General features: G+C 44.9%; 1 protein-coding gene across 2 annotated transcripts; it reads right to left on the reverse strand.

The window, feature by feature from the left end:
• Window positions 1-13471: 13471 nt before the first annotated feature.
• Window positions 13472-44397, reverse strand: PTHLH (parathyroid hormone like hormone). Of its 2 annotated transcripts, none has more exons than XM_078673754.1 (4): window positions 44165-44397; window positions 36698-37032; window positions 21740-22168; window positions 13472-14182 (listed from the first exon to the last, which is right to left on the reverse strand). In XM_078673754.1, exons 2-4 carry the CDS (start codon window positions 36796-36798, stop codon window positions 14173-14175), a joined length of 540 nt encoding a protein of 179 aa, XP_078529880.1. In that variant the 5' UTR covers window positions 36799-37032; window positions 44165-44397; the 3' UTR covers window positions 13472-14172. The 2 variants fall into 2 exon arrangements, with proteins under 2 accessions (XP_078529880.1, XP_078529881.1); XM_078673755.1 differs by lacking the exon at window positions 44165-44397 and adding an exon at window positions 37433-37545.
• Window positions 44398-72089: the final 27692 nt, after the last annotated feature.

The following is a 72089-nucleotide window of genomic DNA, read 5'->3' on the forward strand; positions in this document are numbered from 1 at the left end:
CCGATGTGCCTCCCCCTGGACTAATCACATCATGTTCTGGGGGAGGTACATCGATGATGTGATATGTCTGTGGTCTGGGACTGATGAGGAACTTAACAACTATCTTGTGTACCTAAATGACAATCCCTATAATGTGAAGTTTACTATGTCACATAATAGGAGCAGTATCAACTTTTTGGACATCACCTTCTATGTACAGAATGGTCGGGTCCAAAGCAAACTATATCGGAAGGAAACTTCTTGTAATTCTGTACTACACGCCTCCAGTGCACATGCCAGTTCGGTAATTAGAAATATTCCGTTTGGCGAACTCGTTAGAGTTCGTAGAACGTGCAGTGAAGAAGACACATTTAAGGACAATGTCAATATGACCAAACAGAGATTCTTGAAACGAGGTTATGACCAACGAATTGTGGATAGAGCGGTATGTAGAATTGAGACTGTGGACAGAGAATCTACCCTGACCAGTAAGAATGAAAGAGCTAAATTGGACAAGGGAGCTAACATAGTGAGATTTGCCACTCAGTATACATCCCACAGTGATAAAATCTTCAACATTTTTAGGAGGAATTGGCACTTGCTTACTGAAATTGAGGGCTTGAAAAAACATGTAGGTGAAAAACCTCTGATCAGCTATAGGAGAGGTATTTCCCTATGCAAAGAACTATGCCCGAGTTATGTGACTACACCACTTAACACCAAAAATTGGCTAGCCCCTAAACCCTCAGGCTTCTTTATATGTGGAACCTGTAATGTCTGTGAGATGGGTAGAAACAAGACTTCCACTTTTTCATATAATAATGATCGTCAATTCAAAATCACCCACTTCTGTAATTGTAACACCCCCTACACAGTCTATGTCCTAGGATGTCCCTGCGGTCGCATATATGTAGGCAGCAGTATACGACCATTAAAACTAAGAATCCAAGAGCATCGCAGGGCAATCATCAATAGGGACACTAGGCATCCGATAATGGAACATTACAATTTGGAACATGCTCATGACAACACCTTTTGGTTCCATGCAATTCAACATATTCCGCCCAATAAAAGAGGTGGCAATAGGGAGCTTACCTTAAGGAGAGAGGAAGCTAAATGGATATGTCGCCTTCGAGCCATTAATCAGGGACATAATTCCGATAACGAAATGCATTATTTTTTATAATGCATGATTTGGCAAACTCTCTAGTGACACACCTCGGTTTCAATGCCCCTATGAGTGCTAATTCTTAAATTCTGTACTATTTATTTGGATATATATGTGATATCTGTACCCCAGCGTCTGTCCTTTAACTCATCTAGCACTGTGTTTGTTGTCAAACAACATTTACCTGTGGTTGCTGTTGATACGACTTTCATTATATTTTTTTTGTCAATAATTTATGAAGCATCTTTGATGATTTGCCAACTCCATTATGATACCTTTTCTTTTTTGACTATGTGTATTCACGTTTTTTTATTTTTCGATGTTTCACTTTTAAGTTTATGTTTTGGTGATTGAGCCTTCTCTTTGGGTGGTGGTTCTAGTCCGTATTAACTTCATTACTTGTTTGTGACAATTTGTTTGTTGGCTTTTGACTAGTCTAATATGGCCGCACTTTCGTCTGCAATTCCGTCTCCCTTTTGTTTATTATTTAGGGTTCTTTAGTTGTCTGCAACTTCGTTTCCTTCTTGCTCAAGATTTAAGGTCTTTTACTCGTATTTCCCTACTTGCAGTATATATCTTTTTATATTCGGCTAATATCGCCGCAATTCTAGTTCGTAATTTTTTCTCCTTACTTTCCATTTAGGGTGTATCATTTGCAATATTTTTGCAATTGGTGAATTTTTCTTTAGTTTGGGATATATTGTGAATGGCTCTAGAATCCAATCTTCTTTAACACTATGGTAGATTCAAACTGTCGACATTATACCATGGCCGCCCGAAAGGGATGTGCTATTTTAAGCTTTCTATCCAGGGCTTGGTCGCGTGAGTCTTCGCTTTCTTTTGCGAATACTCACGTGTTCACTATTATGCACCATGTGATTGGCGCGCGGGGTGTTTAAAAACACACCCGACTGGACTAAACCTGTTCTACCGAATCTGCCACGGGTTGCTGTTGCATTACGAAGTTTGGAGGTAAGCATATATCATTTTGATACAACGCCCTTTGACTACTCGGCTTCGCCGAGTTGTCTCTTATCTCTTACGTTGTGGTTGGCGGGTTCGATTCGTGCCCCGGTTTTCAACCCTTTTTAAGGTTTTGTTAAAGACGTAACGGTCTGTTCCGGTTGGAAATGTCAACTTGCTGAATATTTCCCCTTTATATTCTGTGTTTTCTTACAGTTGGCATTTTGTCAAGACGCTAGCACTATAATGAGAATGTTTCCGTCTTTTGTAAATGGAACCCTGTCTATTTTTTGCATGACAATGAGAATGTGTCCGTCTTTTGTAAATGGAACCTTGTTTATTTTATGCACGGTTCTGGGGGAATATGGAGATAACATGACACATATAGGCACGATATATTGGCCGACTTTCTTACCTGACAGATGCAATAGTCCTGGACGGTTGCTAATCATAAAATTTATTGTCAGATTGCTATGGACTAACATTGTTCAGTTTGCCCGAGCCTTAAAAGACAAGCATGAATTTCTTACAAATTCTTATTTAATTCATATGCCTGCAGTATTGGTGATAGCATCTTGTTAAAGGATTGGATACTTGCAATATTTATATGTCTGTTGATATTGTTTTTACTTTGTATTGCAGCATTTGTGTTAGCAGCTTATCAAGGTCCGCACACACGCTCTTCGACAATATTATCGTGAGTTATTTTGGACCGTTTTTTGTATTGGAGGTCTGTGACTAACCGGACCCCCCCCTCTTTTTACTATGTGTATGAAATAGGATTCCCCCTTTTTTTAGAGACTAATTGCTTTTTTGCGATTGTGTATACACTATGGGATGAGTACGCTTTTAAGTGCTGATGACTTGGATTGGAGTTATGAGTTAAGAGTTCTATAGGTTGTGACATATTTGACAACTTTCTAAATATTAATTCTTTCTTTAGATATAATTGAAATACTACCTTCTTGGCTACCAATGTGATTCACCTTAAAGCCCGTGATGTATGTCTTCATCTTTGTCCTGATACAGTAATTTGATACTGGGTAAGAGATCTGGACACTGTAGTATACTGACACTTTGGATTGGAGTCATATTTTCTATAAGTTGTGATTCCTTTGACAACTTTTTGAATCTCATTTCCTCTTCAGATATATTTGAAATATTACCTTCCTGACTATTGATGAGATTTACTTTAAAGCCCGTGACGCTGTCCTCATCTTTTGTCCTGATATAGGAATCTTGATATTGGGTAAGGAGTCTGGTTACTTCAGTATACTTGTTAGGCTTTGATCTCAACACAGTCATTTCATGCGATCTGTGTCCTCTCATTTTAGAATCTCTTGCTAGTGTATTGACCAGTCTCCGTGTCTACGTTATTGCGTCGCATCAGGATTTACCAACATCTTTGGTGAGAATGGCACTATGTATACTTTCAACCTTTGGGCAAATTCACCTGTGAGTGGGTGTATGTGTATATCTATCACATTGGGCACCTATTCTGTACAAGTCTACTCAAGTGCTATTATGACTCCCTTTCTTTTTAATCCTCTCTGTTTCCTCCACTTTTTACTTTTTTTTTATCCCTCGCATGGACTTCAATTCATATACCTCCCCGGTCTCCCCTTCCCAACTCTTATCGCAAACACTATATATTTGGTTGCATTCTGCAGCGTGTATTAATGTATTATTTTGAAGTTACCCTGCTTTCTTCATTTTTGTATATGCATCTTCAGATTTAACCCTTTAAGTGCTGCCGTCGGCCAACGGTCGTCACGGGCACTACCTCCCCAGTGCTGCGTGCGACCGCTGGACGTCCAGTTCAGCACTGGATAATGGACAGCGCAGCACTGGGGAGGTTTATTTACGAAGCTGCTAAGGTGTTAAGGAAATATGTCCCTTAAAATATAGGATTGATACTATGGCTCTTTCAGGTGTTGCCATCTCTTCTCTTAGAAGCCTGACTCAATGTGTTTTTAATATTGTTTGTCTCTCTGTTGTGAATTTTAAATGTTAGTATGTGTTATTAATATTGGTGTATCATTTTTATGTTGTTTTCAGCCCTGACGAAGCTCCCATGGTTGGGGAGCGAAACGCGTTGGCTGTCTTAAAAATGAAAAAATAAAGGAAAAATATAATTTTTGATACAACGTGGTCCTGTCTTACTTCATACCTGGTGCTGCCTCCACTCTTTTCCCAAAGATTTAGAGAAGCCTATTTGATTTAGGGGAATGATTGAGTTATCTTCCGCCCAGAGTTGCAGTTCATCCAGCAGTGTCCCGGCAAAGTATTTTGCATCGTTGTCCAAGAGGGTGACTAACCGATAACTTTTGGGCTGGGTCTTGTCACCTGATTTAAAAATTGGCGAAATTATCGAATTCCGCCAGGATGGAGGGAGTCGGCCTGTTGTTCTTATTTCCCTGAAAAAAGGACTAAGGGCCTTTGCCCAGTATTTTATATTTTTTTTGTAGAGCACGGGTGGAATTCCGTTAGGCTCTGGTGATGAACAATAGGAGCCTGTACCAGTGAGGCTCAGACTGACACTGGAAACACTTATCTTTATTATCATGTTCATTGCATTTCTTTCCTTGCCTAATCATGCATCCTTTTGGTCGGCCTGTGGCTGAGGAAGAACAACTATTTGCACCACCACGTTCAATCAAGGGTTGGTCGAAAAAAGAATAAAATAATTTGCATATTGTTCGTTATGATGGTACTAGGAACAATGCTTGGGGTATCTTTGTTCCTGAAGGAGAAATGTCCCGTACACTCCTTGGTAGGTACTACTACCACTCCCCCTGAGCAAATGTGTATTACTTTGGCTCCTCACAAAGAAGAGCATAGAAAGTTCTATACAGACAATGAATTTATACAAATATTGCATCAGGCCCATGATGTGTCCAATACAACAAAGTGTTGGGTTTGTGCATTGCTCCCCTCAGTTACTCACAGGAGTGATAATTTATTATCCAAGCCATTGTCATATATTGGAAGTTGTAAAGGGTGGTTTCAATTGTTTAGTATTGTACATTATCATTTCCAATTCTCTACTATGGGTATGACATCTGCTGATTCTTGCACTGTGGTAGAGTATATACGTTTCCATCAAAGGTTTACTCCTGTGGGATCGACAGGACAAGGGACTTCTGGCACATTATCCCCAAAATTCTGTATGAACATGTACGAAAAAGTGAAGAACGAAACATGGCTTCTAATAGAAATGTCTAGTTTTTATAGGTTTAACACTTCTGAGTAGTTTCAATCTTTCCAAACTCGCAGTCTTACCAAGGATAACCAGATACCTGTATCTGTGGTCAATATAACAGCTGCTTTCTGTGTCCAGGGAACCAGAGAGCTAAATGTGGGAGAGAGTAAGTGCAATTACACCTATAGTCTGAGAACGATTAATATTCTGCCTTTGACCCCACCTCATAATGTTTATTTTGTTTGTTGATCCCAAGCTAATGTCTGGCTTCGGAGAGGATGGTCTGGCACATGTTATCTATCTTATCCCCTTCCTCCCATATATGTTGCTCCATCCAGTTATCATAAAGCTCATCAGCTACAGCATAGGAGCACTTACTTGTCCCGAATGAGAAAGGCTGTTGACACTGAAGATATAGTTTAGACAGACACCACTGCACAGCAATTTGGGAATGCTATCTAAGGCCTCCTACTCTTTTGTGGCCCCATGGCCAATAGCCTTCAGCTTTGTCAGTTAACAAGAGTTGTTGAACGGGTTATGCTGGAATACTGACAAACATCACTGCTGAGCTTCAGGCTACAAGATTTGTAACTTTGCAGAACTGGACGGTGTTAGACGTTATACTTGCAGATAGGGGTGAGGCATGTCGCGTCATTGGTAGTGGCTGTTGCGTGTACATACCTGACCACGCTCCCAATGTATATGCAGCCATACAAAAATTGCACAGGCGTTCGTCTGACATACACCGAGCGACGGGTACTTGGACACTATCAGGGTGGTTTTGGGACATACTCACGTCTTGGGGCTAGAAGATCCTCATTATTCTAGCTGTTGTTGCTGGTATCTTCTTCACGTGTTGTCTTTGCATACAATATCTCCCAGCTTGCTGCTGCTATTGTGTCACTTTCCTTACACCGAAGCCGAAAATATCCATCCATGATATTAATGCAGCAATCTTGTTGCAGAAAAGCATTGATGAAATGATGCACATTGACAAAGGGATTTTTGGTTATACATTGTCCCTTGCAGCTTCTATCTCTGATACTGAGTATATGGTCTGTTCCGAATGCTAGCATCCCGTGGCTCTCAAGCCTGTTATGTTTTGTTTGCCCACCAAGTAAATATGTTAGTGAATGCTAAAAGTAGGGACTGGTGAAATGAAAATATTTTTGCTATTCTGTCCGTGCACTGTTTTATGTAAAGTTAGCATTTGCTGCCCTATTTTATTTTTAGCCGCCATTTTGAATCATGCCACTGTCTGCTTATTTTCTCCGGGTAAAACAGCTGGTGGAAAGTTTCATTTCTCCAAGGTTAGGCCTTACTCTGCTAATGAATGCACTGTCTCATTAGGGCATACATTTCCCAGTAGATCGAGGTTTTCTCCCACTAGTCTAGCAGCAGGCACAGCCAGGATGACCTTGGCTAAGAGATACTGTGTGCCTGGCCTTAGAATCGAAACTCATCCTACTGTACTTCTTTGTGTTAGCCGCACCTGCTCGGAAAGTTCCATTATGGGCGGGTCTTCCTTGGTTCTGATATGTACATAATGTATTGCTATGTTTACTGAGGTCAGTCCTCTCTGCAGGACCTCCTAAGCGACTTGGCAGATGGGGCTCCCCTAGTGTAACAGAATAAACATATACTTGGTTTGTATTCTCTACTGTCTGACTGACTCTTCATTTGTATGGAAGGCTGAGAGGTGGTCGTGAGTGACCCGGGTGGCCCTAATCGGGTCACTTCCTTCAATTCCCTTCTCAAAAGATTCATAAAATATTTGCAGCAAAGGTTGGATCAATTTAGCTGAGTAAGTCTGATAGTATCCAATCGGGAACCCATCACCACCGGGGCTTTAGCTTTAGGTATATCGGCTAGTGCCTCTAATATCTCCTCAGTTAATCGCGCGACAGGTGTCATCTGAGCCTCTTCAGAGAGTCTTGTCAATTGGAGGCTCTCCAGGAATGGAGTATAAGATTCCACCCTAACCACGGGATCAGATGTATATACCTGTTGCAGGTGCTGCCTAAATTGTTCCAGTATGCTTGATGGAGTACACCATTCCACCCATCAAGGGTGCGTATACATGTGACCGATGGTGGTGCCTGTTCTCTACGCAAGATCCATGCTAACAGACTTGTCTCCTTCCGCATGTAGCCTTTGTCGATATGGGTAAGTCTGTATTTATCCAATCTATCCCATGTATCCACAACCTCTTCCCCTAGTGTGCGTTCCTGCTCCTGTTCATGTTTGTTATCCTTCCCATGTATACCCAACAGCAATTCAGCCAAGCCGTCCTCTCTGTCTCGCATTTCGGAGTGCAACTGCCTCCACACTGCATAGGTCAGTCTGATTCCCACCCCACAAACTAACCTATATTTGATGATATTCTGGTCTTCAATTTTTTTTGTTGTTGTTTATATTTTGATTTTATATTCAAAGTATGTTAAGCTGATATTTTGGTCCTTCATATGTTTTTTGCAATAAAAGGTGTGCATGTTTGTGGAGACAACGGACAGTGTAGGAAGCAACGCCACCCGGATACTGCTGAACGACAGTGAGCGATATCTACAGCTAATCCATCGGATTGCTGTGAATTAATTTTTCAATGAGCTCGGAGTTTTTAATTACTCGTCCGTTGTTAGCTCTTTGGAATCATCAATCTAATTAGGATTCCGCTGGTCTAAAATTCACATTTCTTGACCAGATATAAGGGTCAATCCTTTAACTTTTAATTCATCGTTATAAAGATGGTCCAATGGACTTATCAGCCATAGAGACCGAAACGCCAACTAACACATCTATTTCCACAATTATTTGCTTTTCTCGAATTGTTTTCTGTTGCCTCAGATTAATTTTCCACTACACACAAACCATGAAATAGATGTTCACATAATGGACCCTGAGGTCATAATTTTTGTACAAAACTGATTTACCTCGGTCTCTGTATTTAGGTATATTATTTTTTACCCTGTTTATTTGTTTGTATTAAATATTTTGATTTGTTAAACTATACACACCCGTGTTTAAATTGAAAGATTTTTCAAATTATAAACAAGTTGATTCTAATCTTGATTGTTCATTAGTTAGCCACCATTGCTGGGCTTGACAACAGATTTATTCACGTGATTGGTATTTATTTGATTTCTTTATAGTAAATACCTTGTTGGAACCTTTACCTATTTATTATATTTACAGTATGACGCATCATCATCATAGCGCAAAGAGTTACAGATACGTCAGTATTTCTGACGTATGTGTAGGTGCAAAAATGATGCATTGCTGGAGTGTGTCACAAAAGTGACGCAACTCCAGCAAAAGGTCATTACACATGGGCAAGTCCCATGTTAAATGTGCCTGTGTCAGTCTTATACCTGCCATTAGGCAGGCATAAGATATTGATGCATTACGTCCTAGAAGTGGCGCATTGAAATCTCATATATTTCACTGCATTACTTCTACGACCCTTTACTTGCGTCGGAACACCCCCCGCATACATTATACCTGGCGCAGGTATAATGTGGCGCAGGATTTTACAAAGTGATGCATGTACCTAGATGCATCACTTTGTAAATATGACGCAACATGGTGCATTTTTTACACTGCTAGTGCGTCACAAAAAGTGACGCACCAGTGGCGTAAAAGTGACGCAAGGCCTCATAAATAAGGCCCTAACGCACAATTTATAATTTACAAGATCAGGCTTTCATTTTTCTCCAAATTTGGTCCCCTTTCCTGGAAACCACTGTGGACGATGACTCTGCTCCTACTCCTTCTTCTTCTACACACACTGTTTCTGCTTAACTCTATTCTCTCTATGATCCCCTCCCTGTTACTTTACTATTGATGCCTTTTCCCCTTCCTTTGTTCCACTTCTCTTCTTATCTATTCTTGTTACTCTGGTAATCTCTTCCTTTCTTTTCTTTTCCTTCTTTCTTTCTCTTTTCCTCTCTTTGCTTTTCTTTTTTCTTTCTTTTCTTTTCTTTATCTTTTCCTCTATAGTATAATTTACCTATTATTCTTCCTATTCTTACCACATATAGGATTATGGAATATATGTTAATTTTGTTTCCTCATATTTGTTAGGCCTTATGTGAGTTCTCTTCTCATTTGTATTTTCTTCCATTTATCACAATATTATTCTGATTTATTACTTCATTTGTATTCGTATTTTCATCTGCAAATTTTAATAAAAAATTTCAACACAAAAAGAAAAAAAAGAATTTGCAGGCCCTTATTATGAGTGTCAGTACTTTTTAGAATACCTGATAAATAACGATACCATGGGGTAATTTATTCATCAGGTGCGATAAATAGCACCTATTACTAGTTTATCTGGAATAACGTGCGGATTTAGATATTTAATGCTCCAAATTCTGCGGGATACTGTAAATTCCGTATGGTTTTCCAATTATATTTTGGCAGGTTTGACCTGTCGAAATTTAATAAGATGAGGTATTTGCATCTGATAATTATTGGATATATTAAATACCTTTGAACTTGTAATTCCAAACTTTGCATAAACTTGGGATGCACTCATTACATCGTAATCAGTCCCTTATGATTATCGCCCATATTTTGCTTTGCCTGACTCCAGGATACAGCCTATGTTCAACCAACTCTTAGGTTATAGTGTGTGTCACGATAGTTTTCCACTCTTTTCTCCGGCCTCATATTGTATCCCAAAGTTCTTGTTCACAAACGATGTGAAAGGCAATCACTCATTCATTTGTAATTTTGCATCTGGATCTATGATCTAGCAGAAAAGGGTCCGAGTGTATGCATTTGTGACAGTGGTATGGCATTACTTCCGCCTTCTCCCTTTGCATTCTGTGAGAGTGAGAACACATTTCCAGACCTACACATTTCTTCCTTGATTCTATATGCATGTATTGCATAGTTCCTCCACAATTCAAAATATTATGGAAGGTTGGCCTACTCTCCCTAAGAATTCTTCAGACATTTTGACACTATTTACAGATAAGAATCTGCGAATATACAGACCCATTAGAGAATTACAACATTCATAGAAAGAATATTGTGGTTTAACGTGTGTTTCTCATTAGTAGCTCAGAATAAGCTGTACCAGTAACACATACCTTCATACTACACTGGACATATTTAACCTAAGGTATATACAAATATGCGTTTTCACGTAGGTGCAATTCATTTTACACAATTAGAAAAATATTAAATATAGCCTTATATATTTGATAAATGAGTGATTTCAGAGCTCTTTGTTTAACGTATAGAACTATTTGCCATTTGGGTCCAAGATCCACTCTAATGGCCCATGTAGAAATCTTCATTCCATCATGCAATCTTAGGGGTGAAGGATGAACACTGCACTGAGAAGACATCTTTGTTGGCATGGTCTCCCAAAGACTGTGAGTGAGCTGGTGTTGTTCAGTTGAATTACGATCTTTAATTATTTATGTTTTCACAGATTAAATGCTTCTATTGTGCAACTTTTTATTTTAATCTTTGATTGTATCCATTTTTATTAATGTATAGAACAATGGTTATTAAAAAACATTCAGTGGCGTCCTTTCACTACAATCATAGGATTAGCGGACATCATATGAAGTGACATCACACAATCTTTAACCATGAATGACAAAGTCGCAGCTGAAAAGGGATAGAAAATGTGAAATGTTAGACAGCTGCATCTGGGGTCCAAGTCCAGAAAACGCAGAGGAACCTCTTACTTTTAAAATATCAAGAGATTATATTATATAGTGCTTGGTTGATATTCATGCTCTAGTACTGTACAGGCACTGTTTAGGCGTAGACCGGTATATTGCTGACCTGCTTTTGGACAGAGTTTATGGAGAACAATGATGAGTCTCCTAGATTTGGATTTATCATTGGATTGCGTTGCCCTAGTGTCACACATACTGTTGCAGGGGCGACACAATCTTTGAGTCAGATTCATGCAACACAAGTCCACCCTGCATGGCCCTGCATAGCTTGGTAAATATGGAGTGACGCAAGGCAGCCCAAATCTCTCCCTTACTTTACTCTCAGGTGGTAAAGCATTCCATGGGTATAGCGTGGGTATTCCCATGCATCCATCCATGGATTTTAGTGCATTCCCAAATTTACCAAGACTGGTAAGACTGGGGAGAGGGGTTGGCCTAACGGCTAAGGCGCTCGACATCGGACCTGGGGATCTGGGTTCGAGTCTCGGTAACAACGCCAAAAACCCCCTGTGGTCTGGGCAAATCACTTAATCTACCCGTGCCTAAAAAAAATGAAAGTGTGTCTTCATGTAACGTAACTGGTGCTATGTAAAGCGCTCTGATAACTGATTCAGTTCGGTTCTAGTTCGCGCTATATAAAACTCCGGGGAAAAAGAAAAAAAAAACCTGGGAATATGTCAAAATTATATGCCTTTGCGGGAAAGGCAGGAGGAGAGATGTCTTTATTTCTCCTTGTTGGTCCCTCTTTCTAAGTGTGTTACCTCCAGCAGTACTCTTAGAAAGATGAAAAAGCCTCTAAGGATTGTTATTAAAGGTGTACCTTTCTGCACAAAAACAATACTGCCTGCAATGCAGGCACCGTTGCACCATGACGCAATCTTGCCTGTGTTGGTGCTAGGCTACACTGAGTGCGCCAGTGCAAGGAGAGAGCAGGAATGCTCCACACCTTGATAGATAAGATGCATTCCTGCACCCTGCATTTGATTCAGCACAGCAAGTTGTCTCGCTGCATTGCGCTGCATCAAGGTTTAATAAATCTGGCTCTTAGTGTCCTTCTCGTATCTCCGAAAGTCCTGGGCATGTCCCTCCCCAGGCTCATGGAGGGAGCCTGAGAGGTCCCTTCTTTGGAGGATTAAAAAGGTTCCACACAACCTTTATCCATCTAGTGAAGTAGTTTTCATTTTACTGGAGTCCAGGGTGCACATCACATGGTGAGTAGAAGAATTACCCACCTCACCTGCGCTCTCTGAAGAGGATATCGATTGGGTTCTTTAACTCCTGTCTGGGCTGTAGCCATTGTAAAGAGTATGCATGGACATACAATATATTATTAGGTAATTCCAGTCTAGTAGTCAGATCACACAAGTCGCAAAGAGACAATATTCCCCATGAGCAGCACCTTATTGCTGTCCACATGCATAGTTATTCCTCTTTTGAAGGGCATCCCAAGTCTGTACAGCTGCAGATGTGCAGAAGGGCACAATATGAACTTCAATTGACTAAATTAAACATGTACAAATCATCCTACAGAGAAAATATATTTATCTATGGGAAATAATGCTATTACATGTCTGCTTGTGTTATTTGTGTAGCACAAATCTAGCCAAACGCAGTGGAGCGCAGTGCAGTCTAAAGCAAGGATAACGTCAACGAGGGATTGGAGAGGGAGCTGGTTTCTGTGAGCAGAAGTGTATGTTACTTCATTACGAATGATATAGTGTTCTTTAAAAAGGCGAGTCTTCAAATCTTTCCTAAACTGACGCCAGGTAGCCGTGGTCCTGATGGATACATGGATGTTGCTCCAGATCGTGGGTGCTTAGGTAGAATAGGTCTGCTGCCCTTTTTTCTCTTATTTCACATTTTTGTCACATTGTACCTGATATTATTAACCAGAGTGGACATTTTCTTCCAGAGCACCATGCCCAGTCGCAGCTCATGCATGTAAGTGTGGTGCGGGGGGGGGGGGGTTGGTGTGGCAGCGACAAACAACAGAATAGAGGAAATAAAATAAATAAAACCACTTACCTTGCTCTCACCCTCGATGCAGCGAGAGCAAGGTAAGTGGTTTTATTATTTATTTATTTTATTTCCCCTATTCCGGAATTTGTCACTTACAACCCCACCCCGCCGCGACCCACCACCCCACTGCGCTTACCTGCACGAGCTGCGACTGACCATGCCGTAATTTCAATTTTGTTGAGAACTGAGATGCCTATTATTATTAATGTCACTGTATTTCTGCTCATAATTTCACCATGGTAGGCTCTGTAAACTTTCAGACATGTGGCTCGAACCCACACTTCCTCCTTCCCAGGCAATAATGCAACACGTAGCCTAATTTATAACATTACAAGTTGCCGCTGGCATTTCTTACAAAATGGCGCAGAACCACAAGGTGTTCCTGTTACATACTCAGCACTCTGAATGTGATAATAATGAAATAAGTACAACAGACAACGTATATATTCTAAAGGACTTTTAATATAAAGCTCAGTTGATCATGTTATAGTCCTGACCAATATTAACATTTTTTTCAATTTATAAACTTTTTTTTCCAAATGCAGTAACAAAAAATACATAGCGTTCCATCTCCATGAAATCCTGAAGACAAATTTCTCGTACGGGGAGATGTTATCTAACAAGATTATACTTATCTGAACAATTCTTTACAAAAATTAAAATACTGCCATTTTTACATGCACAGAGAGAAATTCAGTTGCACTGATGTATTAATTAAAAACCACAAAATAAGAACAAGGTATTCTGTCATCTGTCAAAAGGTACTTGATTGATATGTATATCTAAAGTGCATTATTTTACAACAAATTAACAAAAATAAAAATACAGACAAGTCAGCAGCACCAAGATACATTTACAAAATAAATACACCATCCAACAAAATAAATTATGGTAAAATGCAACAATAATAATTGGCTTAGCCTTTAGCAAAAAAATATTCACAATGACCAATGTGCAGTTTCATAGAGCAATTTACGGGTACCGGGGAAGGGGGCGATGGGGAATGAGAGCTGGGGCTGGGGAACAGGGTTCATTCTATTGCGTTTACAATATTTACAGACAATAAATATTTCTAATACTTTTCCATATGTTCACCATTCCAGAATATTGCAAGACGTTTTTTGCCAGGTCTTGGCTGAGAAGTATCAACGCCTTCTGGAACGAGAAAGGGAAAAAGGAGAAACACGTTAATACTCGTCTTCTTGGAGTTCGGGTGCATTTCAATACATTTCACTCACTTCACGCTCTTTCTTTTATGATGTTTCAACATTAACTTAAAGCGTTTTTAAAACAGTTGAGTACAACATGCAAGCCGGTGTAGTTGCAGAAGGCCTCTGTGAGACAGAGAATGCCATTGGTGCATATCTGTCAGTGTCTTCATGACGTCACACGAGGTCTGAAACCCAACTAAACCTCAACCAAGAAAGGAACATTCTGAAGTTCACTGCTGATTGTAATACAGAAATGGATAACAAGGACTGCTCACTAAATTACCCCTTTTCAAATGTATATTGATTCCTGTAAAAGAAAGGCAGTAGGACCAGATAGGGGGTGTAATCAGCATTATAATAACTTCTTCACAGGCTCCTAAAAGGTGTTTTGCTCTTAATAGTTGAGATCAAACATCGATGCATGGAGTATGTCTTGAAGAAATGTTTGTTTGTCTGTCTTCAGGTCACGCTCAGGCCAACGATTTGTTACACCCTATGCTACCGAAAGGCTGCCGGTTATGAGAAAAACGGGCAATGAAATACACCACATGAGGCACACATTTACATAAACTGGGCCAACAGGGGGGGTGCAGCACAGACCACAGACCAGCTTGTTAGTGTGAAAAAGGCTGCTTTATTGAAGACAGGTGCACCTAAGAAAACCAATTCCTTGGCCTGTGCCGTACAAAACTAAACCTCACTAAATATTTACCGCCTACCTTTCCCCCCACCCCCTCCCATAAAGTTTCCCCTTTGCAGCCATTTAACAACCCCCAAAACTTGCAACTTCTTAACCTTTCGTAACCTAGTTATCTATATAACCTTTCTATGCTACTTCCCCTTCCTGCATGCTCCCAGAGTGACCTTTCCCAACCCATAAACTGTAACTGTAAACAGACCTACCAACTATTACCAAGGGAAAAGCGCCCCCCAAACGTCTAACAATCCATATACAAACCCAGCACCTGCTGCAAGCGACAACCAAACGTACATGCTTCCCCACCCGGCGCACCTGTTCCCAAGAACCCGACCACTGGCATTGAAAATTACCTCCTATACCTTGTCCAGCTACCACCTGATAGTTACCCCCTGAAAAAAGAGGCGGGAGGGTGGCACAAAATTGCTCCCCTGCCCTACCCAGCCGGCTGGTGTGTCACTACCACCGAAATGGTGGCCAGTGACTCAAAATGGCCGGCTAAATAGCCCTCAGCCCAATCCTAGCCCAAGTGAAGCCCAACAAGCCCAATTGGGCTCTGGCTACACCCCCGGCCCAAAACCCCGGGGAGGGGCAGGCTCCCGATGGTCAGCCGCCCCGCCTCCCCAAAGCCCTATTGCACCAATTACTGCAGGTGGCAAAAAATACCAGCGGTCACAGCATACGGAAACCTAAGAAATAGTACTAAGGCCTTATAGAGCAAACCAAGGCTCCATTATTATGCCAGTGTTGTGTTTGAAGGCCACATATAACCCAAGATTCCCAGTGCAGCTGCTGCTTGAGTTGTTTTGAGGGAATAGAATAACTAACAAATGCTGCAAGCCATACTCTCGCTCACAGAAATAAAGCCACTTTGCCTTAAAATCAAGGATATTCTCTTCCGCACAGTGGTGACCAGCCTTGAAGCTGAGGGGAGGAAGCGAAGATGTCATGGGAACCCGAGGTGCAGTTGTAGCCCAACCATGAAATTGATTGATCTGCGGAACGGATGTGATGAACATATGTCTAGTCCGTCCTTGGTCTCTGGGGCTTATGTACATCTTTCTAAGTGGGAGAGCTTATACCTCACAAGGGTGAGGGATCACCCTCAACTTCATGTGAGTAACGAGTGATCACGTATCGGTAATCCCTAAGCTATCAGGATAGGTAAAAAGGACCCCTATCCAATTGTAAATACTACTTTACGTGAATCGACAGATAGACACAGGAGGAACAACCTGGATGGGATTTAAACCCTAACCCTGTTGAAAATATTCAGTGAATTAAACTAAAGACATTCATACATTTCTGGGCAATAAGTGCAACTTGCATGAATCAATGTTTTGGAAATAAGCATACATGAGTTCAATTTGCGCAAAAATGTGTGTATATTATATGTTACTTATAAGAAGCTTTAGTAATCGCATATAGTTTTTGTTTATAACCATTTTCCTAACTCTTTGATAATGTATGGTTGTGGAAATATGAGACATGTCCATGGCTAGAAAAACGCATCATTTAAAAAAATAATCTATAATTTATATCGCTGTCTCTTGATTAATTATTATTTTTCCCACAAATGTTTTCCTTCTCACACCAATCCTGTAAATACTGCTGGGACTCCTTCCATGTAGTCAGCTGTACCACCTTTTTACGGTCCCGTTAGGTGTGTTTTAGCTGCTTAGAAAAATTGAAATGCACGCATTGTCAAGCTTGTGTGGATATCCAAAAAGGGACTTCTCTGGGGAATAATGTAATTATGCATTTCTTGTTCTGACTCAGGCGCGCTCTTGGTCACACCAACTTTTGCATTTGGTGAATGTTGGCCTCATTGCCTACCACAGCCAAGCTTATGAGCCAAGTTATAGATGTTTCTGAATTATGTGCACTGTATGCACATGGCCTGCATGGTGTGCTTCCTTGGACACTACTTCCTATTCAAAAGCTGCAGAGCAGTGCCTCATTTGGATTAGTGGGAGCTCAAAACCTATTGACTAATCGTGTTATCTGGCACTTTGTCATCACCATTCCCAAATCTCCTTGCTTTGTAAACCTCCCACACATCGGGAAATTGAGGGATTTGTGTGTTGGGTTCAGGAAAGCAATACTCTTTTTGCATATATTTTGATTTTTAATTTCCTGGTGCAAAGTCTAGCCTCAGTTTCCCAAAGAGCCCTATCTCTTTGATTAATATATTTCAATTTTTGGTGGGGTGGGGGACGCAATGTTTGCAGTTTCCTGTACTGCACCATTGGTTCTGAAAACTGCCCAACTCTTAGGTTCAACAACTGCTGAAGGCCATTGTAAGGGGGATGGATGGGAAACTGCTGCCAGCGACACAGCGCAAAGTGTTTACTATCCAGCTCCGCGCAGGTTATCAGCACATCAAAGCGCTAGCATGAAGGAGATCCGGCACCAGAAGCAAGGAACCTCAGCTGCACTTGATTGGCACTGGAGCGCTCTCACTCAGGCTGCGAGACCGGAGGCGCATCCTCTGCCCAAGCTTGCAGGAGAGATAAAAGAGGAACTGCACATAATTCATTTTACACACACCTGCTGGAAGTGTCAACCATTTGGTAAAAGTTCAAAAACAGAAAAAAAGTGTCTAATGTTCTTTCCGCTGCTTTTGGCAGGAACATTGGCTTTGACGGTGCCATCTAAACTCTTGGGGGTGTGATGATTACCCTGTGGTTTTGGCACTATTCCAGCCATCCTGGCATCAACATAGCACCACTGGCGTGTACCAGTGGGATGAACCGGTCATTAATACCTATTGATGGTGCCAATAAACAATCAGAGTCAAAGCCCTGCCAATCATTAGCGATATCAAGAAACTAAGTGGGATCTGAATGGGCTTTACACAATTTGTTTTTCTGGGCAAAAACGTTACCAATGAGGAAGGGGACAAAGTTACTTTTTTCCAAGTTCAAGGGCAGGACAGATCTTGTAGAAGGTACTACAGATATATTGGTTTCTGAAAATAAATCAGGTGCTCGATAGTGAAAAGACAAGAAGCTGTTAAAGTCCTGCAGAAAGGAATAGGATTGCAGCAGAAGAGTAGTAGGACATCTTGAAATGTTAGTATGGCAGCGCCACAAAAGTCAAATACCGAAACACCATCAAAACGGAGTATGGCCACGCCTTAGAGTCAAAAACTGGAACACCATAAAAACTGAGTATGGCAGCCCACAAGAATCAAACACTGGAAACCATATAAACTGAGAATGGCAGCACCACAAGAGTCAAATACTAGAACACTAGGATAAGAGAGTACTACAGCACCAGAAGAGTCAAATACTAGAACACCATGAAAGTGAAGTACCGCAACACCCAAGACTCAGTACTGGTACACCATGAAAGGAGAGCACTGCAACACCAGAAGAGTCAAATACTGGAGCACCATCAAGACTGAGTATGATAACACCACAAGAGTCACATACTGGAACATTAGGAAAATGGAGGATGGCGGACCTTCGAGACTCAAATACTAGAACACCATGAACGTGGCGCACAGCAGTCAGATACTGGAACACTGTGGAAACTGACTACAGCAGCACCACAAGAGTCAGAAACTGGAGCACCAGGAAAACTTACAATGGCAACCACACAAGAGTCAAATACTGGAACACAATTGACAACAATGATGGCGAAGTATGGGTGCACCGCTAGAGACAAATGATGGAACACCACAATAGGCAAGCATGCTGACGCCTGAACAGATGAATTTTAGAAGAGCGTGAATGCTGCGCAAGGAGACTCCACTGGAGGCAAGTCTTAAAGAAGACTAGGTAAGATGAGCACGGGCACACACAAGAGCCAAATGTTGGAAACTATTGACTGCTAGCTATGGTGACATCACAAGAGCTGAAAATCTAGACGTCCATTACAGCAGAATAAAGTGACAGCTCAGGGGCAGCATCTTAGAACTCTAGGATCCCACATGAGTGTGTATTGGAGCTTTTCAGAAGCTAATCAAAGGGCATTAGAACCATAAGCTTTAGAATTAGGGTGACCACCTACACCAGGGCATTACAGACGCTTTTCCCAGTTTCTAAACTTTTCCTACAAATCACTGATTCCCCGTTTGTCAGTCTAATATGTTCGATGAAGCAAAACAGGACTACAACAACCAGAATGCATTAGGCTGTCACACAACAGTCCAGGACTGGAAACAGTGTCCATAGTGACCCAGGAGAAGGCAGTCATTCAACTTGGAACACCACATAGATGTTTATAATATCAACACCTTAATAATAGTGTATAAATGGCAGTGTGGATGGTATAGAAAAACAACAATCTCCATGGTTAGGCACGTCATAGGGACTAAAATGGGACAGAAGACCCCCACAAAGAGCTTTTCAATCATCACTTAAGGTAAGCAAAAATACATCTCAATTGCTGTGTGTGGGGGACCCTCCAGACAAGAGCATTGCAGCCACTGGAGAGGTGTACTGGTTTGTGAATGAAAGTCGCCCTCGTCGTTGCCATGAAACGTGCTCCGCCAGTGCAAGGACTGTCTGAAAATGTTCTAAATTGATATCAGTGACCTGTCAGAATGGAACCGTGGCGCGCAGAAGGCGCATAGTGAAACCGGAGCAGGCCAAAGCCACGGCAGCGAGGCCTCCTTTTCCTGAATGTGTGTGTGAACATGTAATGTATATAAATACAACTCCGAAAATACTCTGGAGCTGTGAGCTGTCGTTCAGACGCCCGAGTGCTTTGTGGCAATCCCCGCCGCCGCTAGAGGTCTGAAGCATGTGATGACAGACGGCCTGGAGCAGGCCCTGGCGGGGCGACCGAGCCAGACACCGTGAAACCGTGCGGCTTCTGCGCCTCGTCAGAGCCGCGGCGTCCCTCCAGAGCAGAAGGGAAACCCCCTTTCGGGACGAGGCGCGAAATAATGGTACACCCCAGTGCTGGTGGTGGCCCGGAAGGAAACGAGGGAGTTGTGTCAGCGCTTCCATGCAGACACCTCAGATTTCGGGTGGAATTAGCAAACAGATGCGTTTTGAAAACGTGGACTTCCTGATTGGATGAACAGTCTAGAGTCTAGACGAACACTTTCCATAATAAACATGGAGATATGCGCCAGTAAACTAGCTCGGTGGGTTGAGCTGGCGCTGCACAGTTTGTGTGTCAATAACAGTCCCCATGTTTCAGCCCCAGCAAATCACACTCTTTTTTAAGTTGATTAATAGGTAGAAAAGTGCACTCTATGTAAGCACACAAGAGACACATTTGTTTCTGATGTTGATTATTTTGAAGAATTCAAAACATAATCATGGAATCTTTCAGCGAAGTTTATAAAAGTGTCGCTGACCGGGCATCACAAAAGGGAGTTTGGGAACAATCGCGGAAGTTCATGGTCACAAGATGTTCTGATATTCGCTGATAGCTCACTGTGGCTTGTCTTACGGGATAATCTTAAAGTATGTGTTAAAACTGCCTCGCCCAGTTCCTTCCTTTCACCCGCCAGTTTAACTCAGGGTCACTTGAGATGCTGGCCTTGGGATCCCTGCAGTCGGTCCAAATAAATGACCAGCTTCCTTTACAAGGGGTCATTTGTCACGAGGCGTGAAGGACAGGGTCATGAAAACATACTCTGGGTGGACAGGTAACCTTGGTGGGAATTCCAGCTGCAAGTAATTGTAAAATATGTGTATGTGTGTATACATATTTATCTATCTAAATTTATAATATATATATGTGTGTGTGTGTGTGTGTGTGTGTGTGTGTGTGTGTGTGTGTGCGTGTGCGTGCGTGCGTGTGTGTGTGTGTGTGAGTTCCGTGCTGGGAGCAGTGCATTGTGTCTAAATATATCTATTGGTTGCAGGTGGTATTTATTTATCTAACCATGGAACTTTCCTTGTTTTTTTTCTGCTGCTCATAAGGTGGACATACGATGTCCAGTGTAGAAAAACTCACATGCCTCATCTAGATCCATTAGAAGCCATGTGCAATTAGTCACCTGGAATTTCTACCAATGAATGCACATGTTGGTATGCACCACCACGTAACTATATGTTGCACTTCAATGACCACACATCACTTGTTTTTAAATTAGAGGTCATGAGGAGCCCAATATTCCTATCCTAGACTTTCCTTTCCAAACATATGTTATATGGTGAGTTAGTCCAATAGGGCCAATTAAACTGAACTAAGACTACAACTCCCATAATGCACTGGATGTTAAATGTGAGCCCGTGCTCCATTGGCCAGCTGTCTAAATAACGTTGCAGAATCGCTCTTGTCCGGGGCTTTGCTTTTGCAAATGATTGTTCTCAGTCACGTTAGTCAACTTGTTTCATTTAAATCATATGGGTCTTCAGGGCAATGTGGGGTTGTCACTATAGATCAAAGCAATGTGAAATATTAACATGGACACAAAACATAGCTTTCAACTGAGGACATGTCAGGAGGGAGACCATCAATCAGTCGTAGTTTCAGCTTTAAGCGATAAGCACGCTGGTACTTGCGGCCTAGCTTTCCCCATTCTAAGTACACATATTCCATTGACCTTAGCTGAAAAACCAACAAGACCAACTCAAGGCCACCTACGTGACACTGGGTCTGAATAAAGTGACTGACCTCTGGGTTCAACCCTGCAATCAGGGTTTTAAAGCGAGGACAATGTTATAACCACAGTACCTGCATTTCCTGCAATTGTAGCCAGGTGGTGCATTGACATTTCGTAGCAGGGCTGCCATATTTTTAAAGGGACAGTACACGACTTCTCAATCTTACATTGCTTCTGTCAGGAAGTGAGGACTTCTACCTCTACTATTTCAACCATCAAGACCAATTTACCTTAAATGCAAGTCCTGCCACGTGTCCAAGAAGTCCAAGAAGGGCAGGTCTTCTGCGCCACTGGCAGACTCCATGGAATGAGGCCAGGCCGAACGGGTCCGCCTCTTCTTTTTCTCCTGCTCCTTGCGTTTCCCAGGCTTCACCTTCTTCTTCTTTCCTGGTGTCTTCAGCGCGGGCTCCTTGTAGGGCTGGGCTTTGTTGGTCTCTTGCGTCAGGTAACCGCCCTCGTCGCAGTTGCCGCAGCGCACGTGATTGTTGTAGTTCTTGGTGTTGGTGGAGGGCTTGGGGTTCGGCGACACCTCCGAAGTGGCCCGGATTTCAGCCGTGTTCACCCCCTCGATTAGGTTCTGAAGGAAGATTCTTCTCCTCAGCTCTTGGATCGACCTTCCCTTGTCATGCAGCAGCTGGTGCTCCGACACTGCTCTTTTCCTGAAAAAAGAAGGAGAAAGGGAGACCTATGAGATGAGTGCTTTCAAAAACAAGAAAAAGTAATGACATTTTCAATCAGTAAAAATTATTTATAGGGTAAATAAACTTTATTTGCTTTCATTATGTTGGTTAGAATATTTAAATATCAGTTTAATTGAGGACTTTGCACTATTGTGAACTCAGCTTTTTGACTCCCTTGTTCTCCTTTCAGAAGATATTAGGCATTTCAGACAGTAGATTGACTAAAAAGTACAGGAAAGCCATTGGTTTTAAATTAGTCAAAACTCCCATATGTTTATCCTGCATTTATGCACTCTTTTTAGACTTGGCTCGGTGCACACCTGTGCCTAGATTCCCTGAAGTAGAGATTTATTGATTTTATATGTACTGTATTGATGATTCTGGTGTGGAATTTATGTATACTTATGGTTTTTCTTAACTATTAAACTTCATTTTTGATTGATTGACTAGAAAGTGCTTTAGAAAGCATTCCTTCCAATTATATGTTGAGATCCATTTTAATTTTTTTTTTAATTGCTTCCCTCTCCATTTTTTCTATGGGTCACAAAACACTTTTAAACCAGATACTGTAGCCTTGTTCACTCATTTGAATTCAAGTCCTTGAATTCTATTGGGACCAATGGATCAATCAATCGCAGACAAAGACAACGAGGAGGTTGCATGCAGCAGATGCCAGCATTGTCGATATTTTGGGCTTCAAATGGCTGAACCTTAGAATAATGACATATTTCGCCTGTGCAGATGCAAATCACTGAGGTACCCATGTGTATCTAGTGCCTAACCTACAGGAAGCTACCTGAAAGCTGACAGTGTGCCAACACGGAAGGGGCCCTACCTTCTCCCTCTCCTCCCTACTTCATGCACATTATCTCATATCTCCACCCCAGCACTTTTAATGTATAGAGCTCCCTTGCTCTCCAGATGGATTTACTCTGAAATTAATGCCATTGGGGACTTCGCTGCCTGCCCTAAGATGGCCGCCACATCATACTTGACAAGGTGCAACAATCAGTGGCAGTATCAGATAACTGTGATAACAACTGTTTTTGCAAGTTTAGTAGCAAAATTCTGTGTTTGGCCCCTCGATCCTCTGTCTCTTGATGGACCAGCAGCCATTCTATCACAGACAAAAATATAGACCAGCAATCCTTTGGGTTGAATTTGCACTTCATTCCCTGTCAGTCTATTTTTCTGCCACTGTGGTTCCATTAGGGAATTTCACTTAATCTCATTTCATGTCTCATCTGTTGTAGGCATGTAGGAATGGTGTAGCGAAATCTCACCACAGTACAGACTCCTACTGTGGTGACCTGTTCTGCTCTGCAGCAGTAAGTAAAAAACACTATATTCCCTTGAGCAGTTCTAAGCAAGATGGTTAAGTACAAACAAACCTGGTTTCACTGACTGTGAGCACAGTAATTTTCTGATCCCATCTGTTTGATTATTAATGTAGTTAAAATAACAGACATACTGTAAAAAGCAGCATTCTGCGCTGCAGACGCCCAGGGGCGCGGCTTTTTGGTGCGCTCACATAAGCATGCAGTAACCAGCACGCTGTCTGACATCAGCCTCATAAGTCATATGTAAGGTGGCGGAGCAAGGGGGCAGGGAGGAGAACGTCAGACCCCCCTTTATTAAAGGACCTGAGATTCAGTACCGGCGTGACATCACTCCATGCCACACCTTGCCCTGTCTGATGCACAGCCTTTCCTGGCACTGGAATTTCCACTCTCCAGCCCCCTGATTTCCTTCATCGGCCTCCACTAGGGACGGGATTAATTACCGCTACCACCCACTTAGAGATCTTACTCACAGGAAGTGACTAAGCTTCCAGGCAAAAGGTGTGCCATAGCCTGGACTGCCTGGTTTTTCGTAAGGCTTGGGTGAAGGCGTCACTTTCGTTTAGTCTCCCTCTGCTCTTAGCTGTGCAGCGCGCGCCTGACTTCGGATGAGTCAAAGTGACACAGTTCCTGCTTGGGTGCCCAATCTCCTAGGGTGGGGGCAGATTAAGCTGCAGGCTCTTCCTGCCCCGTACAAGGTTGCAGGCCGAAATTCCCTTTTCTTGGCTTACATTGGGAATTACTTCATTATTTCATTTCATTTCATTTTCATTATTTCAGTGATGTCACCTAGGCATGCTAATGCAGCTCATTGGTCCTGGCTGAGCTATTAAAGAATGATGGGATATTGGGATACGCATTTGGAGTGGCACAGGGATTCTGAACGCAAGATTTGAACTCCTCTCAAGGTATAGCTTCCTATCACATCACAGGAGTGTCATAATCTTTGCCTGCAATAACAGTTTATTTGGTGGATGGTTCTCAGCACCTGTGGCCAGACCAGGGGATGGGAGGCTAGACTGCAGACTCCGTCCAGTCATGGCACCGATAAACAATAAAAAAAAATACAAACTTAGGAAGAGATTACATTCATTCTATGACATGCTTGATAACTCTGGGGCATGATCACCCTTGTGCTTAGTCTATGAAGATATGCCACATCACTCCAAAATCATATCTCAAATGTTCTAAGGCCTTACTGGCAGATGCATCAAAGTTATAGTTTGCGAGTCCTTAATAGCGAATTTTAAGGAATCGCTATTAAAGACTCGCAAAACGGGATGCATGTAGGAATCGCAATGTTATTAGCGATTACTAAATATTCCTTATTAGCGATTCGGTAATAGCTAATCGCTAATAAGGAATGGCTTTCCCATTCATTCCTATGGGCCTAGGAATGAATGGGAAAGCCATTCCTTATTAGCGATTAGCTATTACCGAATTGCTATTGTTCCGCTATTTCAAGGGTGCCAGGGTGTCCAAAGGACACCCTGTTGCACCCCTGAAATGGACCTGTGCACAAATGTTACACACACACATGCCCTAAGGGCATGTGTGTGCGCAACATGTAACTTTGAAAAATGAACAAAAGTGCATTTTTCAAAGTTTTAGCAAATTACCACGAAGTTCAACTTCATGGTAATTTGCTCCCCTTATTAGCGAAATCGCTATTTTTTTGGGTTTCATGCATTGCATTTAAGGAATCTCATTTTGGGATTCCTTAAATGCAAGAGCAATTTAAGGAATCGCTATTTAGAGATTCCTTAAATTGCGAATTCTGCATTTGGGATGATGCATCTCAATTGCAAAAATACCGGGAGCAAACGGCCAGATTCTGAGAATCTGCCCGTTTGCTCCCGGTATTTTCTTTGATGCATCTGCCTGTATGTTCCTATAAAATGACAGTGCATTAGTGCATGCATAGGTCTGTGCCTGAGATGTCAGTCAGAGCCTGAGGTATGGGGGCTGTCTCTTTTACCAATCTGGTGAAAGTATGTACACCCCACCATGCTATCACATATATTATAGTTGTTGCCAGGGAGTATCCGGATTGCACATGGGAAGAAACTCTTTAAGCACTAGGCAGCCTTTTCACAGTCACACATATGGGCCTTGGAGCTAGCCGATACTTTACCGTGCTAACATCGCATAAAGGAATACAGAAATTAAGTTGTTGGTGTCTAGCTTGTTTTCACAGGACCATATTTTTAAAAAATGACGTCCCAACTAGATATGAAAATGTCTAGGCTACATCTTACTTTGCATGCATATCCTGCTAATAATAACAAAATGTTGTGACTATCCCTATGTTAAATGCAGAATTCAGCCACCTATGGGCATGAACATTTAGCTTTTACCTGTTGTTGATTAACTCAATATGGCGCTCAGAAGGTGTTTGTTCCCGTAGGTTGTACGCGTGCGCACTACAAATATGACAGCAGCCGTGCCTGCGCCCTCTGCCAGTGGCACCCTTCCATCACGTTCGTCACTTCATCGACTCTGGTGACTCACAGCACATTCTTGGCTCTAAGTGGCTTCCCAGGATGCCTTCATGGGAAATAAGGTTATCATTCCATTCCCTGGGTTTATAAAAAGCTGACAGGAACCCCGGTGCTTGACTGGGTTTAAAATAGAAGGCCCCCGGAGGAGAGCAAAGCGCGCGCCGTCGGCCGCCAGCTGGTTATCGGGCGGTAATTGCTAGTATCAGGCAGGAGCTGAAAGCCCCTTAATCCAGTGATGAGCACCTAGGCGCACAAGTGCTCTCTGAGAGGGCTGCCACTGAACAGATTCACTTTTGTGCGCCCTCTCAGAGCGAGAGTCGGAGGGCTTGGAGGGCTGCGTGCCCGCTGCCAGGAGCTCTGAGTAACCTGCAGGCCACAAGTTCAAGCCCCATCCGATAAAAGAGCCCCATTGAGTCGAGGAGGGATGGCGCCAAGAAACTATTCGCCGCTTTGTTGTGGGTGGAGTGTGAAGTATCAATGTGAGATGGCTGCCTCTTGGTAGACACCCCGTCAATGGTGTCATAAGTTGCGTTAAAGGGGGGGTTAAGCTGATCACCAGACCAGACAAAACTAGGCCCAAACTAGGAGTGAGAGGTTGACGGGCCAATGACACACTGACACCAAAGTGTGCTGCTTTGATGCAAAGTGTGAAAAACGCACTGCAACGTGATTATGAAGTAGCTTTTGCTCAACATTGATGGTCAGTTTCTGTATGGCAAGCTTCATTTGATACACACGAAGAGCTGGCCCAAGCATGTCAGGCTAAGCGCTTGTGACTGCACTGTGCACTTGAACTTTTTCTACTTTCCCTTGCACCTGTGGTAAATACGTAAGAATTTCTGACGACTGATTATAGACTGAAATGATTATATCTATGTGGCACTGAAACCACACGCTCCTGCCCACACATAATGGTATAGCTCTTGAGTACGGTGTGATTGTTACAGTTTTTACTTCGACTTTAAGGTGAACGAAAACCACATATTTCTTTACCACAGATCTGTTAGTTGTAATAATGCACGAGGTACACTTTCTTTCCTGATTGTCTGAGAGATTTCTCTTGTCCCTGACAGAGGCTTCATATTGTTGCCATTTACTGATGCCACCTACCAATCAAAAGTTGTCAAGTATCAGAAAACATTCAAAGAGGAAATGGCATTTGGGGCCTCAAGAGTGAACTGAAAATTAAATATCTCACTGAGGACCCAGGGTGTGTAGTTTTTCACCAGCTTACTCTTGCTAATCATTCACTCTGGGTCGACAGGTGTAGAGTTCCATTTACAAGCAGTTCAGTTGAAAGGGGGGTTTGGGGGGGATGTGTCCTATGCGTTTGTGACTCGGTCATTTTCACAGTGTTTCTAAACATAACAGACAGTGTTGTCAAAGTTTAGAACCAAACCTTGGCCTCTAGCTGCCCAAGGTCACACAATGTGTGAGTCAAGTTTTAATGCACGAAAACCAAGACGTCCAGATGACGTAGCACGCACCCCGAGGGCTGGACGCAGCAGAGGGGATATAAATAAAGAGCCTCTGACCGCTCGAGGTCAGAGTGCTGTAGAAAGCGTGAAGTGCGTCTGTTCTGTGGGCCAGGGAGGCCTATGGCTAAATCGTGGGCCCCTGTGGGCAAGGGCCCTCACCACAACCAGGATGTTCTCACCCATTCCATTTGTAACATGTCTAGCAGCGTAGGCAAGCTTCTCGTGTTGGCAAAGGCAGAAACGAGACGAGCCAGACTCCGCCCTATACAAAGAGTTTTCACTGATTAATTGAAGCCCAACAAAGAACAGCAGTTGGGACTTTCAGACCGAATGCATTCACTGAGTGGGCGCCTGAATGGAAACTACTCCCTTGACAGGACATTGACACATCGAAACGCCAACCACTCCCAGCGCTTAATCGAGATTTTCCAAGCGGTAGTGCAGAAGAAATCTAAAATTAATATCTACTTGACATCGGACTTTGAGCTTAAGCCACTATGACCACGCCAATATCGTCCACCAGGGTTTGATTGGGATCACAAATCGACCAGAGCACGCTAAAAATAAGTCACCTACATTCGCATATTGCCTTGCCGCAAAACACTGCTTCGACGTCCCCTAAAGCAGCAACGTCCCAGAGGTGGCCCCGCAGCACACGATGTATCTGTTTAGCAAGTTGTTTCTAAAAGTGACAATGTTAATTGTGGCCACAAGATGGCGCTCGTCACAACTGAAAGAATCTCGACCGCTTCAGGCTCCTGTGCAGTGCAGTGGCTGCCCTGCGCTGAACTGCACACAAAGCCCTGCTTCCTATCTAAAGCTGCGGGGTCAGAGATAACAAGAAACAGTAAGTCAGAGGCGAACCCTGAGCCCCGGGTGCTGCCAGGTAACGCCCCTTCTCGATGACGTTTGCAGGGAGAAGAGAACCGAGTGAAAAGTTGCCTTTCTTATCGCAGCTGGGCCTTGGGCCTTCAGAAAGGATTGTTCTGCGCGCGATAGGATTTGGGCGGATTTCCTCAATGCGCTTTCTCTGAGGTGGGATAGAGGAAACGCCGTTTACCAGCACGCGCTTTTTTGGGATTCAGCATCACTTCCCCGGGCCCTAATCCAAAAGTCTGTCCTGGTCTGCCGGTGTACACGGTGACAGGCAACTCCACACCCTTTAGATTGTTAACTAAAATACACGTGCCAGCCCCCCTTTGACCTAGTGTTCGGCCAATACTTGCATTAGATCTATTTAGAGGCCTGAGCAGTGTGCCCCCTCTGGAGGACTGGGCGACAGAAAACAAGGACGCGGGCCCCAGACTCGAGCTATGTAAGGGCTGGGGCAGAGTCAGATGGTGTCGGCGGTTTCCCTGGCCCAACAGGCCTTTCGAAGACGGGTTTGTGGAGAAATCACCCTGTATTCCCACAGGCACTATTTGCATCCAAATAGACTTATGTCGGCGACAGTTACCACACACAATGCTACTGCGTAGGCACTTTCTTATGAAGACTCTCTGCACAAGGAAACACAGCTTTATTCCGCTATGCCCAGCAGCCGTTCCTCCCGAACTCTTCGGGCGTTGAAGTAAACTTTATCTGACGACGCAAAGACAGTCAGTCCCCTGCCAAGAATCACAAACCATGCCCTTTGAGATTGAGTATGAACTCAGACTGCACCCCACACATCTGAGCGACGTTTAATTTAGGAACTTTCTTGTTCTGCTCCCGCCTATTTTAAGGGCGGATCAGTGTGAGTGGGGTCTCTTAATTCCGCCACTTGACGCAATGTTTGACCTTGGGCTAACGAACCTGTCTCTCTGTGCTTTGACTCACTAACTAATGATTTGTGGGCTTCTGTTCTGTTTCTCTTGATGCATTGTGAAATATACAAAGATAGCCATTCATTCACACCATCATTGTGGGAGCCAGCCTGCTGCGCCCTTACTGCGAGTGCTGGGGATGCTGGCGCCATGTGTGGCGGCCGTTACCGAGGGAAAGTGATATCCCGCCCTGACATACATTATAAATGTTGCAGAGAGGCCCTTAAACTCCTCAATGGGGAAAACAGATATGCATTTGGAAGGCCTGCTGCGCTGCACGGACCGGGTGGAGCGGTGCCAAGACACAGCTCTGCAGTTGGAGAGAGCACACGGGTTGGCCGAGGGGGACATTTGGTGGTTTCAAACCATAGGGACCCCCCCCCCCCCCCACAATGTTATATGCTTAGCCACGAAGGCCGGTGGCCCCGGCACGGTTTTGCGTACTCGCTATGTGAGTGAATCCCACGTACATTCACTCTCTTAATGTAAATGTATCTTTGGTGTTTGTCCTAAAAGTCTGGCATGGATCCAGGGGCGCTGTGGACCGGCGCAGGACACGCTGAGATTGGATACGCCCCTCTGATTTGGAGCCGGGCTGAACACCGAGGCACTCCCTGTCATCTATCTGCAGTTTGCTTCTGCAGTAACTGAGCTGCGGGGAGCAAGTATCCAAGTGAGGGCGCCTCGAGGCCCGTTGGAGGCGCCTCCGGAAACAAAGGCTCCGTCGACGAAGACAGTATGGTATTATCTGTGAACAAAGATCTACACAGAGGAGCCAGGGCTTTTCACACTGATGCATTCAGCTTGGTGCCAGAACTCTGGCATGTCTCACAAATTCTGAAATAGGAATCCTTTTTAATGTATTAACACAGCACAGGAAAACATCCGAGACGTCTTTTCAGTGCCTGTAACCTTAAACAGCTACAGGTAATCTCTTGAACTTTTAGGCACAGCAAACATTTGATCGAGGCGATTTTTCACGAATCCAATGTTCACTTTGTCTTTGTGGGGATGGCTCAAGGTGCAGTTTCTTTCCCACGGGCGCCATGACCTTTGCCAACTTGACTTCATTTAGCAGTTCGATGTTTCCAGTCACATGCTAGCTTGGAGGCAGAGCAGGTAAGATAGCGCGTGCGGTTAACACAATTGTTACAGAAACCAGAGTGCACACTGCAAGTCACTGTTCTGGAATGCAAGGGTGTTTTTGATTGGCTAAAGTTTAGAAGGAGAGTTGCAGCTCACGAGTCCACAACTTGTGCCAGCTTAAGTGATTTAAGTTATCAAATGCCCAGCGCATCCACTCCAAATCTCTGTGGGACAGAGGGCAGACGGTCCTGCAACGCCTCGTGGGTGCTGCCGGGTGCAGACGACATCTGGCTGACTCTTGGCAGTCATTGCTCAAGGCGCGCGAGGCGAAGGGCCCGGTCACTGGGCCTCGTGAACCCTGCGATATAGACTTGGAGAGAAACCGGAAGTGCCAGTGAACTCAAGGCACTGCGTGTATCCCTTCTTCAGACTAAGCAGAGGCCGCAGGGAGTGGTCAGGGGCACAAGAAGCCACAAGCCTCAGCAGTGCCGCCTTCTCCAGAGGGAGGAGAGGCCTGAGTGTGTACCCAGGATCACAAGAGGCCACAGACCTCAAGACTCAGCAGTGCTGGGACATCTCCAGAGGGAGAAGAGCCCTGAGTGTGTACCCAGGGTCACAAGAAGCCACAGACCTCAAGACAGCAGTGCTGGGACATCTCCAGAGTGAGTAGAGGCCTCAGTGTGTACCCAGGATCACAAGAAGCCAGAGTGCTCAATACTCAGCAGTGCTAGGACTTGTCCAGAGGGAGGAGAGCCCTGAGTGTGTACCCAGGGTCACAAGAAGCCACAGTGCTCAAGATCAGCAGTGCTGGGACTTGTCCAGAGTGAGGAGAGGCCGCAGTGTGTACCCAGGGGCACAAGAAGCCATTGCCACAGCAGGCCCGCTCTGTCCAGACTGACCCTGAGTGTGTGGTCAGGGCGTGCCAAGCATAGCAGTAGCCCACTTACTCCAAAACGAGCATGTAGCTGGAGTGTGCGTGAGTCCAGGTCTCACCAGGCCCCTCGCTGCAGGGCCATGTCCCGGCAGGAAGCCAGGGGGCAGTGCCTGGTGCCAGATTTGCGGCGGTACAGAACTCTTCGTGGAGTCCAGGACAAAGACCTGCTCTTTTGAGGCTCCTCACAGTGCGGTGCACACAGTAGAACAAAGCACTATATACCATACTAGTTAATAACCAGTGTGTACACAATGCACTAGCACTTTCACAAGAGACATCCGTGCCAGGTCTATCTATGTGACCCCTGACCCCGGCAGACCCTGTCACACACACCCTGCGGACTCTCCGGCTTTACTCTCCCATGTTCAGTCATCCGCCGGCGCGTGACTACCGATATTTCTTCTTTGCATCGTGACTGAAGTAACTGTGCAGACATGTTTTACACTAAGTCATACAGGTGGATGTTTGCACGTAGCTGATAGAAATACAGAAACCGTGCGGTGCGCGCCTTTATATCACAACAACGCACCCTTGCATTTTCCAAGTGTTTCGGGGCTTTTACTGTTTAATGACGTTTCATAGGTATATATATTGCATGCTCTATTGATGTCATCGACGCGAGCCCCTGCCAATCATAGCTCTCCATGAACACTCACGTTTTTCAGAGTTAGCTGACCTTCGAGTGAAACCCTCACCAAACGCACCAAAGGTACCTCAAATTGAAGTACTTCTATCAAAAGAGAAGGACCCCGTCGAAAGAAAACATCTCTGCACATTTGGTGGGTGTCATGCTCATGAAACAAGTGCGTTGATTCAATTGATGCGGCCTGCAGCGCTACGCAAAGCCCAGCAAATAAAGTAGATGTTACACTTGCAGCATCTGAGGTTTTTTACTTGTACTCCTATAGGGTTGCATTAGACAGGGAAACACGTGATGGCGCTATGTACACAGCGGACAATGAACGCCCCAAGGACACTATCTCCTGATCAGGTCCCGGGGATCTTTTAATAGCTATCAGGGATAGGACCTGGAACAGGAAGTGGGGAAAGACCACACCCAGCTCTGCCACCTGATGTATATTTTTCACTTCAGAAACAAAGTCATTCAGGACCTAAGACTCTCTGACCTCTTCTTAAAACTTTACAACAATCCCACCGACAGCTGAATTCCATATCAGGTCGCCTTTGGGTGTTACTTATTTTTCTCTCCTAGGGCAGCTTAAAGCTGGATATTATGTCTGGCTGGCTTCTATATTCCCCAGTTACATTTGGGCAGCATAGGTTTTGGATAAAAACAGGACTAGGCCCTTGATGTGAGTACTCGGGTTTTCACCTTCATACCATGATTATCATGCTCTCACAGCGGGACAGTGAAGAAAAATGAGATTCGGGGAGAAAAGTTATGTTCACAGGATCAGCCAATGTATGCAGAATTCAGGTAGGTTTTATAAATACAGGCGGCAGTGTTCATTCAAGAATATTTTAAGATACTGGCACGAAACGCGCAATATTGCCACATCGCTGGCACAAGGAAGGTGATAACATTAAAAGATATGTTACACCATGTTTGCCGCTTCCAACCTGCCTAAAGCAAGCCAGGAACCTTCAAAGGATGCTGCACGTGCCAAAAAAGGGGGAAAATACATTTTCATACTTAATGTGTCGGAATTGTAATAGAAAAAGACCAATTCCTACCACGTGATACCTGGAATGCACTGCCTTTTTCAAAATGCGTTTACATCAAAAGCTCATATTTGCTAGAAAGTACAATTTCTGCTAGCCCGTCAAATATTGCTCTCGTGTATGTAAATGTTCAGTTTTTAATGTCATTGCTCCACTGACAGCTCCTCCCCACGCCTTAAAAAGTTTATCTTAATTCTGCTTTACCCAATTGGACTCCGGATGAGATTCTCCTGAAGGCGTTATCAGGAAATATCCGAGTAATATTGGCCAGTCGGCACATGCCTCCCTTCCTGAGAGCTCCCACTGTCACCTGCATCTCCATTACGGAAATGTGTCAGTTTCCACATACTCTGGGCCAGTCCACCTGTTTCTCTATTTAGGAAAAGTTCCAACTTCACCGTGGGCGGCTTTGCCTTTGTTTTCATTCCAGGAACCGCCCAGTTTCCTCCCAGGCCTGTCTCCTTTTATCTCTCTCCCTTTGGCCAATTTCCCAGGTTGCCTGCAGGCCAGTGGTTCTATGACTCGATTTGGTATCTCTTCCAGTTTCCTTACAGGCCATTTGGCCCTTATCTCTATTCGAGAAAGCTTCCAATTATGCTGCTGCCAAGTCTGCCTGAATCTCAAATCAGTCGATCTTTCAATTTCCCTAAAGACTAGAGCTCCCAACTTCAATTTAGGCGGGTCCAGGGTTATCTGCATTTGAGAAAACTTAACATTTCCTTGATGGCCAGTCCGCGTCTGTCTCCATTGAAGGAGTCTCCCTATTTCCCCATTGGCCAGACCCTTGTGTGGGAGATCCCTTAGATTCCCTAGAAGCCATTCCCTCTCCACCACCCTCGCCCCCACGCTGTGAACAATGTACCGCGCTTGCCCAGCAGATGCCAGGTGCCCACAAACTATAACAGCCCTTCTGTCTCCAAATCAAGCAAGGGCCCGTGGTTTACAAGTGCGCTGTTTGCAGAGCGGCCCTGCTCCAAAACCAATCTGCTCACTTAAGGCTCATTAAAGCCGCCGCCACCGACGCCTCGCGCCTCACCTGTGTCAGCAGCGCGCGAGCCCTCCTCAGCTGAGCGCTGCGCTTACAGGGGGCTCGCGCAGTGGCGTGACGCAACGTGAGGGGGCGCCCCCTGCTCGGACTCAGGCCAGGGGCCAGCCAGTGCGGGAGGGGGCCCCGGAGCTGGGGGCGCACTGCGGGGGCTGCTGGGGCTTTTGTTGCACCCCTGGGCTCCTGCAACCACTGCAAGGGAACATGGGTCCGTTGTACCAGGAGACCTCTGCAGACGTAGGTGCAGGGATGAGGAGGGTGTCGTGGGTAAGGGCTGCCTAACACAAGCCCCCGAAGCCCCTGTATGGCGGTTGGGGGTGGGGTGGGGAATTAAACCTTCGGGGCGACCAATTTCTTGGGGGGGGGGGCTCTTCTGTGACATATGGGAATCTCGGGGCGTGTCCACATTCTGCAGGGGGGGGTCATCATGTTATGTCACGGCACTGGTCGTGGGGGGCTTATGCTAGCCCGCGTCCAGGAATGTGGACTGTCATAACAGGGCGTGTCTCGTGCAAATCCGAGCAGGGGGACGTGGGTCATCGAAACTGGAAGGGGTCCGTGCAAGCATATGAGGACAGTGGACTGTCACTCCAGGGGCTCGTGCACAAGGACGGGAGCTCGTGCAAAGGCGGGAATTCATAGCAGAGGGCGGGACGGTGGAATTGTGTGCACCACTGGTAGCCAGAGAGGTGCCCTCAGCGGCACCGATCAATGGCCTAGCCCTTTACCCAATGCCGCTTTCTCATATAAATATATATATACATATACACAAATGTATCTATTTCATATTCATCTAACAGTGCTCAAGTTATTAGGCAGCATTTCATATGAAACCATATCTACAGCTGCTGTACCCGACTCCAGTTTCGTTCTATATATACTGTTCTTGTGAACCCTCTTTCTTTCAGTGTCTGCATATCCATCAGTTCAGCCCTTGTTCTTTCCATGGATAGAGGGAAATGTGTTGGCCTGCTTAATTTGAGCCGGTGGTTGGAGGTGGGGCGCACAAAGGGGGGAAACGACGAAAAGAGGTCAACACTCAGAACAGAGTCACAGAGAGAAACCCGGGATGAAAAAAAGTCTGCAATGGTGGGGTACAGGGGCTGGGAGTGTCTGGGGGTGACTAAAAGAGGTTTACGGTGGAATCAAGACTGTGCCCTCTTGTTATTAGCACCCCGGATGTTCGTTGCACCACCCGCGGGCGTCCGAGCTAAACTTTGGGTCCTGCACTTACTGTTTTACAAATTAAGCACTTATTGCTTTACAAATCAAACACGAAAAGTGATGAGATAGACAGCGAGTGGATAGGTAGACAGACTGGCAGATTGATATGCACGTACATGCTACCAGATTGGTGTCAGAAGTTCTGCACTACCACTAGTTGTAAGTACTCGAAAGGCCGGTGGGAGTGGAGGATGTGTGGCTAGCTTGTGGCTAGCTATATCTTGTAAACACTGGCCCCGCTGAACAGTGAATAGAATGTGATGGTGTACACTTTACTGATCTGTACAGTTACGTATATAGTCATGTGAAATAACTTCTCAATGTGAATTCAAAAGCAAGGCGATGCGTTTCGGCTACGACGGAGCCTTGTTCACGTCTACAGATTACTGGGTACATCCGTCCTTTTGTGTTTACATCTTGTAGACACTTCCCTCTACACTCTCAGATTTTCTATGACTTGTTCTCGTTTTATCCGTAAACCTCGTGTTCCACCTTGAACATGTGTGCGCCATATGTGTCTCATTACATCACTGCCCGTCCACCTGTGTCTCGTTATCCACGCTCTTTTTGCTTCAATGCCCTCTCTGCATACTCCTGTCTGTGCCCTCAGCCCCCCTCCCTGCCGGGCCCACACACAGGTGTCCACGCGCCTGCCCACGGAGCAGAACACGCCTGCCCACGGAGTAGAACACGCCTGCTCACGGCTTGCTCCCAGAAGCCAAGACGCCGTGCAGAGGCGCTGCAACGCTGCCTCCATCCAGACGGGGCAAGGCAGGTGCCGCCAGCACCCGGAGCACAAGCGCTGGGGCTCACCAAGCGCTTAGATGCCCCACACCCAGCGCTTGAAATTGAAATATCGAAGTGCAGGTACTCCTCGTCCCAGGGTAGCCGTCTGCTGCTGAGAAGTGCTGGCACCTCCCCATTAAAGGCATTTCAACAGTGCTGAAAAGTACCGGGACAGAGAAGTGCCGATACTGAGTCCCTGACTGTACCTGCTCATTTCAAACATTGGCTCCGACACAGTATACCTTTCTGGCGCTGTTGATTTTACCCCTGAAGAGTGTGTGGCATCCCTCACCGACTCTCCCTGACCAAAGCACTAAGGACAGTGGAAGTTCAAACTCAGAAACACCGCTGCCGCCATCAAACCACTTCACACCCACCAGTGTACAAGCCGCGGGCTGCGGCCGCCGCTGGGGTTTCCTCAGAGGCCGCTCCCTGACAGGCTGCCCTTCAACTACATGCACACTGGGAAAAGCAAAGCCACAGGTCCCCAAATGCAAAGAGAAAAGCCACAGTGAGCTACTCACACCTGGAAGGGGACAGCATGAGAAAAGCTGAGACACACAACACCTCACACACACGCGCAGCAAACAGCCTGGAGAAGTTACGCGTAAAGTTGTGGTACTTACAGTCTGCGGCTGAGTCCTGGCACGGCTCTCCCGTGGGAGGGCGCCGAGCAGCTGAGCAGGAACACGGCGAGGCACCACTGCTGCAGGAAGACCCTGAACATTGTCCCCGCCCGGCCACCTGCGTTCAAAGAAGACACCAAGCGCAGCCCGGGTCACTGCGGTCCGTGCGGGCGCTCCTCGGGCCGGCGCTGCGGGCTCTCGTCCCCCTCAAGTACAGCCGAGGTCCGCCGCGGGACTCACTTCTGACAGCCGCTCTGGAAGCAGCGCCGAGGGCTCAGTCTCCTCCCGTCCGTCCTTGTCTCAGACCAGAATAGCGAGCAAAAGTACGCGAAACACTGCAAGAAAGCGGAATGGGCAACAGGTTAAAAATGCTTGTGGCGCAGCAGATTGGACGTTCACATCTGGGTAGTTACTGTCCTCCACGGGGCTTGCTTTTTCAATGCAGATTCTTTGAATCTAAACACAACTGAAAAAAGTTCTAAAGCTACAAAACTATCCACATTTTAGAAAAAGATTCCAAATACATAAACACTTTAGTAAAACTTTTCAAACGTTGAAAAAAGCCTACGAAATGGAGCAATACAAGTGTAAAGACATAAAGAAAAAGTTTGCAAAAAGTTATAATACTCCCCTCTGCTGCTCAGAGGAGTTTGGGGTACGGGGTGCTGTGGAGACAGACACGCAGTCTGTGTGGGAGGGTGGGGCGAGGGGTGCGGAGATGTGTCTGTGCTGTACCTTTTCTGCCGCAGGGCTCGGCTCTGTCCCCCCTTAGATGTCTGGACCACCACTGGGCGCAGCCCGCGCTGGGCAGGGTGATGGGAGAGCGAGGGGTGTGCGAGGCTTCGCTGGGGAGGGCAGCCCGGCTGCAGGTTGGAGCAGAGTTTCTGGGGCTGGCTGGACGGGGCTGGACTGGGCTGGCCTTTTCTTTTCTCTTTTTTCACTTCTTCTGGGGGGCTCTGCCGGGCTGGGAAGTTTTCACACGCTCTCTAGCAGCGGGACCAGCAGTAGCTCGCGCTGCGGGAGGAGGCTGCTGCTCGTGCGCATAGGTGGAGACATAGGGGCAGGAGAGCGCCCCCTAGGGGTGAGGCCGGGGGACGGGGGAGAGACCCACTGGTGGTACAGAGGAGAAGGCCACCCAGTGGGCTCGGGGCAGACTTGGTTATATTCCCCTCAACGCTGTTGCCTCCCGGACACTGAACTCTCTGAACATCTCAGATCCAGCCTCACCCCGTCTCTCCCCGATGCACTAAGCTGGCCCCTACCCGCCGCACACTGAGCACTGTGCTGCCCCTCACTGACACCAAGCGTGGTGCGTGACCTCTCCCATTCCGACACACAGACACTACACCCTCTTACCTTAAACTCAGTCATGCACACATTACCTTGTTTTCCTCACCTGATACCCAGTGGTACCCCCTCTAACCGAGCACTCAGTCCTAGATCTCCCATAAGCTAAATTCAGAACTAGACCTACCTAATCTAAGATCACTCATTAGCTAAACTCAGAACTAGACTCATTTACTCTTAGATCACTCATAAGCCAAACTCAGAACTAGACCCACCTACTCTTAGAGCCCCCTTTAGCTAGACTCAAACTAGAACCACCTACTCATAGAACACTCATAAGCCAAACTCAGAACTAGACCCACCTACTCTTAGAGCCCCCTTTAGCTAGACTCAAACTAGAACCACCTACTCATAGAACACTCATTAGCTAAACTCAGAACTAGACCCACCAAACTCTAAGATTTATTTATTTATTTTCTTTATTTCTTTATATAATTTATCAAGCGCAACTAATGCTGTTAGGCTTCTTGGCGATGTAGGAACAGACAGAGTTGCTGGATCAGATGACTGCATCAAGTTTAGATCACTCATTAGCTAAACTCAGAACTAGACCCAAACTCAGAACTAGACCCACCTACTCATAGAGCACTAATTAGCAACACTCAGAACTAGACCCATCTACGCTTGGAGCACTTATTAGCTAAACTCCAAACTAGGCCCACCTACTCATAGAACACCTTTTAGCTAAACTCAGAGCTAGACCCACCTATCTTAGATCACTCATTAGGTAAACTCAGAACTAAAGCCACCTACTTTTAGAGCATTTGTTAGCTGAACTCAGAACTAGACCCACCTACTCTTAGATCACTCAATAAGCTAAACCCAGAAATAAACCCACCTACTCTTAGATCACTCAATAAGCTAAACCCAGAAATAAACCCACCTACTCTTAGATCACTCAATAAGCTAAACTCAGAACTAGACCCACCTACTCTTAGATCACTCAATAAGCTAAACTCAGAGCTAGACCCACCTATCTTAGATCACTCATTAGGTAAACTCAGAACTAAAGCCACCTACTTTTAGAGGATTTGTTAGCTGAACTCAGAACTAGACCCACCTACTCTTAGATCACTCAATAAGCTAAACCCAGAAATAAACCCACCTACTCTTAGATCACTCAATAAGCTAAACCCAGAAATAAACCCACCTACTCTTAGATCACTCAATAAGCTAAACTCAGAACTAGACCCACCTACTCTTAGACCACTCAATAAGCTAAACTCAGAGCTAGACCCACCTATTTTAGATCACTCATTAGGTAAACTCAGAACTAAAGCCACCTACTTTTAGAGGATTTGTTAGCTGAACTCAGAACTAGACCCACCTACTCTTAGATCACTCAATAAGCTAAACCCAGAAATAAACCCACCTACTCTTAGATCACTCAATAAGCTAAACCCAGAAATAAACCCACCTACTCTTAGATCACTCAATAAGCTAAACTCAGAACTAGACCCACCTACTCTTAAATCACTCAATAAGCTAAACTCAGAGCTAGACCCACCTATCTTAGATCACTCATTAGGTAAACTCAGAACTAAAGCCACCTACTTTTAGAGGATTTGTTAGCTGAACTCAGAACTAGACCCACCTACTCTTAGATCACTCAATAAGCTAAACCCAGAAATAAACCCACCTACTCTTAGATCACTCAATAAGCTAAACCCAGAAATAAACCCACCTACTCTTAGATCACTCAATAAGCTAAACTCAGAACTAGACCCACCTACTCTCAGATCACTCAATAAGCTAAACTCAGAGCTAGACCCACCTATCTTAGATCACTCATTAGGTAAACTCAGAACTAAAGCCACCTACTTTTAGAGGATTTGTTAGCTGAACTCAGAACTAGACCCACCTACTTTTAGATCACTCAATAAGCTAAACCCAGAAATAAACCCACCTACTCTTAGATCACTCAATAAGCTAAACTCAGAACTAGACCCGCCTACTCTTCGAGCACCCATTAGCTAAACTCCCAACCCGATCCACTTGCACTCAGCTCATTCTCAGATTTGTCACAGACTGAATTCTGAAGTAGACCAACATTCACTGAGTTCAGTCTTAGATCGCTCATAAGCTAAACTCAGAACTAGACCCACTGACACTGAGCTGAGGCCTCGATCTAAACTATAACTGTCCACTGGCACTGAGCTCAGCCCCAGATCCCTCATGGGCTAAACTCAAAACAATACCCGCAGCTTAGTCCTAGAACTAGTCCCACTTACATTGTACTCAGTCCCAGATCTGTCAGAAGTTAAATTCAGAACTACACTCACTTACAGTGCACTCAGTCCAAGATCTGTCATAGACCAAACACAGAACTAGTCCCACTTAGACATAGCTCAGTACTAAACTTACAACGAGTCCCATTTACATTGTACTCAGTCTCTCATAAGCTAAACTCAGAATTACACCTACTTATGCTGTACTCAGTCTGAGAACTCTCATCATCTAAACTCAGTAGTAGTCCCACTTAGATTGTACTAAGTCCTAGATCTATCCTAAGCTAAAATCAGAACTAGATACACCTTTACTAAATCCATTCATCCCCCTCAAGGTCAATCATTTGTGCGGATTTTCTCTTAAGCACTAAATTACACTCTAGGCTTCTGCCACTAAACCCAGACTTTCTTTCTCCTAGCCAGGGTGCAATCACAATCCATATAATATGTTAGTCTCAATCATATTCCCCGTCTAGCACTAAACATACTCCTTTACCACTGCAGGCACCAACCGAAGTCCTATTGGCAAATACACTCAGTCTCACCTGCCCCTCTCAGGTGCAAAACTCTGCCCATTCGCACCTAAAAGAATTAACTGAAATCTTCCCCTGATTATAGAGAGACCTGGCCCTCCACCTTCTCACCGCACTAAACTTAATTATATCTTTTGTGTTCTCACAAAACTGAAATGGCCCCTACTTACCCATATCCATGTAATCCATATCAATACTGGACAGTCCGTGCAGCCATATTCACAGACACAGACTAAACTGGATCAGAAAAACCCCTTCTTAAGCATAACTCACAATCCCAGCCCCTTAGTACTCGAGATTCAGTCCTGCCTCTCTCCTGCATTGGCTCAATCAACCCCCACCCCTATCATTCACTAGATACCAGTGGGTGATCACCTCATGGTCATTAGACACAACCCTCTCCAACCTATGAACTAGATTCCCTATAATCTCCTATCGTGCTCTACACTAGTCAATCCTACCTCTCTCCTAAATCAGACTCAGTCATACCCCCTTCTGTTCACTAGATAACATTCTACTACCACCTCTAGGTCAAAAAACACAAACCTCCCCACTTACGCACTCGAATCTCTTTCAAACCCTATTATGCTCTACACTCAATCCTACCTCTCTCTTACATCAGACTCAGTCATACCCCCTACTGTTCACTAGATAGCATTCTGCTACCACCTCTAGGTAAAAAAACACACACCTCCCCACTTACACACTAGAATCCCTTCAATCCCTTATTATGCACTACAATCGATCCTGCCCCCCTCAATGAAACTTTATCACACTTGCTTCATGCCATAGACACCATCAGCTACCACCTCTTGCTCATGAAACACAACCCTGCCTGAGTTGTGTGCTAGCTCTGCTTGTATAGCCTATTGCAGACTATAGTCAATGCCACCCATCTGTTGTACACTAGATTCAAGGGATGGGTATGCCCAGATGTGGGTCCCGTGCTCGCTATGCCACCAGATTTAAGCTATTCTGGCTGAAAAGGGCGCAAACTCGGAAAACGGTCCTAGGATGCTTGTTTCTGGTCCAGGGAGGATCTGGCCTGGCAGTTCGGACTGGACTGTTCCCATGGGGAACAGGGTCAAGACTGATTTATATATGGATGGGTCTAAACTGGAATGGCGTGGCGTGCAGAAAAACTGAAGGATTTAACCCAGATCTGTGAGTGGGGGTGAATGTTTGATTGATTCAGCGCTCCGTCCATCATCTATTCTCTTTGTACACCAGATGCAATCCTGCTTCCTCTGGGTGCACCAGTGTCAATCCTGTTCATCACTTGTTTACTCATCTCTCTCCTTTCTCCATACCCCCTCCCCCCCCTCTTGTTCACTGGCCTCAACCCCACCCTATCTTCTGTATTAGGCACAATCCCCTTCCTCTTAGGACCCATCCTACTGCTCCACCTGGCTCACTTCTATACACCTACTCAATCTGCTCCCTGTTGTGGAGTAGACTCACCTTCTACCCTTGGCAGGCACGTCTTCCCTTTCCCTCCTGCACAGACATCTCCTGTGGGGTGGACTCAGTCCTCTTCCCCTCCCCTCTTTTGGGCTTTACCCCCAATCATGCACATCTCTTGTGCTCTAAACTCAATTCTGCCCCCTTCCAAGCACTATAATGAGCACCTCCTATTCTGGGACTTAGGTCAGCTCATTCCATCTCAGGGACTTACTTAACCCTTGCCCCTTCTCGGGCACTCGAGAGAACCCGAGGAAGCGAGTGCACTTTAGCCCCGCTTTTCCAATTACCTGCCTGTGCTGTGTTGGCCACTAGGTCATCACGCGACCGCGTACCTGTCCCATGCGCGCGCGCCACCGCCAGACCGCGCCAAGATAAACCTATTGCCTAAAAGCGCCAGTGAAAGAGCCCCGAACTTTTATGCATTTCAAAATGATGTTATGGCCTCCCCCTCGCCCGCCGTCCCACGTTGAGAATCCATTCATCACTACTGGCCTAAAAACGCGTGACGCCCTCCAATCAGATCCGAAATAAAAATCGAAGCGTATTGTTGGCCTGCAGGAGAGGGGGAGTCGGCAAGCCTTCGCTCTAATGCGCTATTTGTGGGACAGAACGCGCTCCAGCGAGGATAATATTTCTTCATTTTTTAGCATTCAGAACACGCTGGAAAATTGAAAACTTTCCAGACCAGAAAAAGGCTGTGAGCATGTTTCCCTGCCCTCCGATGATTGCCGGGCAGGCACCCCTGGTGGCATCATTAAGCACAGGCACATGTTTTCTTAGCTCCCAAATCCCGCTACGGAACTTAAGGCGCTAAGATTAAAAACCGCGCGTCTGTGTTGTCTGTGGATCAGAGTTTACCGATGCATAAAAGGGTGCAAGATAGCTAATACAATGAGGTATGCCCTCAGCCGATCTATAAAACACAACTGCCTGTTGCTGGAAAGCCAGCAGGGGGGCAGCACGCACGTGTTGACAGCATGATAATAGGTCGATCAATAACAGATATTGACACGGCGCTCATTTCACTTATCCGTAGATATCTGTGCAATTTACAAAGAGGTTCTAAAGAAGTTCTCACGATCTGTGTTTTCAAATGGCATAAGCAGCGTTTGAACAAGTGTGATGCAGGCACGGTATTGCTGTATTGTTCACACCGATACTAACAGAAACCACCTCCTGTAGCTCGAAGGAGCGCCCCTTTAGAATAGATTGTATGTGCTGTGAACGCAGTTTTCTTAAATGAGACATAGGATGTTTCGATTCAAACGTGCTTTGCATACAAATCACACAGAGCGTCAGCGGTAGCCGGGAGTCTGTCTTCCAGTGGCACTACACAGACGGTCAGCGGTACCCAGGACGACAACGAAACAAAAGTTGCAGGCTCAGCACTGGACCAGATCAGCCCTACGCCGTCTCCCATTCACACCCCCGCCCCCCGCACGCGGATTGCAAAGCATTAATAACTTGTTTTAATGTTAGTTTATCGGAAGCACATCTGGTCGCCACATCAATGGCTGGTTGCCATAAAAATCCGTTTCTGCGCTAGATTCATGTGCATCAAAGGCACTGTTAACCAAAGTTACTAAAACAAACTTATCGCACTGCAAGCAAGTTAAAACAACGTTTTCTGTGCATATTGCAATCGCCAATCAACCACCAGCCCTTCCTTGTGCTCGCCTGGCACCTGCACCCACGAGAAACTGGCAGGCAATGACCAGACCCAGTTAAACTCTATGCCAGGTAGCTCTCCTTCAAGACACAGGTGAACATATCCAAGCTTTGCAGTGTGAACTGTTCACGTTAAAACACCCCTCTAAAATACCTTCTCGGCGCCAACTCAGGCAGCCACACAAAAGTTCGTAAATACTTGCAAAAGTGTAGACAACTCTACTTACATTGACAGCTTTCTGCAATCTGCTTCCCTGGGACGTGGCTGTCTGGAGGTGAAAAAAATCGGCGCTGGTATCTTCAGCTGACACCACCACAGGAGGCTGTCTCTCCTCAAAGGGAATATCGGAGCAAAAGACAGAAAAACTTCGGCTGCCGCAGTAGTTTGTAAGAAGTGAATAAAAGTGGTAAAAGTTTTGCTCGGGACGGCCGCGCTCGCCTCCTCTCTCCTAATAAATAAGGCGCTTCCTCGTGGGGCTGCCCTTAATAAAGAGCGCCCTTTCTGACATCATAATCCGCATTCCCTTCTGGGCTGACAATCACCTCCGCTCTGCCGATGATGCGCGCACATGACTGTTCAGCCCTCTTTTTTTTCCTCTCGCCTGGAGTAGCGGACATGTGCCAGCAAGGGCTAGATGTTTGCAGTTTTTTTCTCCTCTTCGCGATTTACTGTATTCTCGTGTGAGGTGAATGGGCAGCGCGAGGAGGCGGAGGGGGCTGCGTCCTCCTTATCTGAGTTATGTCTGTCCAGAAAAAAACTAGTTAAGTGCGCCCTCCCACCAGCAAGCATACCACGAACATAAGACTTCAAAGAGATTCCTAGACTGCCTGTGAAGTGTAATCACCCCAGGCCCACAAATCACCCTTCCATGGGCACCACAGAGCGAAGCTGACATTCACCTGCACCCATGGGTGCTGCTGGAACTAGGAGGCTGAAGGATTTACAGGCTCAGAGGAGGCTCGAAAACATTTATTGACACTCAGAACACCTCAACGAGGCCCTGTCTTCTGGCCTAAACTCACTCCCTGCGGACCCCGCCCCATCTTCTGCACATGTGGGTCACTGTCCCATGCCCATTTCACACTAGAACCACCCCACCATTCTCCTGTCAAGCCGCTCCGCAGCGCCTAGATACCAGGTTTGCTTTGCACTTTGATTGCAACAGAACTCTCTCTCTCTCGCTCTCTGCTCTCTCTCTGCTCTCTCTCTGCTCTCTCTGTCTGTCTCTCTCACCCACACACACGTATAACATACCTATTACTATAAGGACCATTGACTGTAATGAAGCGTGTAATTACTATTCTAACTCGAGGCGCGCTTTGATAGTAGAGTAGGTTATAAAGCACACCAAAGCAAGTCTAATTGCACTTCTAGGTTTTTTTGATACACTTGGTCGGAACTACCACCCGGTCCTCATAATGCACCAGTCCTCACAAAGAGAGTGTATGTCTGGTCTGCCAAGGTTAACACAGCTATGAGGACCGAGCCAGTCCCCACAGTGAGGGTTATATATTATACATATTATACAGTGAGGGTTATATATTATACATATACATATATATATATATATATATATATATATATATATATATATATATATATATATATATATATATATATATATATATATATATATATATAGTCTCCTGTTTCGGCGAATGAAGGCTTGCAACCCGACCATAAGGTGTGACGCCCTTCAGCACCTCCGACTTTGCACTATCTATCCCCAACGTCCTGCATCCACTCCACAGCAAAGACTAGAACTCCCGGCAGCTAAAGGCAATGTTTATCCATTTATTTGGCGTGCGAGAAACATCAGCGCGTTTCAGTTGTGCTGCAACCTTGTTCACTTATGCAGCGCAACCAAAACGCATTGATGTTTCTCGAACACTAAATAAATGGATAAACACTGCCTTTAACTGCTGGGAGTGCCGAGTCGAGTCTTTGCTGTGGATTGGATGCATAACATGGGAATATATATATATACAGATATACATACTTACATACATATATACATACAGGTACCTGCTACAGAGATCTGTGTTGCAGAGCATAATACCAGAAAGAAAACTCACATGCTTATAACATCTTTGCAATCTCCAGTCATTTGTTTGAATCTTTAAATAGCTCAGTGGCTTAATGCCTCTATTGCACACATACTTCTTCAACCTACATGGTACAGATTGCAACCAGGCAGAGTAGTTTATGGAGCTAAGTGCCCACTGCAAAGATGTACATGCAGCCTGCACTGCCTAATCTGTTAAACCTCATGTGTTGCAACACAATCTTTCATTATCTAAGGTCGTTAGAATGGGGTTGGTTCAGCAGTGCTAAACACTCATTAAGTGTCAAGAACACACACTTTTCATTGTGTGCTATGCATATTACAGAGACAGGCAGAACTGACATACTTAAAAAACAAATTTTTAAACAAAAAGCTTGTCAGAAACACTTTTAAATCTCACTTTATCTCTTATTAACTTGAGAACTGATGCCTGTCTGAACCTCTGGTTTCTGTTGAATTCAGCAGTAAGGTTCCCCCTGAGCTCCATTCAAAGCTCCCAGCAAGACACATGACACAGACAAAAAGAATTAGGGATTGCCATGAAGTTAGCTCTTTAATTCAGACTACACTGTAAGGAAAGGAAGAGTCCCCGCCCCCCTGCATTCTGCAGTTCTTCTTGGGGAAGTGCGGTTAATGTGCCTGCACCCCCTGACTTGGGACGTCGTGAACCCCCTGATTTAAAGCAGGAGTGTGGTTGTTTGTGGGCCTCCCCTGTCTGCAACTTGGCTGTCAAAAGCTCACAATGAAGCTATTAGATTGATGGATTGATTGATAAGCGAGGGAAGGGTGGAAGAAAGGACCGGTGGATGGACGGAAGGGTGAAAGAAATGTAGACGGGTGATAGTAAGGATGGATGAGTGGGTGGATTGGTGAGTGGGTCAAAGCACGAGTGAATGGGTAGGTGGATGGACGGTTGAAAGGATGGCAGAGTAAAGGGAAATCTGAGAATGGATGGATGGACGGACAGATTTACTGATGGATGGGTAAGTCAGAACATGGATGAATTGATGGATGGATGGAGGAATGCATAGATGATGGATGTGTTAATGAGTGAATGGAATGACCAATAGACATTGATTTGAATGGTGAAAGACTGAATGATGGATGAAAAAATAAAAGGATGACAATGCAAAGGTGAAATTGTGGATTTCAGCAGGTGGATGGTGGGGTGAAAAGATGAATGGAGAGATGCTTCAGAAGAAACAAGGGAGCTCTTCTAGAAAGGGTCGGGCTCACTTATTGTATTGCATTGTATAGTACTCTTATATAGCGCGACTGCCACCCTACGGGTATCCTGGCGCTTTCGAGAAAAAAACCCAATCAGATGGAAACAGCAAATTGAAAGGCTGGATGGTGGGCGCCAGGGTCTCAGACTCTGGTGAATAGCCATATCTTTAGGCTCTTTCTGAAGCCTATCAAGGAGTCGGCTAGCCTGATGTTCTGGGGCAGCTCGTTCCATAGGCGGGACGCTACTGTGCAGAAAGCTCTACCTCCCATCCTGGATTTCTTGAATCTGGTGGTAGTTGCCAGACTTAGACTGGAAGAACAAAGATACCTAGTGGGCTTGTACCATGTGAATCTTTCCTGCATTGGTAGAGGACCCGTACTGTGTAACGCTCTGTAGACAATGCACAGAGATTTGAAAGTAACTCTGTCCCGTATAGGCAGCCAATGAAGGTCTCTCAAGGCCATTGTGGTAGAGGAGCTGTGTGGTCTACTGAGTGCCAACTTGGCCGCCAGCGACTGGACTCTCTGCAGCCCCTGCAAGATGTATAAGGGGGAGCCCAAGTATAGGGAGTTACAGTAATCCAGTCCAGCCAAGATTGTGCTCCTTATCACCAGAGGTCTAGTCTCATCGGGCAGGAGGGGAAGAATCTGTCTGAGTGCTTTTAGCAAGCCAAAACAGACACTAATTGTTTTGTTAGTTTGCGAAACCATTTGAAGGTTTTCATCAAACAGTACTCCCAGATTCCGCACGGTCTTTACTGGGACGCAGGGATCGGCTCCCGGCGAAAGCCTAAGCTCGCACGGTAGCTGTTGATTCAGGTTGACCGTCGAGCAATAGACTACCTCCGTTATTTCTCTTCCTTGGTGCCATCACTAGGGGATTGAGTGTGAGGTGCAAGCTCACGTGACCTTTGTTTCCTTTCCAGTTAGGTACTTTTTTACCTGTGTAACCATTCCCACCTACACAGCCCTACCGACTGGGAGTTGTGTACCTACTTGTATCTTTCATATGTGCATGAACCTAGTTGCAAAGCAACAGAGGACTGTACACCAGAGGCTTTGACAAAACTGCCAAATTTTAAAAGTCACCCTGATACCTGCTAACTTGAAGAACGATCTCACCTGTGAGGAGGGAGTAGGGGCTTTGAAGGGGGCAGGGCCTCATGCCAAGAGGTACCTATGAGGCACTTTTGAACCGCCTCCCCAAACTCCATCCCATTCCTCCCCCCCCAAAAAAACCCGGTTGCTGAGTCTAGTGCAGAGGCCTTGGAGTGTTTTCACACGCTAACCCCTTCCCTGCGGGGTAATTCCCCCACGGTGCAGGGGAGCGAGCACGGTGCAGCGGTGCTCATGACTAGACCAGATCGTCATGAGTCACGGTGGAATTGTGCTCATGACGAGCTGGTCTCGTCACTACCCCGCCCACTGATTCATTCGCCCGCACAGGCGGGGAATTAATTGCGCGTGGGCGGAACGGCGCCGTTATGACGAGACCAGCACGTCATGAGCACAGCTCCACTGTGACTCATGATGAGCTGGTCTTCTTGTCATGAGCACTGAAGAAGTTAATAGACGTCAGCAATTTAAAGCCTTGGTAAAAATGCTGGAAAACCACTATTTAAAGTGGGTTTCAGCTCGTTTTCCGTGCCCCTGTGTGAAATCGGCTCCTCTCTGGGAGCCCTTGTGATGGGAGCCGATATCATGTGTCACGGTGGCACTGTGTGATTTACCAAGTGTGCACCCTATAAGGAGGGGCAAGACCGTGGAGGGACGGGGCTTCATACTGAGAAGGCCTGCGAGGCACTTCGGTTCCCCCTACAGCTGCTAACAGTGGCGTAGTGTGGGTGGGTCCACAGGGGCGGTTGCCCCGGGCGCAAAGTTCTTAGGGGGCGCAAAAGTTTAAAAGAAAGTATTGCGCCCCCTAACCTGTGGACCGCTACCACCTCCTGAGCTAATGGTCCACGTTTAGGGGCACAATACTTTCTTTCAACATTTTGCCCCAGGCGCTGGCAACCCATGCCACGCCACTTCCTGATAACCACCCCCTGGTCAAAGAAAAACAAAAGTTCTCAGAGGCTGGTGCTGTTGCTCTGGGGTGTTTTCACACCACATAATGGCCATTCGATACTTACTGCCTCCAAAGACGACCTGGAAACCTACTAAGTTTAGGGGTTTCCACCCCGCCTTCCCTGCCACTATGTGATATTTGAGTGACAGTACAAGCTGCCAGTCTACGGGCATGGTGGCTGTACGATGTAACAGTTGTTCGTTTACACTGGATTTACATTCTTCACAAAAACGACACAAACTTAATTGTCACGCCAGGCATGATTCCCTCTGATTCACATTGTATTTATTTTCGTGACACTTCCTCGAAAACAGGTGTCCTTTATATGTCTTGTCCCAATGAGACCTCTGAATTCGCTGTAGAGGTGAAACCTCTGACATTTTTTACATGCAAAGTTGGTCTGTAAGCATATTCAGGTAGAGCTGATAATTTAAGCTGTTCTGTTTTCCAAGCCTCATGTCTTTTTGTTTATACAACATTATTTTATGGTCACAATTTCTCCTTCTTGGGAATAAATACGGGGTCGCAATGCACATTCTTCTCCAGTTGCCTTTGTGTTTTCAATACCTACTCATATATTTTGTGTAACTAAATAGAATCATCATTTGCTCATAGAGAGGCCAGTGAGACAATTTTATGTGTTTTAATATCCCTTTTCTGTTTCAACATTTGATTGTTGAAGGTAATTTATTTGTTATTTAGTATATTGAATTCTCATGCTGAAGGAGTCCTCGCGAACCATTGTTTCCCATACACTAACCGTCTGACATCTGCACTTCACTGGGTAACCGTCTGAAGGGGGTCACTATCTTGTAACACACAGTGGCACAGTGTGAGCTGGAAGGTTTGCATTCACAGTGGGTAGTGCAGAGATGGGTGAGAGAAGAGGGTGCAATAGGAACTAGTAGTAGACCTGGGGTGAGTTGGTAACTGCCAGTCCACACCAGACCACTTGCTAACACAAATGCCTGCTAAATGAACCCTTTTACAAACCAGTTAAAGAACAGGCATGGAGCTGCGAGTCATAACTCTTTGCAAATCTCCAGTGATGTCCCCTTTGCACATCCATGCGATAAGAATACTTAATTTGAATAATTTAAAGAGCTTTGTTACCATATGCTTCAAGTTTTAATTCCAGAGTCACACTTTTCTGAAAGGTAGTTTATACACATTTTTAAGAAAGTATTCGCTGAGGAATGTTTTTATCTGCACAAGATCTATATATCCCCCATACCTCCTTTCGGTCTGTTTAAAGAAAGACATATCTGGGGTACCCACCATGTTACATTGGGTCATCGTACACAGCAACCCTACTTTGCATCCTATTGATTGGGCTAGCTAAGTTTGTATGCAGGTTGGTGTTGTCTTGTGTCTTTAGTGTTTAGAACTTGTTAAAGACATGCTTAAGTGGTGAACTCCATTGCTTGTAGTCCCACATCTATCTAGAAAACATATTTGTAAAGCTGAGATGCCTATTGGTGACTCAGGTACGTGAGCTTACAAGGGATTAGTACAATAATGTATATTTATAGCAATTGAGAAATTACAATTGAGTAAGCTGGGAGGAATTTGCGTAGTCGCATTATGCAAAGTTCAGCGAAACTGTATACGCTACGCAGAATTCCACGAGCACGTGGAAGTCGACGTTTCGGTCTAATATTGTCTTTATTCGTTAGACCATCCTCAGGACTTTGCTTTTGTTGATAGAAATGACCCTTGGCACTAGAAAAAGTCAATGATTGAGACAACTAGTCCACCAATCGACTTTCTTGTCAAGCAAAAAAATGCTGTATTTGAAACGAAAGAACTCTCCAGGTTTGAACACTCGCTAAGTAGTTGGCGTGTAGGTCTATCAACAAAAGCAAAGTCCTGAGGATGGTCTAACGGATAAAGACAATATTAGACCGAAACGTCAACTTCTACACCTATTCCTTATTTTATTGTACTTGAGTCAATTTTGGCATTGTGTAAACTTTTCAGATTGCTTATAAATAATTTGTGAAAAGGTGTTCACAATTGTAACTATGAAGACCATTTAACCCTTTGTATTGTTTTACTTCTGGTTACATTGTGTTGATTCCTTGATTTCTGTACCCTATATAATCAATTATTTTCTATAAATATAAAAATAGGCTTCAGAATACCTACGTCTGTGTTGTTCTTATCTCTTTCTCTATGATACTGTTTGATTCATTGACATACAGCCAGATTCATGAAAGCAAAATCGGCTCGCAAAGGGCCAGATTCTGAGAATCTGGCCCTTTGCCAGTGCTATTTTTGCATTTGGGATTCATCATCCCAAATGCAAAAATCGCAATTCTAGAAATCGCTAAATTGCGATTAATTGCATTTAAGGAATCTCAATTTGAGATTCCTTAAATGCAATTCATGAACCATTTTAAAATTGCGAATTCGCAATCTGGGGCCGCTATTTACCGCGAAGTCTAACTATGTGGTATATAGCAAAAACTTTAGTGCATTTTTCTAAGTTGTATGTTACACACACTATGTTACACACACACATGTCCTTTGGACATGTGTGTGCGCAACACCAGTGTACATTTCCATTTCAGAGGTGCTACAGGGTGTCCTTTGGACACCCTGGCTCCCTTGAAATTGCTTCCTTATTTGCGATTCGCTAATTGCTAATCGCAAATACGGAATGACTCCCCATTCTTCTTTAGGCCCATAGGAATGAATGGGAAAGGCATTCCTTATTTGCAATTAGCAATTAGCGAATCGCAAATATGGAAGCAGTAGAAATCGCAAAAAATATTGCGATTTCTACATGAATCCCGGTTTGCGAGTCTTTAATAACGATTCCTTAAAAATCGCTATTAAGGACTCGCAAAACATGACAATGATGAATCTGGGGGGAGGTACCCAAATTGTTTGTGGAGTAAACTAACTGTAAGCGATTTTAACAGAGTTTACTCAATTGTAATTTCCCAATTGCTATGAATATACATTATTGAACTAATCCCTTGTAGGCACACATACCTGCTCATTTAACAACGCAAGCTTCCAAGGGTTTATTGGGTTTCACATTGTTTGAGATATTATTGGTGATTCAAGCACTATATCAAGTGTAATTAACATAACATAACATGACCTATTTGTAGGATTAGAAGAATTGAATTGTGCACAGTAGCACTGAGGTTATAATTAGAGTTGAAATTGTGTGTAATTTCTTTTTTTTTTTTAAATCTTTGTTTTTTGCAGTTTTATATAGCGCGTCTGGGACCAAGGGCCGTGCTGCGTTTTACATGAGCACCAGTTACATTACACAAGGTCAGATTCTTTTTTTTATTAAGGTATGGAAGAGTAAGTGATTTGCCCAGAATCACAGGATGTTGAGTTGGTGCAGGGACTTAACCCTGGTTCTCCATTTTCAAAGTCTGCAGCTCTGGCCCTAACGCCAAAATAGATTGAGATTATATAGATCATATAAAGACTCTGCATTATATTTAACACTGATTCAACATAAATATTATGAACAAGATGACACGTGCTTCGCTCCCAGACTGTGGACCAGTGTCATTTTTCAAGGCGAGCTGTATATACACCACTTTAGTTCCTAGTAATTAAAGGCAGTCAATTAGGTTCTCCTACTCAACACTTCAGGACTGTCTTTATATGATCTATATAATCTTAATTTGCTTGCTATTGCAAAAAAACACATGTAATATAATCAGCAAATGGACCTTTGATTAAAATTTAATATAAAGAGTGGTGCTGTGCACAGCTCCTCCAATTTCGCAATTACTTTGCATCCGTTCAAATGAGTACCGTCACGGTGCGCTACATTTGCCTAAGTGTAATTGACAACAGAAGGTGTGCAACCTAAATAATGAACTCAAAATATCATTGATACACAATATCGAGGAAAAAAATGTAAAAATATTATCAATTGATAAGTAGGTCTAGACCTTCTGTACCTAAATTCACATATATCTACCTACGCGGTACACATATCTTCAAGGTACGTTGATGTGAAGTTAGGCATACATTCACATATATGTACCTTAGCGGTACACATATCTTCAAGGTAGGTAGATGTGGCGTTAGGAATAGTTAATCTATACATCCCTATATGCACTTACTTTCAATGATCTATTATCAATATTCTTGTAGCACGATATTCTTGGGTTCGAGATTCAGTAGTACAATCACATCGGAAGAGCTTTAACCAGTGCCTGAAAAAGAAAAATGGAAGTGCAGGTACCCTGTAACAGATTACCTCCTTGTTTCCGAGAAGTGCCGGTACTCTCCAATTAAAAGTATCATGTCACTATTGAAAAGTGCAGGTACTCTCCCTCTCAAAATAAAAAGTGCCTGTACTCAGTACCGGACAGTACTGGCCCATTTACAGCACTGGCCTTAACCTCACTTCAGCCCATCTGTATACCGAGGAAGTAGCATGTTAAAAGACCCACAACCCACATTCCAAGGTGAATCTTCCAGTGCTTGGGGGAGCTCAAGTGTCAGGGCTGACTTTGAGTTCATATGTGTGTTTTATATGTGTGTGTGCATGTGCCCTTCAGTAATCTCGTTTTTATGCACTCGAGTTTCGTAGGGATGTATTTCCTATGCAGTTGCAGCGTCAAACAAACACCCTTTCTGTTCAAAATGATAAAGTGGTTTTAGCAGGATCATACAAAATTGATGTGTTAATGGTGGAAGGGAGTAAAGTGTGCAGTCGGTAGGAATGATCTTATCAGTCTGTCTTTCCCAACCTGCCTCCCGCACTCATCCGAGTAACGGGAAGTTGACCCAGTGTGCAAAACAGCAGGTTGATAACCGAGGAGTTTCCCACGCATTTACACCAGAAACCTTCCGAGTATCCTGGAGTTGATTTTTTCTTAACCTTTGAAAATAAGTTGAAAAAGCAATTTCTGTTTCTAGGTGAGCCAAACCCACTGAGGATACTTTGTCAATCAAAAATGCAGTTCCTGAGCAAGAGGGAAGCCATTCTGTGGGTAAAATAACCACGTTTCTGAGGCAAAAAACTTTTAGTGACCCCTTTAAAGCGGATAATTTCTAATTCAAGAACACTGAATATCCTCTTTTGCTGGGATCAGGGCAAAATAAATCCAGCCACGGCCCGTGGAGGGAGTTACGGTGGGGCAGGGAGGCGGGGAGGGGGAGGGGCAAGGTGGATGGTGCTAAAAACCGGCATGTGGATAATTGCAGGTAAGTAAACAATTTAACTAATAAACCGAATTTGGTAGCGCACCTTGCATCGCAAAATGCGATGCAGTGCGCGCTACGAAATTCGATTTATTAATTAAATTGTTTACTTACCTGCAATTATCCATATGCCAGTTTTTAGCACCATCCACCCTGCCCCTCCCCCTCCCCGCCTCCCTGCCCCACCGTAACTCCCTCCACGGGCCGGGGCTGAATAAATCATATTCACCCATTTCTATGTCTATAAGCCCTTCCCCGCCCCCGCCACATAGACTGATTCTTGGACTCTGCTTTTTAGGTCTCGCCTACGCAGCGCGCATGCGCTGCCCAGGAGACCTTTAGTGGTTGATTCTGTTTTGGCCTCAAAAACGTGCACGAGTTGCATTGCTTTCAATGGCAACATGTGCACGTTTGGAGTTTTCCTTGCGGGAGCGAGCCTTGAAAACCATATGGTTCCTGTTTGCTCCCGACAAGTGAAACAGGTGCAGGCCCCCTCCTCTCTCCCATCCCCCTCCTGCCAGCGCGAGGCGCGAACACTTTTCTTTTTTGGATCCATTTCACAGGGAAGCAACAAAATGAAAGAAGGAAAGAGAGGTTGTGAACCATTTCTTCAAGTCACGGTTTTCAGTAAGTAACCTCTAAAAAACACAGATTGCCCAGGAAGGCATGGATTTCATTTAGATGATGAAGAAGAGAAGGCATGCCCTCAACCATATGGTCTGCCAGTGGTAACAATCTGAGCGTCATGGTCAGGACAGGACAAGCATCTGAAGCATCCAACTGTAGCTTGGACATTGCATTGGTCTAGAAAAATATGCACAAATAGACGTACAATGACACAATCTATGATGGACTGCCGTCATTAGATCCACCTGCATCTCACAACATCATTGCACAGTTATTATAATCTACTTCCAGCCACACATACTGCATTGTGTGCAGTACTGAATAGATTATTTAGATAAATCCTATGAACCCTACAATCAGGTCCAAACACTTGCTTCTATTATACCTTCTGCTTTTTGCATAACACCATACCTTTGACGGACCAGCATCCCCTCTTATGCAACCCCCGAGCGCCTTGGGGGGGAGGGGTGATTAGTCGCGCTTTACAAGCAATTGATTCATTGACAGCATTTTTCTTTTTCTTGACCTGGTGTCACAGAATAAGTGTCTGGGTTTGTTGACTGCTGTGTGCAAGCAGGAATTACAGAAGGATTTACAGTGTTTCAAGCAAAATAGCATGTTGCCATCGTGAACGCTTCCTACAAAAAAATGTTAACTTAAAGAACTTTTTGAGTAATTAGGAATGATCAGTCTATGACATCCTATCTTGCCTTCTGGAAGCACTTGCCCTAATCATAATGTTTCCTAAAGGAGAGGTCTAGAAACATGGTTTGGGGAGCGAAGGAGGGGTATCAGAGGAGGGGGTTAGAGTAGAAGTCGGTGTTACCGTACTGACATTTCTCACCAATCCATGTATTTAGTGTCAGCTGCTGTAGGTTTTCCCAAAAATGAGGGTTATGAAGAGGGCATGGTTTTGGACTAGCATCCTTTCACTATTCTCAAAAGTCCCTATAGAACATTTGTATCCAATGTTAATTCTGTTAATCGAACTTCCTTTTAAAAAATACGTTATTTTGGGACACTCACATGGGGGTTTCTCAGTGCCATTTCTTGGGATTACAAGGCAAACAATAGTAAAAATTCCTTCAGTACCAGCTTGCTGCAACTTCCCAGCACTCAGAAGTTCTTTAATAAATTCTAAATGTGCTAAATAAAAATATACACAATTATGAGGGAGAATATCTTGAAATATAAAATTGTACGTTCCCTGAGTGTGCTTCTAATCATTTGTTCCTCACAGGTACAGTCCTTTTCCTTATCTGCCCGCCCCGAACGTCCACGAAAGCAAGCAGAACCTTTTCTGAAGGCATTTCCTATTTCTGACGTCTTGGGACACAGTTTTGAAAATAAAAAATAGGGGAACGGAATCTTTTTATTAAAAGAAGTAGAGGCACGCCGTGCCCTTCCGATCTCCCCCACTTTGACCACCGTTCAAGACTGACCCAGACGAATGGTCAGACTGGCTCATCGCCTCTGCTCACACCTGCCCTTGAAATGCAAGCACGAGCCACCTCCTGTCCTAGAAGGAGTAATCCAAGGTCAGCCTCTAGCGAGTGCTTTGAACAGTGGTCGAAGTGGGCGGGATCGGAAGGGCACTGCGTGCCCCTACTTCTTTTATTGAAAAGATTCTGTTCCCCTACATTTTCTTTTCAAAACTGTGTCCCAGGCCTGCAGAAATAGTAAAGGCATTCAGATATTGCTCGGCTTGCTTTCGTGGACGATCGGGGATGGGTGGGACTGGCAGAGAAGGAAAAGGGTCTCTGTCTCTTCCTTACTGCCCAGAGAAGACATGGGCACCAATGACACCAACTCCACCACCCTGATCGACAACCTCGACAACCTCGGACTCAGACAGCTTGTGACAACACCCACCCACGCCGCCGGCCACACGCTTGACCCCATCTTCTCCGCAAGCCCCCAGACTTCTCCTTCAGCCACACCATCGAACCCCACTGGACCGACCATCACTGCATCCACTTCACCTTCAGGAAGCCCACCTCGCACGACCGCACCCAACAGATGCCTCGTCGCTGCTGGAGCAAAGTCACCGAAGATCAGCTATCCACGACCCTCGTCCAGAGCCCATCCGCCGAACCCACCGACCTCGACACCGCCGCCCGCAACTTCAGACAGTGGATCGACGACTGCACCAACACCCTCGCCCTGTTCAAGAAACCTCCCAACAGCCACACCAGCAAGAAAGCCACCTGGTTCACCAAAGACCTCCAGGCCTCCAAACAAACTTGCCGGAAATTGGAGAAGAACTGGCTCCGCGAACGAACACCGGACAGCTATGCAGCCGACAAGGACGCCGCCCGCAGACACCACCACCTCATCAGATCTACCAAAATGGCTTCATTCAAAGACCGCCTAGATAACAACACACACAACAGCAAAGAGCTCTTCAGCATTGTGAAGGAACTCTCCAACCCTAGGTCCAACACCCTCGCAAGACCTGTGCAACTTGCTGGCCACCTTCTTCCACCGCAAGATCGCCGACATCCACGACAGCTTCGATGCCGCAACCACCCCAACAACTACTGAGACCTCCACCCCCACGACCACCACCCGCGCCAACCGCCTGCTCGCCTGGACCAACATCAACGACAAGGACACCAGCAAAATCATGAACACCATCCACTCCGGATCACCGCTAGACCCTTGCCCACACCACGTCTTCAACAAAGCCAGCACAGCCATCGCACCCCATCTCTGGAAAGTAATCAACATCTCCTTTGAGACAGCAACCTTCCCGGGAAGCTGGAAGCAAGCTGAGATCAATGCCCTGCTCAAGAAACCCAAGGCGAACCCCAAGGACCTCAAGAACTTCCGTTCCATCTCCCTGCTCCCGTTCCCGGTGAAGGTCATCGAAAAAACGGTCAACAAACCACTGACCCTCTACCTCAAGGAGAACAGCATCCTGGACCCGTCCTAGTCCGGATTCCGCAGCAACCACAGCACTGAAACCGCCCTCATCGCCGCCACCGATGACATCAGGACCCTGCTAGACAACGGAGAAACAGCAGCCCTCATCCTCCTGGACCTGTCAGCAGCATTCAACACAGTCTGCCACCGCACACTACGGACACGCCTACACAAAGCCGGGATCCAAGAGAAGGCCCTGGAATGGACCACATCCTTCCTCTCAGGCAGAACACAGCGTCCGCCTCTCCCCTTCTACTCCAATGCCACGAAATCATCTGCGGTGTACCCCAGGGCTCATCCCTCAGCCCAACGCTGTTCAACATCTATATGGCACCACTCGCCCATGTCGCTCGACAGCACGACCTCAACATCATCTCCTCGCCGATGACACCCAGCTGATCCTTTCCCTCACCAAAGACCCTCTCACTGGCAAAACCAATCTCCACAAAGGATCCACCCTTTCGGCCTGGGATGACTCCTGGTGGCCGACCACACTTGGAACAGTTCCATCACCCACCGACCATGCACGCTACCTAGGGGTCACCCTCAACTCTACCCTCTCCATGACTAAACAGGTTAACGCCATCTCCGCCTCCTGCTTCAACACCCTCCGCATGCTCCGCAGGATCTACAAATGGATCCCCACCGCAACGAGAAGAACGGTCACCCAGGCCCTCGTCAGCAGCAGGTTGGACTATGGAAACACCCTCTGCGCAGGAACCACGGCCAAACTCCTAAAACGGCTGCAACGCATCCAGAACGCCACTGCACGCCTGATCCTTGACATCCCTCGACGCAGCAACATCACACCCCACCTGAGAGACCTGCACTGGCTCCCCGTCAATAAGAGGATAACCTTCAAGCTCCTCACTTACGCACACAAGGCACTCCACAACACCGGACAAGCATACCTCAACAGACGACTCAGCTTCTACATCCCCACCCACAAGCTCCGCTCCTCCGGCCTCGCCCTCTCCGCTGTCCCCCACATCCAAAGAACAACAGCCGGCAGCAGATCCTTCTCCCACCTCGCCGCCAAGACCTGGAACACCCTCCCCACCCTCCTACGGCAGACCCAAGACCTACTGACCTTCAGAAGACTCCTCAAGACCTGGCTCTACGAACAGTAGCAGCACCTCCCTACCCCCAGCACCTTGAGACCCTCACGGGTAAGTGTGCGCTTTACAAGTGATATGATTGATTGATTGATTGATTGACAATGTCCTCTTCTTTTCTGTGCTGGCAGCTGCCCCTGCTTCCTATTATACCCTTTCTTTCTGTTTTGCTCCTCACTTACTGAAAACCGAGACTTAAAGAAACGGTTCAAAACCTCGCGTTCCTTCTTTCATTTAGTTGCTTCCCTGTGAAATGGATCCCAAAAAGAATAATATTCTTGCGGGAAATGCCCTTTTTCTGACATTTTTCTATTCCAAAGTGCAGCCTCGGGATGGAGAGAAATAAAAGGTTTTAAATATGAAAAATAAACTAAATAAGGCAAGCCAGAGTGGTGGTTGCAAAGAGGCCAGAGTGATTTTATTCACACCCAAACACATCAGCCTCACTTTACAGACTTTGCAGTGAAGCACTACCTTTGTTTTCTCCTCTTTCTTAGAACAGCATTGTTGTCCCCAGGTTGGGAAGTGCACCATTCCTGGATGCATTGCAATACCTGGTTCATGGGTGGATTAGAAAACAAGATGTGTACCATGGCTCTGTGTTTATGGATGTAAAGCAAGCATTGCAATATCAAGCGGCGATTTTCCAAAATTCAAGATCATCTGGTCTCAACAAGTAGGATGAAAATACATCAAATCAGACTACTTTTTCACTTTCCATATCTACTGCTAAACCTTCTGATGTAGATAATGAGGGGCTTGCAGAAGATGTGTGTTACCTGATGCTATAACTAATCAGTATTTAGATAAAAATGATGCTTTAACAAGTTCTGCAAAAGATAACGGCGTGCTGATAATGGACCAAAGGTAGACGGGCTAACTTATTTAAACAAGCATTGGCATAGTCAATAGGGCTCGCCTTTGGGACCTAATAAGTATTTAGCCATGCAACAGTTGATGTTGTTGCACTAAGGATATTGTGCTGCATAACTAAATACTTATAAGGTGCCAAAAGCGAGACCTATTGGCTATGCCAATGCTTGTTTCTTTTATTGCTAAGTGGGCGTGTAACTCCAGTTCAATAGAGAGTCTACCGAGATGGTGGAGCATGCATTAATTTTTTGCCCAGCCTACCAGTGTGGTAGGAAAAAATGTATTACAGCATTGTACACATTTTGGGTATTAGGGAACACAAGGAGGCCCCAAGAATATCGAAGACTGATACTACACAATGTACATTTTTGTCGTCTCCCGTTATCTGTTGTCAATGTGGAGAACCAAGCATTCTGGTTAGGGGTGTAGCTTCAAGGGCGGAGGGTGCTTTGGGTGTTACACCTCCTAAAAAACTATATTCTGTTAAAAATAGTTGGGTACAGGTGCTTTCAGTCAGACATGGTGAGGTGTCTGTCAGAATTTATCTAGGATATTTACATGCCCACGCTGACAAAAACACACACACACTCTCTCTCTTGTCTCTGCCTTAAAAAGTGATTCGTTTGAAAACTATTGTGTTTGAAGCATTGGAGTAGCAAGGGGGGCGGTAACGTGCCATGCGGCACGAGTTTAGTGGGTGGTGACCACCCCGCTCTTGCCTGCAGCCGTCACGGCAAACTCAGAGGCCGCCACGGGCAGCCAGGGGCCTAGCTAAGCCACTGGTTTTTAGTACCCCTAACAATCTGCACTCCTCTCTCTTCCCACTGACCTTTACGGCCCATTCGGGTGCTGCTTCTCATGAAGTATTTTAACAAGATATGCCAGGGAGATTGTGTGGGACTCTGAAGCTTACTCTCCCCTTATCTGATTGACCAAACTAAGCACCTGAATCTGGTATCACAAAAAGGTGCTAATGAAGCAGCATTAAAGCAGGGGATCTTTTATTCTGGTATAGCCGATAGCACCTAGTGAGCAATGGCACAACCTATGATTTTACTGAAGGTCCTCCATGAAAGGGGCACCGATTTTAAATTTACCCTAATGAAATGGACGTGCTAATGCTTAAATTATTAGGTTTTATTTTTATACCATTGTATATTCTTTTTTATCTATCCAACAGTTTTTATCCCATGTTGATTGTGCTTTTATCTTGTTCTTTTATGGCAAATTGCGAAATAAAGATTTTCTGGCACTTGCATCAACGTAGGCTTTTGCGATTCCTAAACAGTGATTTTTAAGGAATAGCTATTTAGGAATCGCAAAAGTCAATGCATGTAGGAATCACTATAAAATAGTGATTCCTAGACATTCCTTAATTGCTACTCGCAAATTGCTAGTCGCAATTAAGGAATGCTGTCCCTTTCATTCCTATAGGCCTACAGGCCCATAGGAATGAATGGGAGATTGCATGAGCAATTTGCGAGTACCAGTAGGTACTCGCAAATTACTCATGCAATTTCAAGGGTGCAAGGGTGTCAAAATGACACCCTGTTGCACCCCTAAAATTGATCTCTGCACATATGTTGCACACACACATGCCCTAAGGGCATGTGTGTGCGCAACATGAAACTTTGAAAAATGCACAAGAGTGCATTTTTCAAAGTTTTTGCAAATTACTATGAAGTTCAACTTCATGGGAATTTGCTACTCCTATTAGCAAAATCGCTAATTTTTTAACTTTCATGCATTGCATTTAAGGAATCTCAATTTGGGATTCCTTAAATGCAATTGCAATTTAAGGAATCGCAATTTAGAGATTCCTTAAATTGCGATTTTTGCATTTGGGATAATGCATCCCAAATGCAAAAATACCGGTGACAAAGGGGTGGATTCTGAGAATCTGCCCGTTTGCGACCGGTTTCTGGTTTGATGCATATGCCTGTTTATGATTCTTGGACTTTGTCTCTGAAATACTGCTTTAAAGCTATGTTTGACATAAAAAAAGATAAAGCAACATTAGAAAAGCTGTTGATTTTTTGTTGACTATTCCAGTTGCCCCTCTACGAATCGTTTTTATTTGATCCAATCGGAAGTAAAAGGGGTCTTTGAGCATGTAGTGAAACTATGAAAACGAAAGTTCCTGGTGATTCTAGAGTCTTGGGATAGGTTACTGGAGCTTATCTTACGTTTCAGTTTCCGTTGATATTTTCAACTAGTAGAAATGGCCGTGTTCTTTTCTTTGAGACACATAAAATCCAATATACAAAAGCTCTCAGACTGTAGCTCTACAAACAATTAGCAACTGGTTAACTAGTAAGTCTAAGGGGGAAGGCAGAGAAGTACCATAGGAGCCCTCCAAAGGAATTATTGAGTGTTTCTGTTATTTGTAACTTGTCACAATATATAATTCTAAATAATTGTAAGTTGCCAGTCACTGTTTTGACTTGCAACAACTCACTCTCCTGGCAGCGAGAAAGATATAAATCCGCTGCCCTTAGCAGAGGGTGTTGACATACCAGGGTGGCAGGGAAGGAGGTCTCTCTGAAAACCAAACTATGTTTTCAATTTGATCACTTAATTGCCAAGAAGTGAAGTGGGCATGCGGTTTTCTAGACGCATTGAAAACACACACCTTTTCTTTCTTCTTTTAACAGAAATAGAAAGAAAACAGACCTGGCTTTACTCAAGCAAGAGAGAGTTGAAAAGGTGGTGTGTGTGTGTTGTGTGTGTGGGTGTGTGTGTGTTGTGTGCATATGTGTGTGTACTAGCTCACAATACAGAAACTGTTTACGTCCAAGTAGTACTGGAATTTGTGACTGAATCTGGCAGACAGTATTTATTTATTTGTATTTATTTATCGAAAGAGTTTTATATAGCGCTGGCTAGACCCAAAGGTATCAGAGCGCTTTACATAAGGGTTCCACATTGTTGCAAACTTACATCAGTTACAAGTTACCAATGATATCAGTAAAAACATTTAAGGAGCATAGAAGAAAAGGAAAATGGAGCTAGAAGGGTAAGGGGGTAGAGGAGAAAGGGGTAGGGTATAGATACAACGGAAGAGCCTATGGGAAAGTCTGCCCAAGGTGTAGGTGACGGCTGAGGGGAAATCCGCAGCCTATCTCCGCTTCATCTATCAGGTAGCTCCACCGGGCATCGGTCAAATAGCTAGGTCTCAACAGAAAAACATTAAAGGGATAGAAGGCAAGAAGAAGGGAGCATAGAGGGGGAAAGGGATAGGGTGAAGGGGTAGGAGGGAGATACGACAGAGAGACTAAGTAACGTCTTCCCAAAGTCCAGCTGGGTAGGTGACGCCCGAGGGGGGATCCACAGGCCATCTCCTCTTCAGCTAACAGGTAGCTCCACCGGGCATCAGTCAAATGACAGTATGGGTCCCATTCACAAAAATAGTCATACATATACACCTATATGCATACTCCTATGCACAGGTGTATATGTACGACTTTCGGGAGCCCACAAACATCTGCAGGAGTACCACACAAAACCTTGGTCAACTTTACCAGCATACCACTGGGAATGTCTTGTGACATCTCATATTTTCTCAAAGCAGAGCTGCATGCAGGGTGCAACTCTGCACTGGAGAAATTCAGCCCACTGTGCAAATGCATGTTTTTTTCCTTTTATTGTTTTCTCCACAGGGAAATTATTTTCTCTGTGAAGAAAGCCCTTCCCATGCATCTTAACAACATTTGTAGGCTAATCTGTTCCCCTTTGCAACATGAAAGGGGGTTACTCTAATAATTTACTTTAGTCAATCTTTAATCCTGTTTAGGATGGGAAAGGGTCTAACAAGTGTTTATAAATGTCAAAACATTCAGGATTTTGGGCGTTCAGAAACTCCCAATTCACACTCCCAGTTCATCTGACCACTTCCCACTGCCTGCTTAGTGTTTCCTACAGGGTAAATATTCTCTGTAATAGGGTATTTGTACCTGCCAGGTATCATTTTGTTGAAGTTGTATGTCAATCAATCAATAAATCAATCAATCGAGATTTCTAAATCTCGCTAATCACCAATGGGTATCCAAGCACTCTTAGGCCCCAGAAGTGTATTCGAACAGCCAGATTTTGAGGGCCATTTGGAATTCCAGGAGTAAGGTGATGGTCCGGAGGTGTGTGGGGAAGCTGTTCCAGGTCTTTGCTGCGTGGTGGGAGAAGGAACGACCTCCACTTTGGTTTCAGTAGATGTGGGAAATATGGGCAAGTGAAAGGGAGGTGGAGCGTAGTCTTCTAGATGGTTGGTGGAAGTTCAGATGGTGATTAATGTGGGCGGGTCTTTGGTTGTGTACAGCCTCTTGCGTGGTTCAGCAGCTTGAATTGGCATATTTTCTACACTGGGAGCCAGTGACGTTTCCTGAGGTGGGGTGTGATGTGGGTTCATCAGGGAAGGCCAAGGATGAGTCTGGCTGCAGCGTTCTGTATGGTCTGAAGTCTCTGTAGAAGGTGTGCGGCGTTGGTGTCAAATTATAGAGCAAAAACATTGTGCTAGAAAATATCACATCAAAAATATTTATTACAACCTGTCTACGGAGGGAATAGGCTTATTAGATAATACCATGACCTAGTTTACACCTCAGCACAAACAGCAGACATTCTTGGTATGGGCAGGAGATTTATTTCAGTATCACTATTTGTAAGTTCAGCAGAAACGCAGTCTGTGACTTTGTGGATATGAATGGGGAGCATATCACCCATTTTAAACCTACTCTTTATAGGTATGCCCTAAATGGGCTCCAGGCAAAGAACGACGCTGTGGCAGTCAGCGACTTAGCTCCAGAAGGTGATGTGTATATTTAAACTTTTACAGTCTCCATCCAGGGCAATATCGTCTATTTTATGTTAATCGCCTTGGATTTAAGCACTCAATTCACTGATTTTAAAAGCATCACTAACTGCGTTAGGGATCAAAATCCCCTCCACTTCATCCTTAATTTACAACTTAGGGTCTGACTGTGAACGTTATAAAGATGGGGGAGCTGGCATTCAATAGTAGAAGGACTTGAGAATCAAGTGGAATAAAGTTGATTCTTCTTTTCTGAAAGTCCTTGCTATTAATGAATTTGACTCCTCATAATTTGTCTAACACCTGAAGCCGATCCTAGTTCAATGGTTAACTGTTTTGTAATGATTAGTCTACAAATATCACACATGTTTACTACGAAGAAACGCAAAAAAGACACACGGCTGCACACATGGTTTAACTCAGCATGCTTTGCAGTCCACAAACAACATTTTGCATTCCTCAAACATGCTTTGTGCAACACTACTCGGGTCTGACAAGCACGTTCAACACACAAAACCATTTTAGAGACCTGTAAAGAGATTAGGTAGGCAGTATGGGTAGACCTTGAAGCAGCGGGAATTATTAGGGATAGTAAGAGTTCTTGAGATAATATAAATCGTCCATATCTGGCTAATCACTCTAGTCCGAGAATTGAGAATCACATTCCAGCTGAAGTGTGTATGGCTCCCTTTGCCGAGGTTTTTAACCCAAGTAGGCAAGAGGGCAATCTAATAGATGGGTGCAGATAATCCAAAAATCAATCTTATGGCCCTCTACAATTTTAGTAGATCTATTGATATTAATAAAGTAACCTGTGCAATCATGATATCCCCCCCAGTTAACGCGCCAGTTCCTGTTGTCGTACCAGTGGATATTTTTACGGCATCATTGTACTCTGGGCCTAAATTATCACTGACATGATACACACAGTAATTCAAGGTATCCCGATAATGACATGGAGGGAGGCAGTCATAGTCCCTATATAAAGGGTCTCACCTTTGGGACCTTATATGTATATAGCTATGCAGCACATTAGCTTGGGTGCTGAAACATCTACTGTTCTTTAACATGGAGGGAAAGTAAGCACCAAACTGCGTGACATGCAGGTATGGGAACACATGGCGAGAAATATTGTTTTTCATTGGGAAATGGTAGTCCAAAGCTCTGTTTTTAATATAAAATCAGGGCCTTCAGTGGTCGTATCACTGAAAATACAAGAATTGAAAAAAATATTGTCTACGTGGCAGACAATTTCTATGGACTGTAATCTAGAGAATGCTAAAGTGATTCTGGTATTTTACTGTCCTCTGCTGGTCGTTTTCCGTCAAGAAAGTTAAATAGAGGCAGTTATCAGAATTTCTTTTAAAAGAAAGTCTCTCAGCAGAAAGCAATTCTGGTGTTTTACTGACCTCTGATAGTCGTTTTCTATCAAGACAGTTAAACAGAGGCAGTTGAACAAGCAGAAAGCAATTCTGGCATTTTACTGACCTCTACTGGTCGTTTTCTATTAAGACAGTTTAATAGAAGCAGTTGAACAGAAAAAAAGTCCCTAAGCGGAGCAGACGAGTCCTAGGGCTGATCTCCTGAGCCCACAAAGTACATACACATTTAAGTATATACTAAAGTATATACAAGAGGCCTCAAATGCTCGACCTAAAAAAGAGGACAGAAACAAAACCAAATTGTTATAGGCCAATCTCCATCCTAGTTTCAACCTTTAAAATATTCGTACAGGTTCTCCTTTTAAGATTGGAGGATTGGGCTGAAAGAAATACTGTTCTTTCATGTGTCCAATACGCTTTCCGTACAGGCATTGGCACAGTTGGACAGTCCTTAAAGGTTTTTTTAATAATAGGGAAGTATGTCAGGGCCAAGGGAGGCACTTACAGATGACCTTCATGGAATTCTTCTGTGCCTTTAACAACGTGAACTGATCCAAATTGTGGGACATGTAAGAAAATATGGGAAGGAAACAGGCACTGGTCACTTGACTCAAAAGATTACATATGGACACCTCAGTTAGGATTAGATATGGACCATACAGAGAGTACACTTCCCCTGTGAGTTCTAAGCTCGGTGTTCTACAAGGATGGATTTTAGTTCCCATTTAGTTTTGTATTTTACATTACTGGCTGGAAACTCTCCTTGTACAGCAAGGTGCGGACGTGCCTTATGTTTGTAAAAATCCTATGCCAACTCTGCTTTATGCAGACGATGCAGTTCTTCTTGCGGGAACTGCCAACGCCCTTCAAATTTTATTAGAAGCATTTACTGCCTTTATGAGTAATTCAGATCTAAAGGTAAATTTTAGTAAATCTTTTATCATCATTAGTGGTCCAAGAAATGTGAAATCTAACTCACACTTTATTGGCTAGGCGGAGGCTGGTAAGGTTAACCTTTTAATTACCTGGGTATTACTTTCCATACTTCACTGCACTGGGGACACTTGAGAAATATTGCTTCCCAACAATTTTCGAGGGTGACTGATGCAGGCACAAACCAGTGATGGAGATGCTACTGTTGTATAGGAGTAAATGCAGCCCATTAGGACTGTTAAGGGCGGACGTGCGGGGACAGGTCCACCTGAAGCTCTTCAAAGAGTAGAAAATACCTTTCTACATACTGTGGCTAAGAGCACTGCCACATATATTTGCCCTTGTGAATTAGAGGTGAACTACTTGTCAGATACCATGCAAATACCTCTCCTGTTATAATGACTCACAATCTTGCTTTTCCCAGAGGAGGCCTTTACTAGATTAATACTGAAAGGCTGTCAAGGGCTGATTAACTCATTAAAAATGCCATGGCTCACTCACATTCAGCAGAGCATATTATAGCTGGGAGTTTTTTGTATCACTGAGTCTATGGACAATAATAGCAAATTGTAGGATTAAAACGTTGTTTTTAATCTGTGTACAAAGGCGAGAGCCGAACAAACTCAAGCCATGTAGTCGCTAGTTATGCATAGTCCCCTAATCACCATCCCTAGCCTAGAACGTAATTTGGTTATCATTAACAATCCACAATAAGTTTTTACCTTACTTGCTACTTGCCTTACTTACTTTGCTCTTTTTGGTAGCTTTCCCCTCAAGGGAGGATGGTTTTCAAATTTGCCAAATTGTCAGTGGTGGCTCCTCCATAAAAATACCATTTTATGTTTCTGTTTCTCGCACTGCAAGAAAGCAGAAGTGCCTGGTCGGGGGTGGGCAGGTGGGCAGTCCTGCTCAAGGGCGGGGGAGTGGCTTGTCCACTGTTGTGGGTACTGACTGTTTGGTCGACTCCAGGGCCGACCAACCCAGTCATGCGCACTCTCCCTTTTTCTCGATGTAGGCTGCATGCAGCCTACATAGAGAAAGTGGCCCAGCTGGGGCACTCTCCGCTGCACCGTACCAATCACAACGCTGCCGTTACCGCGTTGTGATTGGCTTAGGGGGAGGGAGACTGCCTGCTGGCTGCTTCCTGTTCCTGCAGGAGAGCAGCAGAAATATTTGGGACCCGGCTGCACTATTACACCAGCCAGGAGCAGAGGCGGCGCGGTACCCGGGCCGTCGGTAAAGTAGGTTTGAATTTTTTTTTAATGCCACTGCCCCACCTCCATCCCTCCCGCAAGCATGCAGGCCGCAGCTGAACAGGAGAACGGGCCCTCAAATGGCGTGGGCCTGCCGGCTGCCTTCCTCTTCTCTCCGTCATACCCCTATACATTTTCGGCCTTTCAACGTTATTAAATTGTTAAACTTCCCTTGCTGCAATTGTAATAGTGCTTTCAACCTTTAAACTTGCTTTAAATACATTTGCGTAATTTGCTCTTATAAGTGGGTTGTCTTTTTTACAGGCTTTGATGGTTGTCTTATGTACGGTTTTGGCTGCAGCTGGAGTTATTAAGGGGAACATCCTTTATGACGCAACTATTACCCCGCACTACCATTACAACGCGGGGATTACAACGAAAGTCGTTACAACGACTTTCGCTGGAGGGCGCTGTTGGATTGGGAATAGTTTAATTTTCTATCCAACACCTTCCCTACTATCCACGGGAACTGGAGTTGGAATAGAAAATTAAACTATTCCACTATCCAGCAACGGGCCCCCAAACACCAAAGACCACATGCCGCCGTGGAAAAGCATATGTCAATGCACATCGTAATTTGGCTGACGGTGTCTTGCAGACACCGCCACCAAATAGCCCTCCACACCCCGCCGCTGGTCCCACCGCAATCCCACCGCCATCCTAATCTGGCGGTGGGTGATGTCTGTGGCCGCGGCGGTGAATCCGCATCCTCCAGGCTGGCGGTGGCTTCCGCCGGCCCGGAGGATGCGGATTCACCGCCATCCTAATCGGCCCCATAGTAAGTATTGTCTTAAATATACTTAAAAGTAAAACCAACTCAACACTAACTAACCTGAAAAAATGTAAATTTAGTAAATTCCAACAAAGAGGCCGATTAAGATGTCATTCGGAAAGGCTATGTATCGGATTCGAATCTGCCCAATCCAATTCGGGGGAAATATAGGGGGGTGGGATGCACACCATGGTTCTCATTGTTTAATCCATTGTAATCCATTATAATCCAATTTGCGTGCGACTTGGCTTAGTGTCATGCCCAAATGACACGATTTAGACAACAACCCCAATGCAGGAAGACCTTTCTTCCCAAACCAATGCACAGCGAAGATTTGCCGTTATAGGCGTATTCCTCTTTACTCATTCTTTGTCTTATCAGTAGCTTTTGATTTACGTTTACTTGTTGCTTTTGCTTATTTCTACAGTTTTAGTCCACATGTGGAAATACGCGTTTTTTACCAAGTTTCTAATGTCCCCAAAGTGCCCATCCGGACCTCAAACAGGAACACGACTGAAGCGTTTGTTCATAAAAAGCAGCTTTTATTCGCATTACAACCCAATGCATTTCAGGCGGAAAAGAATGACATCGCAGTACAAGTTTACACGATGGCGCTGACATCAACGTTCATAAAAGAGACAGTGTTTTAATGTTTAATCAGGTTCACACTTTTGTATTAATGCAGTGTAGTAATACTACAACAAGTCACGAGAATGTATGATTGGAGCATATTTTGTATTTCAAATGACGAGCCCAGAGACTTTGTAATGCATTATGGGAATGTGAGTTTCATTTTTCATGTTCGAACGCCTTCAGCGTAACTCGAGGCAGGTGCGGGTTGAGCGGGGCGGAGCAACAGAGGATATCCGGTATAATGGATAGTGGGGAGAGGGACTTCTAAACACTTTTTTGAGATTTCGAGGACGTTCGAAGATCAGCAGCGTGTTGGTGCAGGTACGAAACAATGCTTAAATACTGCAGGATAAAGAGCACAGTTTGGAAGTTTCGGGAAAAGGGATGACAGATTAACATAAAGAGCTGAGAACTAGAGGGTTAATACTGGAGTGAGAACATGAGGAACTTTTACCGAGGCATAATGAGGGTACCTGTTTGATACAAAATAGAGAATGTTAACATGGTGTGACAAACACAATAACTGTTAGTCAAGAGAAAGGCATGAGATTCAATGAAATTTGGTGGTGACATATTTTGTGGTAAATCAATTTGTAATGCCTCAGATATTAATATGTACTGACTACGGCTTTATTTGTGATTTTTTTAGTGACCCCTGACGAAGGGCTATTTAAGCCTGAAATGCATTGGGTTGTAATGCGAATAAAAGCTGCTTTTTATGAACAAACGCTTCAGTCGTGTTCCTGTTTGAGGTCCGGATGGGCACTTTGGGGACATTAGAAACTTGGTAGAAAACGCGTATGTCAACGTGTGGACTAAAACTATAGAAATAAGCAAAAGCAACAAGTAAACGTAAATCAAAAGCTACTGCTAAGACAAAGAATGAGTAAAGAGGAATACACCTTGTAACGGGGTGGGTATCACAGGGGAAGGAAGTGAGTCGGAAGGCTGAAAGAGTGCTTTTAACGAGGGTTTTATTTTCAAATAGGCTTTCTTTCTCCTATTGGATAGTCTTATTCGGGCAAATTCGTCGGTCTCCGTCCTGACGCCTCTCGGGAAAACAGGTAAGTCCGGGTTGGCTCTGCGACGTGTAGGTGGAGTTGCCGCCAGAATGTCGGGGTCGCCGTCGACCTCCAGCCGGAGTCCGGGAGGGCACCACCGGGAAAGGAAGATGAAGAAAGAAAAGTATCAGGGGAGTGTTCTCTCACACTCACACACAGGGATCGGGAGTGAAGGAGTCTGTGCCACAGTGTATATACAAGGCGAGGTGTCGAAGTGCCAGTGAGGAAGGGGGTGCCGGGAAACGTGAGGCGGAAAACAGTGAGCGGATCATCCACTCCAACCCGCCCAGCCCGCAACCTTGCCCGTACCTTTGTTAGCCACGCCCCTCCCGCGGGAGCGTGGCAGGGCGCTCGGCGGAACCGGTGGCCTCCTGGCTTGACGTCTTCCGTTTGGCTGGCTTCTCTCCAAACCGTCTTCTGCTTACTCTCTTCTCCTTTCTCGTCCTCCGGGGAATCGTATTCCGGCGTCTTCCGGGTTCCTCCTTCTTTTGACGTGTCGAGCAGCGTAGTGGGCGGGGTCTCTGCTACTTCGCTTTCGGTGTTAAAGGTGCAGAGTCCCGAATCCGCCTCGTCAGCCCACGGGTACGCATAATCAGGGCTTGACCACTCCTCTTCAGGATAAGACGTTGTTTGCTGGAGGGGAGAGAGGGGTAAAAAAGGCACAGCTGACCACCAGTCTTGTGTAACAGTACCCCTGTTCTCGTAGTCCTCGCAGGGGCGGCCCGCCCCGTCACACACCTATAACGGCAAATCTTCGCTGTGCATTGGTTTGGGGAGAAAGGTCTTCCTGCATTGGGGTTGCAATCCAATTCGGAACCAGCCTTTCCGACCGATTCTGAAAGGTTTCTGGACCATCGATTACAATGTCCGGAAAGTGTTAGGACTTTCCGAGTCGGTTCCGGATGGCATTTGGAGGAACTGAGTCATTCGGAGCCGACTCATACAGGTTTATAGACCGCGTTTTCGACCGAGCAATTACGTTGTCGGATTCGGACAGCCTTTCCAAATTGGTTTGTCTGACACGGATTGGCTGTCGGAATCAGACTTTGGGGGCCCGTAGCAGACCTCCCTTTACCCAGAGCCATCCGGATGGGTCCAAGGGGTGTCCGCCACAGGGTGCACGATTTTCCCTACCCATCCCTCTCTTCAATGGGAGCCTGTGTATTCGGTCGGAACATTGGCTCCCTTTGAAGTCAATGGGAGTCCGACCGAATGGTTTCTGG

Source organism: Lissotriton helveticus, chromosome 1_1 (assembly GCF_964261635.1).
Source record: "Lissotriton helveticus chromosome 1_1, aLisHel1.1, whole genome shotgun sequence".
In the NCBI taxonomy this organism is placed as follows: Eukaryota; Metazoa; Chordata; class Amphibia; order Caudata; family Salamandridae; genus Lissotriton; species Lissotriton helveticus.

Bases quoted from the DNA above. Each gene is read 5' to 3' on its own strand.
- PTHLH (XM_078673754.1), bottom strand. From the start codon at position 36,798: ATGTTCAGGGTCTTCCTGCAGCAGTGGTGCCTCGCCGTGTTCCTGCTC. The intron at 22,169-36,697 runs GTAAGTACCACA...TTCTTTTTTCAG, and splicing joins CCAGGACTCAGCCGCAGACT to GAAAAGAGCAGTGTCGGAGC.